This window comes from Cinclus cinclus, chromosome Z (genome assembly GCF_963662255.1).
Source record: "Cinclus cinclus chromosome Z, bCinCin1.1, whole genome shotgun sequence".
NCBI lineage: Eukaryota > Metazoa > Chordata > Aves > Passeriformes > Cinclidae > Cinclus > Cinclus cinclus.
Genome location: NC_085084.1, coordinates 38,331,182 through 38,392,162, shown reverse-complemented (window position 1 = coordinate 38,392,162; position 60,981 = coordinate 38,331,182). Strand labels below are relative to the sequence as shown.

At 52.3% G+C, this 60,981-nt stretch overlaps 4 protein-coding genes across 4 annotated transcripts; all 4 read right to left on the bottom strand.

Annotated features, from left to right (window-relative positions):
- Positions 1-2,473: 2,473 nt before the first annotated feature.
- On the bottom strand, positions 2,474-11,919 carry LOC134056964 (serine/threonine-protein kinase PAK 3-like). Its single transcript, XM_062513927.1, has 11 exons — positions 11,844-11,919; positions 10,848-10,941; positions 9,443-9,522; positions 8,321-8,384; positions 7,009-7,057; positions 5,702-5,814; positions 5,058-5,175; positions 4,321-4,420; positions 3,680-3,876; positions 2,952-3,089; positions 2,474-2,563 (listed from the first exon to the last, which is right to left on the bottom strand). The coding sequence occupies exons 1-11, from the start codon at positions 11,917-11,919 to the stop codon at positions 2,474-2,476; spliced, it is 1,119 nt and encodes a 372-aa protein (XP_062369911.1).
- Positions 11,920-16,912: 4,993 nt separating this feature from the next.
- Positions 16,913-26,393, bottom strand: LOC134056963 (serine/threonine-protein kinase PAK 3-like). The gene is made up of 11 exons (XM_062513925.1): positions 26,318-26,393; positions 25,322-25,415; positions 23,893-23,972; positions 22,771-22,834; positions 21,455-21,503; positions 20,143-20,255; positions 19,499-19,616; positions 18,762-18,861; positions 18,119-18,315; positions 17,391-17,528; positions 16,913-17,002 (listed from the first exon to the last, which is right to left on the bottom strand). The coding sequence occupies exons 1-11, from the start codon at positions 26,391-26,393 to the stop codon at positions 16,913-16,915; spliced, it is 1,119 nt and encodes a 372-aa protein (XP_062369909.1).
- A 4,994-nt stretch (positions 26,394-31,387) lies between these two features.
- On the bottom strand, positions 31,388-40,860 carry LOC134056962 (serine/threonine-protein kinase PAK 3-like). Its single transcript, XM_062513924.1, has 11 exons — positions 40,785-40,860; positions 39,789-39,882; positions 38,354-38,433; positions 37,232-37,295; positions 35,926-35,974; positions 34,618-34,730; positions 33,974-34,091; positions 33,237-33,336; positions 32,594-32,790; positions 31,866-32,003; positions 31,388-31,477 (listed from the first exon to the last, which is right to left on the bottom strand). Exons 1-11 carry the CDS (start codon positions 40,858-40,860, stop codon positions 31,388-31,390), a joined length of 1,119 nt encoding a protein of 372 aa, XP_062369908.1.
- A 4,958-nt stretch (positions 40,861-45,818) lies between these two features.
- LOC134056961 (serine/threonine-protein kinase PAK 3-like) lies at positions 45,819-55,297 on the bottom strand. Its single transcript, XM_062513923.1, has 11 exons — positions 55,222-55,297; positions 54,221-54,314; positions 52,795-52,874; positions 51,673-51,736; positions 50,359-50,407; positions 49,049-49,161; positions 48,405-48,522; positions 47,668-47,767; positions 47,025-47,221; positions 46,297-46,434; positions 45,819-45,908 (listed from the first exon to the last, which is right to left on the bottom strand). The coding sequence occupies exons 1-11, from the start codon at positions 55,295-55,297 to the stop codon at positions 45,819-45,821; spliced, it is 1,119 nt and encodes a 372-aa protein (XP_062369907.1).
- Between the last annotated feature and the right edge of the window lie 5,684 nt (positions 55,298-60,981).

Here is a 60,981-nt window from a genome sequence, read left to right as displayed (position 1 = left end):
ATTTCCCACAAGCGAATGAGCAAAGAGCTCATTTCCCATTTCCCAAGGTGTAATGGTTTCGTTTGTTTGTTTGTTTCCGGGCCAATGTACCAATAATGTAATAGTTTAAGGTTTGCCAATTTTAATATCGTTACCTTTTGTGGTGAACTAGAATTAGGAGTAAAAGTAAAGCAGGCCAAACACTTACAAAGGGAATAAAGAAAAAGACTTTATTAACTACACAAAGAATAAGAATAATAAATTCAGAGCAGATTTTCAGACCAGCTCTTCTTTCCCCCTTTGTTACAGCTTAACAACATGCAGAGACACTTCCGTCAATTTCTTCCGTGAATTATCTTTTCCAGTTCACTTTAGGGAGAGGAGTTTCTTTTTCTTTAGCTATAAGGATCTTTTACTAAGAGAGGAAATTGCCAGTTCTCTTTTGACTCCACTTGCTCAGGATTCACAGCTGCCCGGGATCTGCTGTCAGGAAACTCCTCCCACTTCACAGTCTGTTCACAACTGAGTTGCGGGCCATGGTAAAAAGTCATGGGGTATGACTTGTAAGGATGAGCTACTCCAAGGCAAAAGTTCTCTTTAGCTCACTTCTCTCTCTGTTTATATATTATTCCCAGGAACAGAGATCCCCCTCTTTTCCTCAGGGCAAAGGATTCTTCAAACCCTTTACACCTTGCTCCACCCCCCCACCACCCCAGGTCTCTCTTTTTTTCCATGGTTTAAAGAAAATGTTTGTGAAGCACAGTCCACCCCTATAACTTACAAAAAAGATATTTCAGCCCACCTTCATGGAGTCTCTTCATTCTCCTTCCATTTAGAAACTTAGCTTTGACTTCATTGACTTTGGTGTATCTTTTCTGTTCTTCTTCCTCTCACCCACGGGAAGATGAAAGGCGGTAAGTCTTATCTGAGCATTGGAAAAAAACTTAAAATCTCCCACAGAAGTTGCAGGAGATGGGCCCGGCCATGCGGCAGCTGTGTCAGGAGCTCAGGCCGCCCAGGCCACGCTGGAGGGGCAGGACGAAAACTGCAAAGTCCAGCCAGAGGAGAAATGGGTGCCAAGGCTCTGGCTCCATGGCTTTCTTCCGGCTCTCACTGCACCCGGCTCCAGCTGCAGGCCGGGGGTTCTCCCTCTGCCTTGCCCAGCACACAAAGCCGTGGGGGGCTCTCCCAAACGGGGCCCAGCTGCCTCCCCCCAGGCCATGAGGGCGGCCGGGCGGGCTCGGCCACCCCAGGGCTGCTCCCAGCCGGGGCAGGGCAGGGCCCCGCCGAGCCACGGCCGCACCGGGAAAAGGCGAGGATCCCAGCAATGGGCCTCTCCTCCTCTTGACCACTGGGGCCCCTGCTTAAAGACGGGCCCCGGCAGCCTCTGGAGCTTGGCCCTGTGCCTGGCCCGGGCCCCGTACTAGAAGGGACCGGCGCTAGGCCAATGCCACACCTTAAGAGGCCGAAAATGCAAGAGAGCGTTCCCGGGGCTTACCTGCTTCAAATGTGATGCACGGAGCAAACCGACTTTTCCAATTCTTTTCTCAGGCTGTCAACAACTAAACCAGCCTCCAATTGGTCCCATCAATCCACAGAGGAAGTTCTCATGGGGAAAAACTTGCTAGTGGGCCCGCCCGCCAGGGTAAAACCAGCACACAAGGGGAGGCAGGTGTTTCACATCTCCAGGACATCAGGGACCCCTCAAGCCTCACAGTGACTTGAGAAGACAAATGCCATCACTCCAAACATCCTTCCTCCTGCAGGCATCCAGCTTGAAATACTGAGCAGCATGTGGGATGGTCAGGAATATCTCTTTGGCCACTTTGGGTCCCCTGCCCTGGCTGTGTCTCCTGCCAGCCTCGTGTGCAGCATGACCCCAGGGAGCTCTGTCTGGGCAGCTCCTTCCCTAGTGCGGGGTGCCCAGCTGACACAGCCCTTGGCTCACACAGATCCAAACTGCAGAACTTTTCATCGCTCATCTTGGCCTCAGTTCCCGTAGGAGAACGCATGTTCCTGCTGGACACTCACCTGCGCCTGAGCCTGTGGAGAAGCCTGGCTGCCTTCCTCTCTGCCCAGGGCAGCACAGACACTCCCAAACTTTCCCAGCACCTGCCACACAACCACGGCCACAGCGGCGTGCCCAGCAGTGACACCCCTGCTCTGCTCTGTTTTGCCCTCTTCTGCTCCTCTATTCACAGCTAAAAGCCTGTATCTCCACAAGGAGGTTTGTTCTGGAGGAAGACCTCCGCCCACTTCCAAACTGACTCCCAAACCCCATCCCTCTATCTTCCCATGCTTTAGAAACACCTGACCATTCAGACTCAAATTTACAGCTTATTCACAGAAGGAAGGGAAGCTTCCAACACAGTGATGGTTTTACAGTATTTATTTTGACTATCAGTCTAAACTATCTACAAACTACAAACTACAAACTACTCCTTCCAACCTACAAACTCAAAAGAACAACAAACAACAACGGCCTCTTGCACGGCTAGAATCTTCTGTCAGCCATAAACTGCTGCGCTGCCATGATCAGAGGCGTCAGGCTGGAGGTCGGCTTGGCTGAAGTTACAAACGGATGCTGCCCAAATTGAAAAAGAACAAATGAACTTCTGCTTTCCTCACAGGCTGAAGCAGCCTTTCTCTGGCTACCAGAGACACAGAGAAACGAGGGCAGTCTGTGCACCTCTGTCTCCCTGTCCAGGACTTTCCTGCCACAGGCAAACATGGCTTCCAATTCCACAAATGCATGAAGCCAGAGGTCTGCAGCTTAAGGAGATTTAGTCTAATTGTCATTGCAAGGCTCCTTCCAAGCCATGGCAGGCCGGGATTCTCCTTGTTTTTCCTTTGGAAAGCCCCCAGAATGGAGATTCTTAGGAGCGGGGCCCACCTGACGCCTTGGACTTGAGCAGAGGAGGAGCCCCTGGCAGTGGGTAGCTGGCACAGCCTGTAGCTGCTCTGCCTTTTACCTGCAGAAGTTCCTGGGCAGACCAGCGCCTGTCCTCGTCTGTCTCCAGGCAGCAGTGCAGAAAGTCTCGCAACCAAGCCGACTGCTGCCTGGGCTTCTGCAGCTTCGGGGTGCCCCCGGTGCTGATCAGCTGTCGAGCCTAGAGAAGAAGGCAACGCCACACTCCACCTGTCTCCTTCGCACCCAAAACTGCTCACCCACACCCCGCTGGCCAAGCTGCACTCTCACAAGTGGCCCTTTCTTCCCCGCCAGAGGCTGCGACATGCCTTTCCCACCCCAACCAACTGAACCCAAAGCCAGAGGCAACCACAGCCAGTCCAATGTGCAAAGGCTCCTGCCTTCAGCCGTGATTTCATGGGCTGATTGGGAATCAGGAGCAAATCCATCAGCAAAAGCACACTCGGCTTCTCCGAGGACTGACACCAGCTCTACCGCCGCTTTGGAAGAGGGACTTTGGTCTAACTCTACTCTTCCCAAGGATTCTTCCGTAACATGCAGCTTGGCGCTGCTCACTGCTCCCTTAGGCAAAGCTGCCAGCAAGCAAATGGCATCAGCGTACTTTGGGCCGTTCCGAATTCAAGGGCAAGGGGAATAATACAGGGCAAGAAGCACAAGAGACTATGCAGCCCGGGAGCTATGGTCTTCAGGTGTTACCAAGCTTGGCAGGCAGAAGAACGGGGGCAGATTTTCTTAGAGGGACAGGAGCATCTGAGAGAAGTTGCAGCGCACCGTGCGGGAGGTTTCCATCAGGTAAGGAGGAGCTCCTTCCACCATCTCCATCCCCACGATGCCAAAGGACCAGATGTCCACTTTGGGGCCGTAGGGCTTCCTGGTGAAAATTTCAGGCGCCATCCAGTAAGTAGTCCCGACAGCCGATCTGCGTTTGCTCTGCTCAGCCGTGAGCTGAGCAGCGAGGCCAAAATCAGCTGAGGAGAAAAAACACACTCGGATCAAGCCAGCGTGAAGTAGGAAAGCAAAGAGAAGAAGTCCCCACTCTCCCAGTGCCCAAGAAGGCAGCGTGGAATCCAAAGGGAATGCAAACGGGAATGGCATGCTGGCATTCCTAACAGCTGCAGCTGAGGAAATAGCAGATGGGCCACTTAGCAAAAGCCCCCCGTTTCACACAGTGGCTTTTAGTTCCCTGAAGCTCCAGACTGAAACTGCCTTGCTTGCGTGAGGGCACACACAGCCCAAAGCCCCTCCTGACACCTTCTTCCCAGCCACACCGCCCTGCACCTTGTGGCTGTGCTCTGCGCTTGCAGCAGGGCAGCCTGCACTGCCACGGGCACCACTCTTGGGCAACTGGAAGTCACTCAAATGCACCCCCAGCCCACAGCCCACCACGGCTGGGCCTGCCTAACAACACCCACCCAGCTTGACAGATCCATCCAAGCCCAGGAGAATGTTGTGGCTTTTGATGTCTCGGTGGATCACTTGCTTGCAGTGAAGGAAATCCAGGCCTTGCAGGCACTGAGGGAGGAAAAACAAACAGGAGATCTGACTTCGTCCCTCATGCAGTGCAGTGGCACATCTGCAAGACTGACTTGCTGGGGGACGCCGAGCCATGGCAGGCAAGGCTGAGGGGAGGGCAAGAGCTTGCTGCTGCAACATGACGACAGCAGTGCCTTTCTAAGAGAGGGTGTATTCGCTTTGAAAGAGAAAGGGCGATGCTTCTTCTGGCCAGTGCCCTGCAAACACAGACTGAAGGAGAACCGCTGCAGTGCCTGTGCTCTCTCCAGCCAGATGACAGCAAATGCCTTTGCAAATGCCCCTTTGGGTGCAAAGCTCTCCTTGGAGGCTGAGCTCTGGCAGAGTCCTGTGAGTGTCTCTTTGTCTTTGCCACTCGGTTGACACTGTGCCACCAGCACGGCTGCTCTTACAGGGAAGGAATGCAGCACACACAGGCAGCAGGCAAGTGTTTGCAGAGGCCAACGCAAACAAACGCACTAGAAGAAGGGCCCGCACCTTGGCAGGCCCTCCAGATGCACTTGCCCCCGCTCTGCCAGTCACAAGAGATAGGCAGAAAGGAAGCTCGGAAGATGAAATCAATCCTCCCCTTCCCACCCATTCCACCCAAGCCATGGCAAGCACCAACGCAATCCCATACCTCGCGGGACACAGCTGCTATCTCTCCTTCTGCCATTTGGATCTCCCTAATGACATCGTGCAAAGACCCTCCGTCCATGTATTCCATCACGAGCCAGAGTTCCTCGTGCACCAGGTAGCTGAAAGGAGGAAACAACCACCTGCAGGTGAACGCGTGCGCTTGCGTGACTTGATGGACCCTTTTGTCCGTGTCTCTCTCCGAGGAAGACAGGACAAAGGGAATAGGCATTCACAAGGCTCTACAGGGCTTGAACTCTGTGCAGTAGAAAAGACTGCTCGGTATGCACAGCTGTGCAACAGGCCATGGGAAATACCATCTCCAGTGCTTTGTCAGAACTCAAGAACCTTGGGGGAAAAATCAAACACCAAACCCAACAGGACAATGGGCACGGAGGGCCGGAACTTGGAGGCTGCTGACGCAGTAAAATTGGGCCGAGACCTGGTCTTTGAAAGCGCACTTCAAACTAGATATGCCGCAAAAGATAAATGCAGCCCCCATGCAAACTCCTCCAAGATGCTGTGGATCAGCCCAGAAAGGGGAAGGAATTAACAGCTCCACCCTCTGCCAGCAACCAAAGGAGTGCTTGAACCTCTGGCTTACAGCACGTCAGTGACCCTTCACGGCAGAAGAGCAGAACCACTCACCTGTCTACATAGTTCACCACATTGGCGTTCTTATTGTCCCGCATGACCTGGATTTCATTCACGCACAGTTCGTTGCTCTTCACTTGCAACAGACTGATTTTCTTTATGGCCACCTAAAACGACATGCAAACCATGGATCAAAGAAGTCGATGGCACAGGAACACAAGGCCAACAGGGACACTGTGATTTTGGGATGATACAGCTGCGCTGTGCCAAAATGCCTTGGGACTGGACATCAGAGGAACCGGAAGCTGAGCTTGCAAGAGCCCTTTACACTGCTTCCTTGGTCGCCACTCCCAGGACACACAGCCAGAAACCCTTTGCCTTGCAAACCTGGCAGAAACACAGTCTCAACTCTCCAGCTCAAAGCTCTAACCACCCTCGCTGCACCCACATTCTTCCCCCAGGGCCTCACTTTATCATCCCCATTTTGAATTCACGCACCACTTGCAAGCAGGAAACAACTTAGGCCTAGGAAAAATGGAGCAAAACTCCTGGGAAACCTTGGCCATTTCTAGGGGGCTTGATCATTACTCCGGTGGCCACCGGCATTCTTCACTGCACAACAACAGGGCAAACCCTTACAGATATGACAGATAAAATGCCGCCCTACAAACATCCTGACCGTCCCCCCCAGCCCACCCCACCCCCCAGAGAAATAAAAGCCGACATATTTTATGGAAAAATTGTTATCATGATGAGAACATCATTAAGGACACATCAAAAAAAACAAGGCTAGCACATCCTCACTTCAGCAATTTTCCATTTGTTCTGCTAAAATGCTTTCTAGCACACCAGTGACATTTGCAATTCCTGACTGATTCTAAAAAGAAATAGCTCATGCCTTGATCCTCTAGCGATACACACCAGGCTCTGAGCAGGGCTTAGGCCCTCGAGAGACTCCTTGCAGACCTCTCTCTCTAAGCACAGTTCCCAAGGGCAGCACTGCACGTGCCTAAGGAACTACCATCAAAATTCCCATGGATTTGCTGACAGCACGAAAGGAGAACTCAGGAACCGCGAGCCAAAGCCCCAAAGGGCACCGCCATTCTCTAAGACACCGCCTTGCCACTAAGAACCAGCTAGCGTGTCCTCCTCAGAAAGACAGCCCTTGGCCTCCTTGCATTGCTTGCGGCAGCTCAGAAGGACACAGTCTGTCCCCACTGGGCTTGGCAGGCAGACCCTGCTCTGCACTTCAGTTGCCTTTGCAGCAAAGCTCTAGTGGCGACCCAAAGCTCAGGCACAGCTCACAGCACAGGGGAGGGCACTCGAGAGCTGCACAAGCTGCAGCACCGCTTGACACTTACCTCTTCTCCTGTGGCAGTCTCCACTGCCGTGCACACAGTGCCGAAACCCCTAGAAACAAAACAGCAGCAGAGAAAGGAGAAGTCCTTTAGTCCCTGCAGAAGCCAGACACTGTGGCCCAAGGAGGAAAAAGAGGCCAGGGACAAACAGCAAATGCACCGCGACACATTCTGCTCTGGCTCCTTTCCCCCTTTCTCTTTCTGTGTCCGTGCGTGTCTGTGATTTTTCCAGACACACACACACACACACACACACACACGGCCGTTGGGCCTGCTCACACTTCTCCTTGCAGTGGATGTGCCACACTCAGGCACCTCCACACAGGCCTTCTGAGAAGCCTGAAGCCATGTCACAGACATCAGAAGAAAACCTCTCAACACACATCCTTTCTGCAGCTGACAAGGAAAGTAGTCTCCAGCCACAGCTGCAGCCACAGGCAGAGCAGGCACAGGTCTCCACTGCTGCACACACAAATGGAGAAGTGCTCAAAGCAGAAGATCCTCAGACAGCTGCCTTCTGGCTCCAGAGCCATGGGCAGCTGCTTCTCTTGGGTGCAGCAGACACAGGAAGCACTCTACTTTTCAGGGGACTTCTTCTACATTTGGCTCCTCCCAGAGGAAATGTTGCAAATCAATCCCACTGACAGTCCGCAGAGCTGGCTTTCAGTAGGGAATAGCTTGGTGCTTTCTTTGCAGGAAAGGCCGCAACCCCACGGGATCCACGAGGGCTCTCCCCTCAGGCACTCGATGCCTTTTCCTCTAGAGTGCATTGGCACTGGACACTGGCCTGAAGCTTTGGCTTTTGCCACCTCAGCTACAAAAGAGAGCTGCTTCTTTTGTGTCTGCTTTTGGGCTCTAGACTAGCTAGGTGGTCATCCTGACCACTGAACCTTGTTTTCAGCAAAACGCTGGAACAAAGCTTCCTGAGAGCTGTTCCCTGACAGCCCGCAGCTGCTACCTTGACCTTGGAGGCAATGAAGTTTTTCCTCCTTTCATTGCCACGGATCCTGTATCCTTTTGGGACACAGAGAAATGATTTGTCCCAAGAAAAGCGGCAAGAGGGGGAAAGACACTTGAGGGACAGGAGATGTGCCAGGTGCTGCTCCTTGCTGCAGAAAGGACCATTCCAGCATCCAGGTGTCTTTGCCATGCCTTCAGACCACAGCTATCAATGCTGACCAAAACTGAGACATAGCAGCGTCTCAGCGCAGCGTCTGCACAGCTTTGCAGCTTGCCTGACATCACTCCGGCGACAGGTGACAGCAGCAAAGTACACAGCCCCTCCCTTTGAAGAAGCACCTGTGGCTGCACTCACCCTTTGCCAATAATTTCCAGTTCTGTATATTTAGCCTCCGGATCTCCTTCGCTCACCAGCATCCCTGTAAAAACCCAAAGGAAAGATGCTCACTTCAAAACTGAGATGCCAGCCTGCAGCAGATCACCAAGGCAGCCCCACTCTCTGGCACACTGGGCCCTTTCAACTCCCTCACTGGACAAACAACAACACCATTGCCGCACCAGCACCACCAGCAGCACCACCAAAACAACAGCAGCAGGACAAGCAGCTCTGCAGTACATACGGTCTGCACTAAACTAGAAGCCTAAACTAAAATCTAAGCACGTGGAGAAACAGTCCAAGGACACAGAGATCAGAAGGCCACGACCAAGACAAGTGAGTGTGGTCTATAAAACCCAAACCTTTCTGTTCTTGGCCATGAACACTCTGTGCCATTCAACAAAAGCTGGCATCCTTGCAAGCAGCAAAGGCACCTTGGCTTCTGCAATCAATTTGTATCAACAGCTGCCCGCTCCAGAAGCGGAAGAATAGTGCCCAGTGCTTCCAGCAGAGGCATGATCTCCGCCTTGAAGCAGCACTTTACCTAAACAATGCCTTTCTGGCTTGCAAGAGCAGCAGCAGCAGCTGATGTTGCAACCTATTGCCATGGGCCTTAACAATGAGGTTCCTCAGCCTTCAGGAGAGGCTATGATCTGAAGATGACCTTGGCTGTGCCCCACAGGAGCTGGGCCCCACAGGAGCTCCCTGAAGTCGCCTCATTCACAAGGTCCCGGCCTCCTGCTCAGCCACAAACCATCTCTCTTTTGCCTTTTGTACTGAGGCAAGCTCAGGCAAAGCCAAAGCACGCCAGGCTGCCCTCAGAGGCAGCAGCAAGAGCCCGCTGTTCCTTCAGCACCTCCAAGCACAACAACAGCTCCTGTGTGGAGGCCGCAGCAGCCGACACTCAGCCCAGCAGGAACTGCAGGTGGGACAGCTCACGCTGACACACGATCACACAGGGCACTGCTCCAGCACACAGGCATCACAAAGGACATACTCAGCAGGGCCAGGCACTCGTCCTCTGTCCTCTCTCTAAGCAGCTGCTCCATGCTGCCCGAGGAACTACTTGTGCTCCAGGTGCACGAGCTGCTCGCGCTTGACTTTCCAGCTTGGGGACAGGAGGCTTCTTCAGAGCCGGCAGCTGCAGCTCGTGCCGGCGCCAGGCCAGAGGAAGTGGAGCTCTGGGACAAGAAACAAATTTGGGTCAGAAACACGCCTGCCACAGATGCCCCTCCAATCCCATTTCAAATGCAAGCCCCTTGGAAGATGCTGCTGGCCACATCCTGGGCTCTTCACCTCTCGGCTTTTGCTGCCCCCTTCTCTCACACAAGGCGCAAATTCCAAAGGCTGCTTTTACCCCATGCACAACATGACCCCAAAGACACCGCTGACCAAAGCAGGTGCTTACTGATGTTGGCTGCTCAGGCCGTGGGCTGACAGCAGGGACAGGTTCATTAGCACCTTCCTCCTCTTCAGCCTCTTCCTTGACTCCAAGTTCAGCAAGAGCAGGGGCTGGTGCTGCCCTTGGGCTCTGGGCACAGACAGCAGCGGGAGGGACAGGAAAGAACCTGTCATTCAGAACCTGACAGATATTCCGCTACAGGCCCCTGCTGCAGCTTAGCTGCTCCTTGAGCTCCCCACAGCTGCTGATGAGCAGGGCCAGGTCCCTCCAGGGGACAGTGGCTCCTCCATATCCTGCAAGGCTGTCAAGTGCATCTTTGCACGGCTCTCCTCACCAGAGATAGGGAGCCTGCACAGCCACTGGCCACCAAGGGCCTCACTTGTACCCCAGCAGCATCCCAAGACACCCTAATGCTACCTCTTGTCTCTTGCTAAGAGGAATTCACAGCCCCTATCAGAGTGGTGGGGAACAGACGCCTAAATGTCCAAGTTCCACACCCCTTTCCCAGGGGTGAAACACTCTGCAAGTGCCAGAAAGATTCCAGCCCTCAGCATCTTCAACTACGCAGGGGAGGTGCTGTCTGATCAAAAACTTCCAGCTCTCCTTTGCTCCAGCCACAGGGCCACTCCCAGCTGCCACTTACTGATGCTGGATGCTCAGGCCCCACAGTAGCAGCAGCTGCAGCTTGGTGGGCATCTTCCTCCCCTTTGGCCTCTTCTTCAGGAAGATGCGCAGCCGCAGGAGGCTCTGAGGTTGCTTTTGGGCTCTGCAGACAGACAGCAACGGGAGGGACAGGCAACCTTCTTGATATTCAGCTCTAGAACCCAGATGCACTAAGGAGGAATCATCTGGATTCTAAGTTGCTCAGCCCCCAGCTAATTGCACCAATCAGAGCAGACTGCGCTCTCTTGCACAGGAGAAATTCCATCATGCATTCAAGCAACGAGCAACCCCACTTTCCACTGCTTAAAAGCTCTGAAATGGAACTGGGCAAAACAGACACACATCCTCCACACATTGCTGCTGCTGCTGCTGCAGAGAGCCCGCACTGTACTTTCATTCATCCAAGCAGGCTGGCACTGGACTGCAGCAGGCCCAGCTCACAGCTTGCTCCACAGCTGTCCAATGCTACCAACGCCAAAGGCTCCTTTCCCACTCACCCAAGGGCTGGATTCTCTCCAGGCACGGGCGATGTGACCTGCAACACACAAAGGAAAAAGAACCCCATGCTGTGAGAAAACTGCCCGCTCTGGGAAAACCCACCAAAAAGTCAACCCAAAGCCAGAGCATATTGCTTTCACTCCATGCCTCCAGCAGCAAGCCTCATGTCACACAGCAAGCAAGACAACAGCACAAAGGATTGCCTCGTGTCTGTCTTTTGTCCTCTTTGGCCACTCAAGCCCCAGAAACCTGAGGCCCATGAAGTCCAAGTTCTGAAACAGTCATTGTTTCTGCCCTGCCCCACCCAGCAGGAGCTACAGCTCGTCTCCTTCCTGTATTTCAGTTTTCTGAAGAGATGCAAGCGTCAGTTGCCACGAGCTTGCTGAAAACTTTTGCCCAGAAATGCTTCAGCCCAAGCCCTTTAGCCATGGTGGCAGTTCTAATGTGACGCAGCACAGCAACACCTCCTGTGCCCAGCAGCATACCGGAACTTGTCTGAAATGTCTATTTCAAGGGCCTTTCCCAAGCTGATTCTGTGATTTCCTCACAGAGGGAAGGGCTCTTTCAGCACACAGGAACTGTCAAGTCCCACACACATGTGCTGGGATGGGGGAATGCAGACAAGAAGAGGCTTCCCCTCAGTCCTGGAGAGCAGCGCAGTTTTTCCAAGCGCTCCTTCTAAGCTCTCCCTGTCTTCCCCTCTTAGAAGTTGTCATTCTTGAGCCAGCAAACGCAGGAGATTCCAGACTCCACTGCCACAGGCCATGCCGTGTGGGGAGAAGAAGCCCAGCAGGCTACATTACAAATGCAGCCCACGGCCCGCTGGCTAGAGACACCCCCTTGTCAGCTGCAGCTGCTGACAGCAGCTTTACCCAACAAAAGGCCTCTTCATGGCCTTTGGCCTTCCATCTGCTGCACCGAATAGAAGCGCCTACTTACGTGCCAGGTGGGTGAAAAAGTAGCCAGAATAAGCCACGGTAAAAGCCGTGCAAACTGCAGCACACACTCTCTCCATGGCGGGAGCTATGCTGCTCAAGTCGGCACCAGACAGCACATGTGGGGACAAACAAAAATCCTGCGAGAGCTCTCAGGGTGCAGCTGGCTGTCAGAGACCTCGTCGATCAGCAGGTTGCACCTGCAGGGAGCATGCCAAAGAGCTGCTCTGCCCACTGAGGCCTCCCGTGCCTGGGCACAGCAACTTTGCCTTGACAGCGCTGGGATGCGGCTGCTGACATCACAATAGCAGCTGCTCTAGTCTGCCTTGTGAAGTCATGCAGAGAAGCACACCTTCTCACTTCAGCTAAGGCCAAAAGGCACCTGCAAAGTTCTCCTCTGCTACAAAGCAACACAAAAAGGCGGCCTAGTTCCTAAGCTGTTGCTCAAGGCATCTGGGAGTAACACCAAGAACACAGGAAGCCCTTGTAGCCCACGCTGAGAAGCTGAACACGGAGGAGGGACCATGATGATGTGAGGAGAAACCAAAAAAGAGAACAGCACCTTTGGCCACTCATTGTCCTGTGTTAAATCATGAGGCTTGATGCAGGTGGGGCTCTAAAAGGCAGCATCAATGGAAATCCCCCCTTCAATGCCAGCTGTGGGACAAAACCTCAGGAAGGCCTTTCAGAGCCCTTCTTCCTCACTTGTTTGCTGCAGAACAAGGTGGGACACAGGCCTAAAAAGGTACATTGATGAAAACATGGAAAGCTAAGCAACACATCCACTAAAATCACATCATCCTCCTGCTGCACTGCTGTGGCATTTCCAAGGAGACTCGGCCATCTGAGGTGCACCTCAGGGAGCTTCCCTGGGCAAATGTGTGCCTCAGAGGGAGCTGCCTGCTGCAGATGGGAAGGAAGGAAGAAAGGAAGGAAAAGAAAGAAAGAAAGAAAGGAAGGAAGGAAAAGAAAGAAAGAAAGAAAGAAAGAAAGAAAGAAAGAAAGAAAGAAAGAAAGAAAGAAAGAAAGAAAGAAAGAAGGAAAGAAAGAAAGAAAGAAAGAAAGAAAGAAAGAAAGAAAGAAAGAAAGAAAGAAAGAAAGAAAGAAAGAAAGAAAGAAAGAAAGAAAGAAAGAAAGAAAAGAAAGAAAGAGAGAAAAAAAGAAAGAGAGAAAGAAAGAAAAAGAAAGAAAGAGAATAGAATGTACCAGCATCATCGCTGTGGGCCGAGTCCCAAAGTGCTGGAAGGAGTAAAGCAGTGCGCCCAAGTGGGCTGGTCCCAGAAAAACTGAAGTTTTGAGGCAGAGACCAAATAGATCACGTGCTGGAGCAGCTACGGGAAGGCAGGCTGAGGAAAACAGAAAAACCACCGCCATTCCAAAACGTGGATGCTTCCTTCTCCCTCCTCCTCTTGCATTCCAACCTCTTTTGCTGTATTTGCCATGTTGTGGTTTAAGCCCAGGCAGCAAGCAAGTGCCACACACAGCCATTCTCACTCGATGCCCGGTCACCAGCAGGCTGGCCTGTGCAGAGAATTGGAAGGGTAGAAGCTGGAAAATTGCCAGGTGCAAAAACAATTGAGCTGCATAGGGAATGCAGAAGCCTCATGCATAGGCCAAGAAATCCCTTTGAACTCATTCCCCATTTCCCTAGGGGAGGCAGGTGTTTCACATCTCCAGGACATCAGGGACCCCTCAAGCCTCACAGTGACTTGAGAAGACAAATGCCATCACTCCAAACATCCTCCCTCCTGCAGGCACCCAGCTTGAAATACTGAGCAGCATGTGGGATGGTCAGGAATATCTCTTTGGCCACTTTGGGTCCCCTGCCCTGGCTGTGTCTCCTGCCAGCCTCGTGTGCAGCATGACCCCAGGGAGCTCTGTCTGGGCAGCTCCTTCCCTAGGGCGGGGTGCCCAGCTGACACAGCCCTTGGCTCACACAGATCCAAACTGCAGAACTTTTCATCCCTCATCTTGGCCTCAGTTCCCGTAGCAGAACTCGTGTTCCCACCGTATCGGAAAAATAATGTTAGGAGAAATGGGGCAACTGAGAGACTGGATAAAAAGTGCTTTCTTGCCTTATGGCATCAATCTCATAGAAAGGTGAGGCATTAAAGGTGTTACATCCAGTGCCATAGTATCAGAAGCCTTTCCCTTCTTCATTCCGATGCCTTATGTTCGTTTTTTCACTAGTCACATACTTCTGCAAAACTTGTGAGCGTCTTTTCATAGCAATCATTAATTCCTTACTTTCTGCAGCCTTGCCACAATGCATCATTTTTCAACCAATCATACAGCATTTCTAAATTCACATTGCTGCATCTTCATCTTTTCACTAACTTTAGAACAAGTTCTATTGCTACGTTTGAAAACCTTTTGCTACCTTACTTAACGTATTGCCTGGCTTGCATAACACATTTTTCTCTTTGCTTAAAACATATTTCCATTTCAAGTGCAAACCTGTATTCCTCTTTCCTGTCTGCTTCACTTTTTAGCTTGTAATTCTAAAGGCCTTCCCTAAAGTCTCAGGTTAAATAAACATTGTATCCATCTCTACCTCTGAGCCTGGATGCACAAGGCCCGGAGAGCTCTCTGGGCTTTGCATTTCCCACAAGCGAATGAGCAAAGAGCTCATTTCCCATTTCCCAAGGTGTAATGGTTTCGTTTGTTTGTTTGTTTCCGGGCCAATGTACCAATAATGTAATAGTTTAAGGTTTGCCAATTTTAATATCGTTACCTTTTGTGGTGAACTAGAATTAGGAGTAAAAGTAAAGCAGGCCAAACACTTACAAAGGGAATAAAGAAAAAGACTTTATTAACTACACAAAGAATAAGAATAATAAATTCAGAGCAGATTTTCAGACCAGCTCTTCTTTCCCCCTTTGTTACAGCTTAACAACATGCAGAGACACTTCCGTCAATTTCTTCCGTAAATTATCTTTTCCAGTTCACTTTAGGGAGAGGAGTTTCTTTTTCTTTAGCTATAAGGATCTTTTACTAAGAGAGGAAATTGCCAGTTCTCTTTTGACTCCACTTGCTCAGGATTCACAGCTGCCCGGGATCTGCTGTCAGGAAACTCCTCCCACTTCACAGTCTGTTCAGAACTGAGTTGCGGGCCATGGTAAAAAGTCATGGGGTATTACTTGTAAGGATGAGCTACTCCAAGGCAAAAGTTCTCTTTAGCTCACTTCTCTCTCTGTTTATATATTATTCCCAGGAACAGAGATCCCCCTCTTTTCCTCAGGGCAAAGGATTCTTCAAACCCTTTACACCTTGCTCCACCCCCCCACCACCCCAGGTCTCTCTTTTTTTCCATGGTTTAAAGAAAATGTTTGTGAAGCACAGTCCACCCCTATAACTTACAAAAAAGATATTTCAGCCCACCTTCATGGAGTCTCTTCATTCTCCTTCCATTTAGAAACTTAGCTTTGACTTCATTGACTTTGGTGTATCTTTTCTGTTCTTCTTCCTCTCACCCACGGGAAGATGAAAGGCGGTAAGTCTTATCTGAGCATTGGAAAAAAACTTAAAATCTCCCACAGAAGTTGCAGGAGATGGGCCCGGCCATGCGGCAGCTGTGTCAGGAGCTCAGGCCGCCCAGGCCATGCTGGAGGGGCAGGACGAAAACTGCAAAGTCCAGCCAGAGGAGAAATGGGTACCAAGGCTCTGGCTCCATGGCTTTCTTCCGGCTCTCACTGCACCCGGCTCCAGCTGCAGGCCGGGGGTTCTCCCTCTGCCTTGCCCAGCACACAAAGCCGTGGGGGGCTCTCCCAAACGGGGCCCAGCTGCCTCCCCCCAGGCCGTGAGGGCGGTCGGGCGGGCTCGGCCACCCCAGGGCTGCTCCCAGCCGGGGCAGGGCAGGGCCCCGCCTAGCCACGGCCGCACCGGGAAAAGGCGAGGATCCCAGCAATGGGCCTCTCCTCCTCTTGACCACTGGGGCCCCTGCTTAAAGACGGGCCCCGGCAGCCTCTGGAGCTTGGCGCTGTGCCTGGCCCGGGCCCCGTACTAGAAGGGACCGGTGCTAGGCCAATGCCACACCTTAAGAGGCCGAAAATGCAAGAGAGCGTTCCCGGGGCTTACCTGCTTCAAATGTGATGCACAGAGCAAACCGACTTTTCCAATTCTTTTCTCAGGCTGTCAACAACTAAACCAGCCTCCAATTGGTCCCATCAATCCACAGAGGAAGTTCTCATGGGGAAAAACTTGCTAGTGGGCCCGCCCGCCAGGGTAAAACCAGCACACAAGGGGAGGCAGGTGTTTCACATCTCCAGGACATCAGGGACCCCTCAAGCCTCACAGTGAATTGAGAAGACAAATGCCATCACTCCAAACATCCTTCCTCCTGCAGGCACCCAGCTTGAAATACTGAGCAGCATGTGGGATGGTCAGGAATATCTCTTTGGCCACTTTGGGTCCCCTGCCCTGGCTGTGTCTCCTGCCAGCCTCGTGTGCAGCATGACCCCAGGGAGCTCTGTCTGGGCAGCTCCTTCCCTAGTGCGGGGTGCCCAGCTGACACAGCCCTTGGCTCACACAGATCCAAACTGCAGAACTTTTCATCCCTCATCTTGGCCTCAGTTCCCGTAGCAGAACGCATGTTCCTGCTGGACACTCACCTGCGCCTGAGCCTGTGGAGAAGCCTGGCTGCCTTCCTTTCTGCCCAGGGCAGCACAGACACTCCCAAACTTTCCCAGCACCTGCCACACAACCACGGCCACAGCGGCGTCCCCAGCAGTGACACCCCTGCTCTGCTCTGTTTTGCCCTCTTCTGCTCCTCTATTCACAGCTAAAAGCCTGTATCTCCACAAGGAGGTTTGTTCTGGAGGAAGACCTCCGCCCACTTCCAAACTGACTCCCAAACCCCATCCCTCTATCTTCCCATGCTTTAGAAACACCTGACCATTCAGACTCAAATTTTCAGCTTATTCACAGAAGAAAGGGAAGCTTCCAACACAGTGATGGTTTTACAGTATTTATTTTGACTATCAGCCTAAACTATCTACAAACTACAAACTACAAGCTACTCCTTCCAACCTACAAACTCAAAAGAACAACAAACAACAACAGCCTCTTGCACGGCTAGAATCTTCTGTCAGCCATAAACTGCTGCGCTGCCATGATCAGAGGCGTCAGGCTGGAGGTCGGCTTGGCTGAAGTTACAAACGGATGCTGCCCAAAGAGAAAAAGAACAAATGAACTTCTGCTTTCCTCACAGGCTGAAGCAGCCTTTCTCTGGCTACCAGAGACACAGAGAAACGAGGGCAGTCTGTGCACCTCTGTCTTCCTTTCCAGGACTTTCCTGCCACAGGCAAACATGGCTTCCAATTCCACAAATGCATGAAGCCAGAGGTCTGCATCTTAAGGAGATTTAGTCTAATTGTCATTGCAAGGCTCCTTCCAAGCCATGGCAGGCCGGGATTCTCCTTGTTTTTCCTTTGGAAAGCCCCCAGAATGGAGATTCTTAGGAGCGGGGCCCACCTGACGCCTTGGACTTGAGCAGAGGAGGAGCCCCTGGCAGTGGGTAGCTGGCACAGCCTGTAGCTGCTCTGCCTTTTACCTGCAGAAGTTCCTGGGCAGACCAGCGCCTGTCCTCGTCTGTCTCCAGGCAGCAGTGCAGAAAGTCTCGCAACCAAGCCGACTGCTGCCTGGGCTTCTGCAGCTTCGGGGTGCCCCCGGTGCTGATCAGCTGTCGAGCCTAGAGAAGAAGGCAACGCCACACTCCACCTGTCTCCTTCGCACCCAAAACTGCTCACCCACACCCCGCTGGCCAAGCTGCACTCTCACAAGTGGCCCTTTCTTCCCCGCCAGAGGCTGCGACATGCCTTTCCCACCCCAACCAACTGAACCCAAAGCCAGAGGCAACCACAGCCAGGCCAATGTGCAAAGGCTCCTGCCTTCAGCCCTGATTTCATGGGCTGATTGGGAATCAGGAGCAAATCCATCAGCAAAAGCACACTCGGCTTCTCCGAGGACTGACACCAGCTCTACCGCCAATTTGGAAGAGGGACTTTGGTCTAACTCTACTCTTCCCAAGGATTCTTCCGTAACATGCAGCTTGGCGCTGCTCACTGCTCCCTTAGGCAAAGCTGCCACCAAGCCAATGGCATCAGCGTACTTTGGGCCGTTCCTAATTCAAGGGCAAGGGGAATAATACAGGGCAAGAAGCACAAGAGACTATGCAGCCCGGGAGCTATGGTCTTCAGGTGTTACCAAGCTTGGCAGGCAGAAGAACGGGGGCAGATTTTCTTAGAGGGACAGGAGCATCTGAGAGAAGTTGCAGCGCACCGTGCAGGAGGTTTCCATCAGGTAAGGAGGAGCTCCTTCCACCATCTCCATCCCCACGATGCCAAAGGACCAGATGTCCACTTTGGGGCCGTAGGGCTTCGTGGTGAAAATTTCAGGCGCCATCCAGTAAGTAGTCCCGACAGCCGATCTGCGTTTGCTCTGCTCAGCCGTGAGCTGAGCAGCGAGGCCAAAATCAGCTGAGGAGAAAAAACACACTCGGATCAAGCCAGCGTGAAGTAGGAAAGCAAAGAGAAGAAGTCCCCACTCTCCCAGTGCCCAAGAAGGCAGTGTGGAATCCAAAGGGAATGCAAACGGGAATGGCATGCTGGCATTCCTAACAGCTGCAGCTGAGGAAATAGCAGATGGGCCACTTAGCAAAAGCCCCCCGTTTCACACAGTGGCTTTTAGTTCCCTGAAGCTCCAGACTGAAACTGCCTTGCTTGCGTGAGGGCACACACAGCCCAAAGCCCCTCCTGACACCTTCTTCCCAGCCACACCGCCCTGCACCTTGTGGCTGTGCTCTGCGCTTGCAGCAGGGCAGCCTGCACTGCCACAGGCACCACTCTTGGGCAACTGGAAGTCACTCAAATGCACCCCCAGCCCACAGCCCACCACGGCTGGGCCTGCCCTTAACAACACCCACCCAGCTTGACAGATCCATCCAAGCCCAGGAGAATGTTGTGGCTTTTGATGTCTCGGTGGATCACTTGCTTGCAGTGAAGGAAATCCAGGCCTTGCAGGCACTGAGGGAGGAAAAACAAACAGGAGATCTGACTTCGTCCCTCATGCAGTGCAGTGGCACATCTGCAAGACTGACTTGCTGGGGGACGCCGAGCCATGGCAGGCAAGGCTGAGGGGAGGTCAAGAGCTTGCTGCTGTAACATGACGACAGCAGTGCCTTTCTAAGAGAGGGTGTATTCGCTTTGAAAGAGAAAGGACGATGCTTTTTCTGGCCAGTGCCCTGCAAACACAGACTGAAGGAGCACCGCTGCAGTGCCTGTGCTCTCTCCAGCCAGATGACAGCAAATGCCTTTGCAAATGCCCCTTTGGGTGCAAAGCTCTCCTTGGAGGCTGAGCTCTGGCAGAGTCCTGTGAGTGTCTCTTTGTCTTTGCCACTCGGTTGACACTGTGCCACCAGCACGGCTGCTCTTACAGGGAAGGAATGCAGCACACACAGCCAGCAGGCAAGTGTTTGCAGAGGCCAACGCAAACAAACGCACTAGAAGAAGGGCCCGCACCTTGGCAGGCCCTCCAGATGCACTTGCCCCCGCTCTGCCAGTCACAAGAGATAGGCAGAAAGGAAGCTCGGAAGATGAAATCAATCCTCCCCTTCCCACCCATTCCACCCAAGCCATGGCAAGCACCAACGCAATCCCTTACCTCGCGGGACACAGCTGCTATCTCTCCTTCTGCCATTTGGATCTCCCTAATGACATCGTGCAAAGACCCTCCGTCCATGTATTCCATCACGAGCCAGAGTTCCTTGTGCACCAGGTAGCTGAAAGGAGGAAACAACCACCTGCAGGTGAATGCGTGCGCTTGCGTGACCTGATGGACCCTTTTGTCCGTGTCTCTCTCCGAGGAAGACAGGACAAAGGGAATAGGCATTCACAAGGCTCTACAGGGCTTGAACTCTGTGCAGTAGAAAAGACTGCTTGGTATGCACAGCTGTGCAACAGGCCATGGGAAATACCATCTCCAGTGCTTTGTCAGAACTCAAGAACCTTGGGGGAAAAATCAAACACCAAACCCAACAGGACAATGGGCACGGAGGGCAGGAACTTGGAGGCTGCTGACGCAGTAAAATTGGGCCGAGACCTGGTCTTTGAAAGCGCACTTCAAACTAGATATGCCGCAAAAGATAAATGCAGCCCCCATGCAAACTCCTCCAAGATGCTGTGGATCAGCCCAGAAAGTGGAAGGAATTAACAGCTCCACCCTCTGCCAGCAACCAAAGGAGTGCTTGAACCTCTGGCTTGCAGCACGTCAGTGACCCTTCACGGCAGAAGAGCAGAACCACTCACCTGTCTACATAGTTCACCACATTGGCGTTCTTATTGTCCCGCATGACCTGGATTTCATTCACGCACAGTTCGTTGCTCTTCACTTGCAACAGACTGATTTTCTTTATGGCCACCTAAAACGACATGCAAACCATGGATCAAAGAAGTCTATGGCACAGGAACACAGGGCCAACAGGGACACTGTGATTTTGGGATGATACAGCTGCGCTGTGCCAAAATGCCTTGGGACTGGACATCAGAGGAACCGGAAGCTGAGCTTGCAAGAGCCCTTTACACTGCTTCCTTGGTCGCCACTCCCAGGACACACAGCCAGAAACCCTTTGCCTTGCAAACCTGGCAGAAACACAGTCTCAACTCTCCAGCTCAAAGCTCTAACCACCCTCGCTGCACCCACATTCTTCCCCCAGGGCCTCACTTTATCATCCCCATTTTGAATTCACACACCACTTGCAAGCAGGAAACATCTTAGGCCTAGGAAAAATGGAGCAAAACTCCTGGGAAACCTTGGCCATTTCTAGGGGGCTTGATCATTACTCCGGTGGCCACCGGCATTCTTCACTGCACAACAACAGGGCAAACCCTTACAGATATGACAGATAAAATGCTGCCCTACAAACATCCTGACCGTCCCCCCCTACGCCACCCACCCCCCCACCAGAGAAATAAAAACCGACAGATTTTATGGAAAAGTTGCTGTCATGATGAGAACATCATTAAGGACACATCAAAAAAAACCAAGGCTAGCACATCCTCACTTCAGCAATTTTCCATTTGTTCTGTTAAAATGCTTTTTAGCACACCAGTGACATTTGCAATTCCTGACTGATTCTAAAAAGAAATAGCTCATGCCTTGATCCTCTAGCGATACACACCAGGCTCTGAGCAGGGCTTAGGCCCTCGAGAGACTCCTTGCAGACCTCTCTCTCTAAGCACAGTTCCCAAGGGCAGCACTGCACGTGCCTAAGGAACTACCATCAAAATTCCCATGGATTTGCTGACAGCGCGAAAGGAGAAGTCGGGAACCGCGAGCCAAAGCCCCAAAGGGCACCGCCATTCTCTAAGACACCGCCTTGCCACTAAGAACCAGCTAGCGTGTCCTCCTCAGAAAGACAGCCCTTGGCCTCCTTGCATTGCTTGCGGCAGCTCAGAAGGACACAGTCTGTCCCCACTGGGCTTGGCAGGCAGACCCTGCTCTGCACTTCAGTTGCCTTTGCAGCAAAGCTCTAGTGGCGACCCAAAGCTCAGGCACAGCTCACAGCACAGGGGAGGGCACTCGAGAGCTGCACAAGCTGCAGCACCGCTTGACACTTACCTCTTCTCCTGTGGCAGTCTCCACTGCCGTGCACACAGTGCCGAAACCCCTAGAAACAAAACAGCAGCAGAGAAAGGAGAAGTCCTTTAGTCCCTGCAGAAGCCAGACACTGTGGCCCAAGGAGGAAAAAGAGGCCAGGGACAAACAGCAAATGCACCGCGACACATTCTGCTCTGGCTCCTTTCCCCCTTTCTCTTTCTGTATCCGTGCGTGTCTGTGATTTTTCCAGACACACACACACACACACACACACACACACACGGCCGTTGGGCCTGCTCACACTTCTCCTTGCAGTGGATGTGCCACACTCAGGCACCTCCACACAGGCCTTCTGAGAAGCCTGAAGCCATGTCACAGACATCAGAAGAAAACCTCTCAACACACATCCTTTCTGCAGCTGACAAGGAAAGTAGTCTCCAGCCACAGCTGCAGCCACAGGCAGAGCAGGCACAGGTCTCCACTGCTGCACACACAAATGGAGAAGTGCTCAAAGCAGAAGATCCTCAGACAGCTGCCTTCTGGCTCCAGAGCCATGGGCAGCTGCTTCTCTTGGGTGCAGCAGACACAGGAAGCACTCTACTTTTCAGGGGACTTCTTCTACATTTGGCTCCTCCCAGAGGAAATGTTGCAAATCAATCCCACTGACAGTCCGCAGAGCTGGCTTTCAGTAGGGAATAGCTTGGTGCTTTCTTTGCAGGAAAGGCCGCAACCCCACGGGATCCACGAGGGCTCTCCCCTCAGGCACTCGATGCCTTTTCCTCTAGAGTGCATTGGCATTGGACACTGGCCTGAAGCTTTGGCTTTTGCCACCTCAGCTACAAAAGAGAGCTGCTTCTTTTGTGTCTGCTTTTGGCTTCTAGACTAGCTAGGTGGTCATCCTGACCACTGAATCTTGTTTTCAGCAAAACGCTGGAACAAAGCTTCCTGAGAGCTGTTCCCTGACAGCCCGCAGCTGCTACCTTGACCTTGGAGGCAATGAAGTTTTTCCTCCTTTCATTGCCACGGATCCTGTATCCTTTTGGGACACAGAGAAATGATTTGTCCCAAGAAAAGCGGCAAGAGGGGGAAAGACACTTGAGGGACAGGAGATGTGCCAGGTGCTGCTCCTTGCTGCAGAAAGGACCATTCCAGCATCCAGGTGTCTTTGCCATGCCTTCAGACCACAGCTATCAATGCTGACCAAAACTGAGGCATAGCAGCGTCTCAGCGCAGCGTCTGCACAGCTTTGCAGCTTGCCTGACATCACTCCGGCGACAGGTGACAGCAGCAAAGTACACAGCCCCTCCCTTTGAAGAAGCACCTGTGGCTGCACTCACCCTTTGCCAATAATTTCCAGTTCTGTATATTTAGCCTCCGGATCTCCTTCGCTCACCAGCATCCCTGTAAAAACCCAAAGGAAAGATGCTCACTTCAAAACTGAGATGCCAGCCTGCAGCAGATCACCAAGGCAGCCCCACTCTCTGGCCCACTGGGCCCTTTCAACTCCCTCACTGGACAAACAACAACACCATTGCCGCACCAGCACCACCAGCAGCACCACCAAAACAACAGCAGCAGGACAAGCAGCTCTGCAGCACATACGGTCTGCACTAAACTAGAAGCCTAAACTAAAATCTAAGCACGTGGAGAAACAGTCCAAGGACACAGAGATCAGAAGGCCACGACCAAGACAAGTGAGTGTGGTCTATAAAACCCAAACCTTTCTGTTCTTGGCCATGAACACTCTGTGCCATTCAACAAAAGCTTGCATCCTTGCAAGCAGCAAAGGCACCTTGGCTTCTGCAATCAATTTGTATCAACAGCTGCCCGCTCCAGAAGCGGAAGAATAGTGCCCAGTGCTTCCAGCAGAGGCATGATCTCCGCCTTGAAGCAGCACTTTACCTGAACAATGCCTTTCTGGCTTGCAAGAGCAGCAGCAGCAGCTGACGTTGCAACCTATTGCCATGGGCCTTAACAATGAGGTTCCTCAGCCTTCAGGAGAGGCTATGATCTGAAGATGACCTTGGCTGTGCCCCACAGGAGCTGGGCCCCACAGGAGCTCCCTGAAGTCGCCTCATTCACAAGGTCCCGGCCTCCTGCTCAGCCACAAACCATCTCTCTTTTGCCTTTTGTACTGAGGCAAGCTCAGGCAAAGCCAAAGCACGCCAGGCTGCCCTCAGAGGCAGCAGCAAGAGCCCGCTGTTCCTTCAGCACCTCCAAGCACAACAACAGCTCCTGTGTGGAGGCCGCAGCAGCCGACACTCAGCCCAGCAGGAACTGCAGGTGGGACAGCTCACGCTGACACACGATCACACAGGGCACTGCTCCAGTACACAGGCATCACAAAGGACATACTCAGCAGGGCCAGGCACTCGTCCTCTGTCCTCTCTCTAAGCAGCTGCTCCATGCTGCCCGAGGAACTACTTGTGCTCCAGGTGCACGAGCTGCTCGCGCTTGACTTTCCAGCTTGGGGACAGGAGGCTTCTTCAGAGCCGGCAGCTGCAGCTCGTGCCGGCGCCAGGCCAGAGGAAGTGGAGCTCTGGGACAAGAAACAAATTTGGGTCAGAAACACGCCTGCCACAGATGCCCCTCCAATCCCATTTCAAATGCAAGCCCCTTGGAAGATGCTGCTGGCCACACCCTGGGCTCTTCACCTCTCGGCTTTTGCTGCCCCCTTCTCTCACACAAGGCGCAAATTCCAAAGGCTGCTTTTACCCCATGCACAACATGACCCCAAAGACACCGCTGACCAAAGCAGGCGCTTACTGATGTTGGCTGCTCAGGCCGTGGGCTGACAGCAGGGACAGGTTCATTAGCACCTTCCTCCTCTTCAGCCTCTTCCTTGACTCCAAGTTCAGCAAGAGCAGGGGCTGGTGCTGCCCTTGGGCTCTGGGCACAGACAGCAGCGGGAGGGACAGGAAAGAACCTGTCATTCAGAACCTGACAGATATTCAGCTACAGGCCCCTGCTGCAGCTTAGCTGCTCCTTGAGCTCCCCACAGCTGCTGATGAGCAGGGCCAGGTCCCTCCAGGGGACAGTGGCTCCTCCATATCCTGCAAGGCTGTCAAGTGCATCTTTGCACGGCTCTCCTCACCAGAGATAGGGAGCCTGCACAGCCACTGGCCACCAAGGGCCTCACTTGTACCCCAGCAGCATCCAAAGACACCCTAATGCTACCTCTTGTCTCTTGCTAAGAGGAATTCACAGCCCCTATCAGAGTGGTGGGGAACGGATGCCTAAATGTCCAAGTTCCACACCCCTTTCCCAGGGGTGAAACACTCTGCAAGTGCCAGAAAGATTCCAGCCTGACTCAGCATCTTCAACTACGCAGGGGAGGTGCTGTCTGATCAAAAACTTCCAGCTCTCCTTTGCTCCAGCCACAGGGCCACTCCCAGCTGCCACTTACTGATGCTGGATGCTCAGGCCCCACAGTAGCAGCAGCTGCAGCTTGGTGGGCATCTTCCTCCCCTTTGGCCTCTTCTTCAGGAAGATGCGCAGCCGCAGGAGGCTCTGAGGTTGCTTTTGGGCTCTGCAGACAGACAGCAACGGGAGGGACAGGCAACCTTCTTGATATTCAGCTCTAGAACCCAGATGCACTAAGGAGGAATCATCTGGATTCTAAGTTGCTCAGCCTCCAGCTAATTGGACCAATCAGAGCAGACTGCGCTCTCTTGCACAGGAGAAATTCCATAATGCATTCAAGCAACGAGCAACCCCACTTTCCACTGCTTAAAAGCTCTGAAATGGAACTGGGCAAAACAGACACACATCCTCCACACATTGCTGCTGCTGCTGCTGCTGCTGCTGCTGCTGCTGCTGCAGAGAGCCCGCACTGTACTTTCATTCATCCAAGCAGGCTGGCACTGGACTGCAGCAGGCCCAGCTCACAGCTTGCTCCACAGCTGTCCAATGCTACCAACGCCAAAGGCTCCTTTCCCACTCACCCAAGGGCTGGATTCTCTCCAGGCACGGGCGATGTGACCTGCAACACACAAAGGAAAAAGAACCCCATGCTGTGAGAAAACTGCCCGCTCTGGGAAAACCCACCAAAAAGTCAACCCAAAGCCAGAGCATACTGCTTTCACTCCATGCCTCCAGCAGCAAGCCTCGTGTCACACAGCAAGCAAGACAACAGCACAAAGGATTGCCTCGTGTCTGTCTTTTGTCCTCTTTGGCCACTCAAGCCCCAGAAACCTGAGGCCCATGAAGTCCAAGTTCTGAAACAGTCATTGTTTCTGCCCTGCCCCACCCAGCAGGAGCTACAGCTCATCTCCTTCCTGTATTTCAGTTTTCTGAAGAGATGCAAGCGTCAGTTGCCACGAGCTTGCTGAAAACTTTTGCCCCGAAACGCTTCAGCCCAAGCCCTTTAGCCATGGTGGCAGTTCTAATGTGACGCCGCACAGCAACACCTCCTGTGCCCAGCAGCATACCGGAACTTGTCTGAAATGTCTATTTCAAGGGCCTTTCCCAAGCTGATTCTGTGATTTCCTCACAGAGGGAAGGGCTCTTTCAGCACACAGGAACTGTCAAGTCCCACACACATGTGCTGGGATGGGGGAATGCAGACAAGAAGAGGCTTCTCCTCAGTCCTGGAGAGCAGCGCAGTTTTTCCAAGCGCTCCTTCTAAGCTCTCCCTGTCTTCCTCTCTTAGAAGTTGTCATTCTTGAGCCAGCAAACGCAGGAGATTCCAGACTCCACCGCCACAGGCCATGCCGTGTGGGGAGAAGAAGCCCAGCAGGCTACATTACAAATGCAGCCCACGCCCCGCTGGCTAGAGACACCCCCTTGTCAGCTGCAGCTGCTGACAGCAGCTTTACCCAACAAAAGGCCTCTTCATGGCCTTTGGCCTTCCATCTGCTGCACCGAATAGAAGCGCCTACTTACGTGCCAGGTGGGTGAAAAAGTAGCCAGAATAAGCCACGGTAAAAGCCGTGCAAACTGCAGCATACACTCTCTCCATGGCGGGAGCTATGCTGCTCAAGTCAGCTCCAGACAGCACTTGTGGGGACAAACAAAAATCCTGCGAGAGCTCTCAGGGTGCAGCTGGCTGTCAGAGACCTCGTCGATCAGCAGGTTGCACCTGCAGGGAGCATGCCAAAGAGCTGCTCTGCCCACTGAGGCCTCCCGTGCCTGGGCACAGCAACTTTGCCTTGACAGCGCTGGGATGCGGCCGCTGACATCACAATAGCAGCTGCTCTAGGCTGCCTTGTGAAGTCACGCAGAGAAGCACACCTTCTCACTTCAGCTAAGGCCAAAAGGCACCTGCAAAGTTCTCCTCTGCTACAAAGCAACACAAAAAGGCGGCCTAGTTCCTAAGCTGTTGCTCAAGGCATCTGGGAGTAACACCAAGAACACAGGAAGCCCTTGTAGCCCACGCTGAGAAGCTGAACACGGAGAAGGGACCATGATGATGTGAGGAGAAACCAAAAAAGAGAACAGCACCTTTGGCCACTCATTGTCCTGTGTTAAATCATGAGGCTTGATGCAGGTGGGGCTCTAAAAGGCAGCATCAATGGAAATCCCCCCTTCAATGCCAGCTGTGGGACAAAACCTCAGGAAGGCCTTTCAGAGCCCTTCTTCCTCACTTGTTTGCTGCAGAACAAGGTGGGACACAGGCCTAAAAAGGTACATTGATGAAAACATGGAAAGCTAAGCAACACATCCACTAAAATCACATCATCCTCCTGCTGCACTGCTGTGGCATTTCCAAGGAGACTCGCCCATCTGAGGTGCACCTGAGGGAGCTTCCCTGAGAAAACGTGTGCCTCAGAGGGAGCTGCCTGCTGCAGATGGGAAGGAAGGAAGAAAGGAAGGAAAAGAAAGAAAGAAAGAAAGAAAGAAAGGAAGGAAAAGAAAGAAAGAAAGAAAGAAAGAAAGAAAGAAAGAAAGAAAGAAAGAAAGAAAGAAAGAAAGAAAGAAAGAAAGAAAGAAAGAAAGAAAGAAAGAGAGAAAGAAAGAAAGAAAGAAAGAAAAGAAAGAAAGAAAAGAAAGAAACAAAAGAAAGAAAGAAAGAAAAGAAAGAAAGAGAGAAAGAAAGAAATAGAGAAAGAAAGAAAGAGAAAGAAAGAAAGAAAGAGAATAGAAGGTACCAGCATCATCGCTGTGGGCCGAGTCCCAAAGTGCTGGAAGGAGTAAAGCATTGCGCCCAAGTGGGCTGGTCCCAGAAAAACTGAAGTTTTGAGGCAGAGACCAAATAGATCACGTGCTGGAGCAGCTACGGGAAGGCAGGCTGAGGAAAACAGAAAAACCACCGCCATTCCAAAACGTGGATGCTTCTTTCTCCCTCCTCCTCTTGCATTCCAACCTCTTTTGCTGTATTTGCCATGTTGTGGTATAAGCCCAGGCAGCAAGCAAGTGCCACACACAGCCATTCTCACTCGATGCCCGGTCACCAGCAGGCTGGCCTGTGCAGAGAATTGGAAGGGTAGAAGCTGGAAAATTGCCAGGTGCAGAAAACAATTGAGCTGCATAGGGAATGCAGAAGCCTCATGCATAGGCCAAGAAACCCCTTTGAACTCATTCCCCATTTCCCAAGGGGAGGCAGGTGTTTCACATCTCCAGGACATCAGGGTCCCCTCAAGCCTCACAGTGACTTGAGAAGACAAATGCCATCACTCCAAACATCCTTCCTCCTGCTGGTACCCAGCTTGAAATACTGAGCAGCATGTGGGATGGTCAGGAATATCTCTTTGGCCACTTTGGGTCCCCTGCCCTGGCTGTGTCTCCTGCCAGCCTCGTGTGCAGCATGACCCCAGGGAGCTCTGTCTGGGCAGCTCCTTCCCTAGGGCGGGGTGCCCAGCTGACACAGCCCTTGGCTCACACAGATCCAAACTGCAGAACTTTTCATCCCTCATCTTGGCCTCAGTTCCCGTAGCAGAACTCGTGTTCCCACCGTATCGGAAAAATAATGTTAGGAGAAATGGGGCAACTGAGAGACTGGATAAAAAGTGCTTTCTTGCCTTATGGCATCAATCTCATAGAAAGGTGAGGCATTAAAGGTGTTACATCCAGTGCCATAGTATCAGAAGCCTTTCCCTTCTTCATTCCGATGCCTTATGTTCGTTTTTTCACTAGTCACATACTTCTGCAAAACTTGTGAGCGTCTTTTCATAGCAATCATTAATTCCTTACTTTCTGCAGCCTTGCCACAATGCATCATTTTTCAACCAATCATACAGCATTTCTAAATTCACATTGCTGCATCTTCATCTTTTCACTAACTTTAGAACAAGTTCTATTGCTACGTTTGAAAACCTTTTGCTACCTTACTTAACGTATTGCCTGGCTTGCATAACACATCTTTCTCCTTGCTTAAAACATATTTCCATTTCAAGTGCAAACCTGTATTCCTCTTTCCTGTCTGCTTCACTTTTTAGCTTGTAATTCTAAAGGCCTTCCCTAAAGTCTCAGGTTAAATAAACATTGTATCCATCTCTACCTCTGAGCCTGGATGCACAAGGCCCGGAGAGCTCTCTGGGCTTTGCATTTCCCACAAGCAAATGAGCAAAGAGCTCATTTCCCATTTCCCAAGGTGTAATGGTTTCGTTTGTTTGTTTGTTTGTTTCCGGGCCAATGTACCAATAATGTAATAGTTTAAGGTTTGCCAATTTTAATATCGTTACCTTTTGTTGTGAACTAGAATTAGGAGTAAAAGTAAAGCAGGCCAAACACTTACAAAGGGAATAAAGAAAAAGACTTTATTAACTACACAAAGAATAAGAATAATAAATTCAGAGCAGATTTTCAGACCAGCTCTTCTTTCCCCCTTTGTTACAGCTTAACAACATGCAGAGACACTTCCGTCAATTTCTTCCGTAAATTATCTTTTCCAGTTCACTTTAGGGAGAGGAGTTTCTTTTTCTTTAGCTATAAGGATCTTTTACTAAGAGAGGAAATTGCCAGTTCTCTTTTGACTCCACTTGCTCAGGATTCACAGCTGCCCGGGATCTGCTGTCAGGAAACTCCTCCCACTTCACAGTCTGTTCACAACTGAGTTGCGGGCCATGGTAAAAAGTCATGGGGTATTACTTGTAAGGATGAGCTACTCCAAGGCAAAAGTTCTCTTTAGCTCACTTCTCTCTCTGTTTATATATTATTCCCAGGAACAGAGATCCCCCTCTTTTCCTCAGGGCAAAGGATTCTTCAAACCCTTTACACCTTGCTCCACCCCCCCACCACCCCAGGTCTCTCTTTTTTCCCATGGTTTAAAGAAAATGTTTGTGAAGCACAGTCCACCCCTATAACTTACAAAAAAGATATTTCAGCCCACCTTCATGGAGTCTCTTCATTCTCCTTCCATTTAGAAACTTAGCTTTGACTTCATTGACTTTGGTGTATCTTTTCTGTTCTTCTTCCTCTCACCCACGGGAAGATGAAAGGCGGTAAGTCTTATCTGAGCATTGGAAAAAAACTTAAAATCTCCCACAGAAGTTGCAGGAGATGGGCCCGGCCATGCGGCAGCTGTGTCAGGAGCTCAGGCCACCCAGGCCACGCTGGAGGGGCAGGACGAAAACTGCAAAGTCCAGCCAGAGGAGAAATGGGTACCAAGGCTCTGGCTCCATGGCTTTCTTCCGGCTCTCACTGCACCCGGCTCCAGCTGCAGGCCGGGGGTTCTCCCTCTGCCTTGCCCAGCACACAAAGCCGTGGGGTTCTCTTCCAAACGGGGCCCAGCTGCCTCCCCCCAGGCCATGAGGGCGGCCGGGCGGGCTCGGCCACCCCAGGGCTGCTCCGAGCCGGGGCAGGGCAGGGCCCCGCCGAGCCACGGCCGCACCGGGAAAAGGCGAGGATCCCAGCAATGGGCCTCTCCTCCTCTTGACCACTGGGGCCCCTGCTTAAAGACGGGGCCCGGCAGCCTCTGGAGCTTGGCCCTGTGCCTGGCCCGGGCCCCATACTAGAAGGGACCGGTGCTAGGCCAATGCCACACCTTAAGAGGCCGAAAATGCAAGAGAGCGTTCCCGGGGCTTACCTGCTTCAAATGTGATGCACGGAGCAAACCGACTTTTCCAATTCTTTTCTCAGGCTGTCAACAACTAAACCAGCCTCCAATTGGTCCCATCAATCCACAGAGGAAGTTCTCATGGGGAAAAACTTGCTAGTGGGCCCACCCGCCAGGGTAAAACCAGCACACACGGGGAGGCAGGTGTTTCACATCTCCAGGACATCAGGGTCCCCTCAAGCCTCACAGTGACTTGAGAAGACAAATGCCATCACTCCAAACATCCTTCCTCCTGCAGGCACCCAGCTTGAAATACTGAGCAGCATGTCGGATGGTCAGGAATATCTCTTTGGCCACTTTGGATCCCCTGCCCTGGCTGTGTCTCCTGCCAGCCTCGTGTGCAGCATGACCCCAGGGAGCTCTGTCTGGGCAGCTCCTTCCCTAGTGCGGGGTGCCCAGCTGACACAGCCCTTGGCTCACACAGATCCAAACTGCAGAACTTTTCATCCCTCATCTTGGCCTCAGTTCCCGTAGCAGAACGCATGTTCCTGCTGGACACTCACCTGCGCCTGAGCCTGTGGAGAAGCCTGGCTGCCTTCCTTTCTGCCCAGGGCAGCACAGACACTCCCAAACTTTCCCAGCAGCTGCCACACAACCACGGCCACAGCGGCGTCCCCAGCAGTGACACCCCTGCTCTGCTCTGTTTTGCCCTCTTCTGCTCCTCTATTCACAGCTAAAAGCCTGTATCTCCACAAGGAGGTTTGTTCTGGAGGAAGACCTCCGCCCACTTCCAAACTGACTCCCAAACCCCATCCCTCTATCTTCCCATGCTTTAGAAACACCTGACCATTCAGACTCAAATTTACAGCTTATTCACAGAAGGAAGGGAAGCTTCCAACACAGTGATGGTTTTACAGTATTTATTTTGACTATCAGCCTCAACTATCTACAAACTACAAACTACTCCTTCCAACCTACAAACTCAGAAGAACAACAAACAGCAACGGCCTCTTGCATGGCTAGAATCTTCTGTCAGCCATAAACTGCTGCGCTGCCATGATCAGAGGCGTCAGGCTGGAGGTCGGCTTGGCTGAAGTTACAAACGGATGCTGCCCAAAGAGAAAAAGAACAAATGAACTTCAGCTTTCCTCACAGGCTGAAGCAGCCTTTCTCTGGCTACCAGAGACACAGAGAAACGAGGGCAGTCTGTGCACCTCTGTCTCCCTGTCCAGGACTTTCCTGCCACAGGCAAACATGGCTTCCAGTTCCACAAATGCATGAAGCCAGAGGTCTGCATCTTAAGGAGATTTAGTCTAATTGTCATTGCAAGGCTCCTTCCAAGCCATGGCAGGCCGGGATTCTCCTTGTTTTTCCTTTGGAAAGCCCCCAGAATGGAGATTCTTAGGAGCGGGGCCCACCTGACGCCTTGGACTTGAGCAGAGGAGGAGCCCCTGGCAGTGGGTAGCTGGCACAGCCTGTAGCTGCTCTGCCTTTTACCTGCAGAAGTTCCTGGGCAGACCAGCGCCTGTCCTCGTCTGTCTCCAGGCAGCAGTGCAGAAAGTCTCGCAACCAAGCCGACTGCTGCCTGGGCTTCTGCAGCTTCGGGGTGCCCCCGGTGCTGATCAGCTGTCGAGCCTAGAGAAGAAGGCAACGCCACACTCCACCTGTCTCCTTCGCACCCAAAACTGCTCACCCACACCCCGCTGGCCAAGCTGCACTCTCACAAGTGGCCCTTTCTTCCCCGCCAGAGGCTGCGACATGCCTTTCCCACCCCAACCAACTGAACCCAAAGCCAGAGGCAACCACAGCCAGGCCAATGTGCAAAGGCTCCTGCCTTCAGCCCTGATTTCATGGGCTGATTGGGAATCAGGAGCAAATCCATCAGCAAAAGCACACTCGGCTTCTCCGAGGACTGACACCAGCTCTACCGCCGCTTTGGAAGAGGGACTTTGGTCTAACTCTACTCATCCCAAGGATTCTTCCGTAACATGCAGCTTGGCGCTGCTCACTGCTCCCTTAGGCAAAGCTGCCACCAAGCAAATGGCATCAGCGTACTTTGGGCCGTTCCGAATTCAAGGGCAAGGGGAATAATACAGGGCAAGAAGCACAAGAGACTATGCAGGCCGGGAGCTATGGTCTTCAGGTGTTACCAAGCTTGGCAGGCAGAAGAACGGGGGCAGATTTTCTTAGAGGGACAGGAGCATCTGAGAGAAGTTGCAGCGCACCGTGCGGGAGGTTTCCATCAGGTAAGGAGGAGCTCCTTCCACCATCTCCATCCCCACGATGCCAAAGGACCAGATGTCCACTTTGGGGCCGTAGGGCTTCCTGGTGAAAATTTCAGGCGCCATCCAGTAAGTAGTCCTGACAGCCGATCTGCGTTTGCTCTGCTCAGCCGTGAGCTGAGCAGCGAGGCCAAAATCAGCTGAGGAGAAAAAACACACTCGGATCAAGCCAGCGTGAAGTAGGAAAGCAAAGAGAAGAAGTCCCCACTCTCCCAGTGCCCAAGAAGGCAGTGTGGAATCCAAAGGGAATGCAAACGGGAATGGCATGCTGGCATTCCTAACAGCTGCAGCTGAGGAAATAGCAGATGGGCCACTTAGCAAAAGCCCCCCGTTTCACACAGTGGCTTTTAGTTCCCTGAAGCTCCAGACTGAAACTGCCTTGCTTGCGTGAGGGCACACACAGCCCAAAGCCCCTCCTGACACCTTCTTCCCAGCCACACCTCCCTGCACCTTGTGGCTGTGCTCTGCGCTTGCAGCAGGGCAGCCTGCACTGCCACAGGCACCACTCTTGGGCAACTGGAAGTCACTCAAATGCACCCCCAGCCCACAGCCCACCACGGCTGGGCCTGCCCTTAACAACACCCACCCAGCTTGACAGATCCATCCAAGCCCAGGAGAATGTTGTGGCTTTTGATGTCTCGGTGGATCACTTGCTTGCAGTGAAGGAAATCCAGGCCTTGCAGGCACTGAGGGAGGAAAAACAAACAGGAGATCTGACTTCGTCCCTCATGCAGTGCAGTGGCACATCTGCAAGACTGACTTGCTGGGGGACGCCGAGCCATGGCAGGCAAGGCTGAGGGGAGGGCAAGAGCTTGCTGCTGCAACATGACGACAGCAGGGCCTTTCTAAGAGAGGGTGTATTCGCTTTGAAAGAGAAAGGGCAATGCTTTTTCTGGCCAGTGCCCTGCAAACACAGACTGAAGGAGCACCGCTGCAGTGCCTGTGCTCTCTCCAGCCAGATGACAGCAAATGCCTTTGCAAATGCCCCTTTGGGTGCAAAGCTCTCCTTGGAGGCTGAGCTCTGGCAGAGTCCTGTGAGTGTCTCTTTGTCTTTGCCACTCGGTTGACACTGTGCCACCAGCACGGCTGCTCTTACAGGGAAGGAATGCAGCACACACAGGCAGCAGGCAAGTGTTTGCAGAGGCCAACGCAAACAAACGCACTAGAAGAAGGGCCCGCACCTTGGCAGGCCCTCCAGATGCACTTGCCCCCGCTCTGCCAGTCACAAGAGATAGGCAGAAAGGAAGCTCGGAAGATGAAATCAATCCTCCCCTTCCCACCCATTCCACCCAAGCCATGGCAAGCACCAACGCAATCCCTTACCTCGCGGGACACAGCTGCTATCTCTCCTTCTGCCATTTGGATCTCCCTAATGACATCGTGCAAAGACCCTCCGTCCATGTATTCCATCACGAGCCAGAGTTCCTCGTGCACCAGGTAGCTGAAAGGAGGAAACAACCACCTGCAGGTGAACGCGTGCGCTTGCGTGACCTGATGGACCCTTTTGTCCGTGTCTCTCTCCGAGGAAGACAGGACGAAGGGAATAGGCATTCACAAGGCTCTACAGGGCTTGAACTCTGTGCAGTAGAAAAGACTGCTTGGTATGCACAGCTGTGCAACAGGCCATGGGAAATACCATCTCCAGTGCTTTGTCAGAACTCAAGAACCCTGGGGGAAAAATCAAACACCAAACCCAACAGGACAATGGGCACGGAGGGCAGGAACTTGGAGGCTGCTGACGCAGTAAAATTGGGCCGAGACCTGCTCTTTGAAAGCGCACTTCAAACTAGATATGCCGCAAAAGATAAATGCAGCCCCCATGCAAACTCCTCCAAGATGCTGTGGATCAGCCCAGAAAGGGGAAGGAATTAACAGCTCCACCCTCTGCCAGCAACCAAAGGAGTGCTTGAACCTCTGGCTTGCAGCACGTCAGTGACCCTTCACGGCAGAAGAGCAGAACCACTCACCTGTCTACATAGTTCACCACATTGGCGTTCTTATTGTCCCGCATGACCTGGATTTCATTCACGCACAGTTCGTTGCTCTTCACTTGCAACAGACTGATTTTCTTTATGGCCACCTAAAACGACATGCAAACCATGGATCAAAGAAGTCGATGGCACAGGAACACAAGGCCAACAGGGACACTGTGATTTTGGGATGATACAGCTGCGCTGTGCCAAAATGCCTTGGGACTGGACATCAGAGGAACCGGAAGCTGAGCTTGCAAGAGCCCTTTACACTGCTTCCTTGGTCGCCACTCCCAGGACACACAGCCAGAAACCCTTTGCCTTGCAAACCTGGCAGAAACACAGTCTCAACTCTCCAGCTCAAAGCTCTAACCACCCTCGCTGCACCCACATTCTTCCCCCAGGGCCTCACTTTATCATCCCCATTTTGAATTCACGCACCACTTGCAAGCAGGAAACAACTTAGGCCTAGGAAAAATGGAGCAAAACTCCTGGGAAACCTTGGCCATTTCTAGGGGGCTTGATCATTACTCCGGTGGCCACCGGCATTCTTCACTGCACAACAACAGGGCAAACCCTTACAGATATGACAGATAAAATGCCGCCCTACAAACATCCTGACCGTCCCCCCCAGCCCACCCCACCCCCCAGAGAAATAAAAGCCGACAGATTTTATGGAAAAATTGTTGTCATGATGAGAACATCATTAAGGACACATCAAAAAAAAACAAGGCTAGCACATCCTCACTTCAGCAATTTTCCATTTGTTCTGCTAAAATGCTTTCTAGCACACCAGTGACATTTGCAATTCCTGACTGATTCTAAAAAGAAATAGCTCATGCCTTGATCCTCTAGCGATACACACCAGGCTCTGAGCAGGGCTTAGGCCCTCGAGAGACTCCTTGCAGACCTCTCTCTCTAAGCACAGTTCCCAAGGGCAGCACTGCACGTGCCTAAGGAACTACCATCAAAATTCCCATGGATTTGCTGACAGCGCGAAAGGAGAAGTCGGGAACCGCGAGCCAAAGCCCCAAAGGGCACCGCCATTCTCTAAGACACCGCCTTGCCACTAAGAACCAGCTAGCGTGTCCTCCTCAGAAAGACAGCCCTTGGCCTCCTTGCATTGCTTGCGGCAGCTCAGAAGGACACAGTCTGTCCCCACTGGGCTTGGCAGGCAGACCCTGCTCTGCACTTCAGTTGCCTTTGCAGCAAAGCTCTACTGGCGACCCAAAGCTCAGGCACAGCTCACAGCACAGGGGAGGGCACTCGAGAGCTGCACAAGCTGCAGCACCGCTTGACGCTTACCTCTTCTCCTGTGGCAGTCTCCACTGCCGTGCACACAGTGCCGAAACCCCTAGAAACAAAACAGCAGCAGAGAAAGGAGAAGTCCTTTAGTCCCTGCAGAAGCCAGACACTGTGGCCCAAGGAGGAAAAAGAGGCCAGGGACAAACAGCAAATGCACCGCGACACATTCTGCTCTGGCTCCTTTCCCCCTTTCTCTTTCTGTGTCCGTGCGTGTCTGTGATTTTTCCAGACACACACACACACACACACACGGCCGTTGGGCCTGCTCACACTTCTCCTTGCAGTGGATGTGCCACACTCAGGCACCTCCACACAGGCCTTCTGAGAAGCCTGAAGCCATGTCACAGACATCAGAAGAAAACCTCTCAACACACATCCTTTCTGCAGCTGACAAGGAAAGTAGTCTCCAGCCACAGCTGCAGCCACAGGCAGAGCAGGCACAGGTCTCCACTGCTGCACACACAAATGGAGAAGTGCTCAAAGCAGAAGATCCTCAGACAGCTGCCTTCTGGCTCCAGAGCCATGGGCAGCTGCTTCTCTTGGGTGCAGCAGACACAGGAAGCACTCTACTTTTCAGGGGACTTCTTCTACATTTGGCTACTCCCAGAGGAAATGTTGCAAATCAATCCCACTGACAGTCAGCAGAGCTGGCTTTCAGTAGGGAATAGCTTGGTGCTTTCTTTGCAGGAAAGGCCGCAACCCCACAGGATCCACGAGGGCTCTCCCCTCAGGCACTCGATGCCTTTTCCTCTAGAGTGCATTGGCATTGGACACTGGCCTGAAGCTTTGGCTTTTTCCACCTCAGCTACAAAAGAGAGCTGCTTCTTTTGTGTCTGCTTTTGGCTTCTAGACTAGCTAGGTGGTCATCCTGACCACTGAACCTTGTTTTCAGCAAAACGCTGGAACAAAGCTTCCTGAGAGCTGTTCCCTGACAGCCCGCAGCTGCTACCTTGACCTTGGAGGCAATGAAGTTTTTCCTCCTTTCATTGCCATGGATCCTGTATCCTTTTGGGACACAGAGAAATGATTTGTCCCAAGAAAAGCGGCAAGAGGGGGAAAGACACTTGAGGGACAGGAGATGTGCCAGGTGCTGCTCCTTGCTGCAGAAAGGACCATTCCAGCATCCAGGTGTCTTTGCCATGCCTTCAGACCACAGCTATCAATGCTGACCAAAACTGAGGCATAGCAGCGTCTCAGCGCAGCGTCTGCACAGCTTTGCAGCTTGCCTGACATCACTCCGGCGACAGGTGACAGCAGCAAAGTACACAGCCCCTCCCTTTGAAGAAGCACCTGTGGCTGCACTCACCCTTTGCCAATAATTTCCAGTTCTGTATATTTAGCCTCCGGATCTCCTTCGCTCACCAGCATCCCTGTAAAAACCCAAAGGAAAGATGCTCACTTCAAAACTGAGATGCCAGCCTGCAGCAGATCACCAAGGCAGCCCCACTCTCTGGCCCACTGGGCCCTTTCAACTCCCTCACTGGACAAACAACAACACCATTGCCGCACCAGCACCACCAGCAGCACCACCAAAACAACAGCAGCAGGACAAGCAGCTCTGCAGCACATACGGTCTGCACTAAACTAGAAGCCTAAACTAAAATCTAAGCACGTGGAGAAACAGTCCAAGGACACAGAGATCAGAAGGCCACGACCAAGACAAGTGAGTGTGGTCTATAAAACCCAAACCTTTCTGTTCTTGGCCATGAACACTCTGTGCCATTCAACAAAAGCTTGCATCCTTGCAAGCAGCAAAGGCACCTTGGCTTCTGCAATCAATTTGTATCAACAGCTGCCCGCTCCAGAAGCGGAAGAATAGTGCCCAGTGCTTCCAGCAGAGGCATGATCTCCGCCTTGAAGCAGCACTTTACCTAAACAATGCCTTTCTGGCTTGCAAGAGCAGCAGCAGCAGCTGACGTTGCAACCTATTGCCATGGGCCTTAACAATGAGGTTCCTCAGCCTTCAGGAGAGGCTATGATCTGAAGATGACCTTGGCTGTGCCCCACAGGAGCTGGGCCCCACAGGAGCTCCCTGAAGTCGCCTCATTCACAAGGTCCCGGCCTCCTGCTCAGCCACAAACCATCTCTCTTTTGCCTTTTGTACTGAGGCAAGCTCAGGCAAAGCCAAAGCACGCCAGGCTGCCCTCAGAGGCAGCAGCAAGAGCCCGCTGTTCCTTCAGCACCTCCAAGCACAACAACAGCTCCTGTGTGGAGGCCGCAGCAGCCGACACTCAGCCCAGCAGGAACTGCAGGTGGGACAGCTCACGCTGACACACGATCACACAGGGCACTGCTCCAGCACACAGGCATCACAAAGGACATACTCAGCAGGGCCAGGCACTCGTCCTCTGTCCTCTCTCTAAGCAGCTGCTCCATGCTGCCCGAGGAACTACTTGTGCTCCAGGTGCACGAGCTGCTCGCGCTTGACTTTCCAGCTTGGGGACAGGAGGCTTCTTCAGAGCCGGCAGCTGCAGCTCGTGCCGGCGCCAGGCCAGAGGAAGTGGAGCTCTGGGACAAGAAACAAATTTGGGTCAGAAACACGCCTGCCACAGATGCCCCTCCAATCCCATTTCAAATGCAAGCCCCTTGGAAGATGCTGCTGGCCACACCCTGGGCTCTTCACCTCTCGGCTTTTGCTGCCCCCTTCTCTCACACAAGGCGCAAATTCCAAAGGCTGCTTTTACCCCATGCACAACATGACCCCAAAGACACCGCTGACCAAAGCAGGCGCTTACTGATGTTGGCTGCTCAGGCCGTGGGCTGACAGCAGGGACAGGTTCATTAGCACCTTCCTCCTCTTCAGCCTCTTCCTTGACTCCAAGTTCAGCAAGAGCAGGGGCTGGTGCTGCCCTTGGGCTCTGGGCACAGACAGCAGCGGGAGGGACAGGAAAGAACCTGTCATTCAGAACCTGACAGATATTCAGCTACAGGCCCCTGCTGCAGCTTAGCTGCTCCTTGAGCTCCCCACAGCTGCTGATGAGCAGGGCCAGGTCCCTCCAGGGGACAGTGGCTCCTCCATATCCTGCAAGGCTGTCAAGTGCATCTTTGCACGGCTCTCCTCACCAGAGATAGGGAGCCTGCACAGCCACTGGCCACCAAGGGCCTCACTTGTACCCCAGCAGCATCCAAAGACACCCTAATGCTACCTCTTGTCTCTTGCTAAGAGGAATTCACAGCCCCTATCAGAGTGGTGGGGAACGGATGCCTAAATGTCCAAGTTCCACACCCCTTTCCCAGGGGTGAAACACTCTGCAAGTGCCAGAAAGATTCCAGCCCTCAGCATCTTCAACTACGCAGGGGAGGTGCTGTCTGATCAAAAACTTCCAGCTCTCCTTTGCTCCAGCCACAGGGCCACTCCCAGCTGCCACTTACTGATGCTGGATGCTCAGGCCCCACAGTAGCAGCAGCTGCAGCTTGGTGGGCATCTTCCTCCCCTTTGGCCTCTTCTTCAGGAAGATGCGCAGCCGCAGGAGGCTCTGAGGTTGCTTTTGGGCTCTGCAGACAGACAGCAATGGGAGGGACAGGCAACCTTCTTGATATTCAGCTCTAGAACCCAGATGCACTAAGGAGGAATCATCTGGATTCTAAGTTGCTCAGCCTCCAGCTAATTGGACCAATCAGAGCAGACTGCGCTCTCTTGCACAGGAGAAATTCCATCATGCATTCAAGCAACGAGCAACCCCACTTTCCACTGCTTAAAAGCTCTGAAATGGAACTGGGCAAAACAGACACACATCCTCCACACATTGCTGCTGCTGCTGCTGCTGCTGCTGCTGCTGCTGCTGCTGCTGCTGCAGAGAGCCCGCACTGTACTTTCATTCATCCAAGCAGGCTGGCACTGGACTGCAGCAGGCCCAGCTCACAGCTTGCTCCACAGCTGTCCAATGCTACCAACGCCAAAGGCTCCTTTCCCACTCACCCAAGGGCTGGATTCTCTCCAGGCACGGGCGATGTGACCTGCAACACACAAAGGAAAAAGAACCCCATGCTGTGAGAAAACTGCCCGCTCTGGGAAAACCCACCAAAAAGTCAACCCAAAGCCAGAGCATATTGCTTTCACTCCATGCCTCCAGCAGCAAGCCTCGTGTCACACAGCAAGCAAGACAACAGCACAAAGGATTGCCTCGTGTCTGTCTTTTGTCCTCTTTGGCCACTCAAGCCCCAGAAACCTGAGGCCCATGAAGTCCAAGTTCTGAAACAGTCATTGTTTCTGCCCTGCCCCACCCAGCAGGAGCTACAGCTCGTCTCCTTCCTGTATTTCAGTTTTCTGAAGAGATGCAAGCGTCAGTTGCCACGAGCTTGCTGAAAACTTTTGCCCCGAAACGCTTCAGCCCAAGCCCTTTAGCCATGGTGGCAGTTCTAATGTGACGCCGCACAGCAACACCTCCTGTGCCCAGCAGCATACCGGAACTTGTCTGAAATGTCTATTTCAAGGGCCTTTCCCAAGCTGATTCTGTGATTTCCTCACAGAGGGAAGGGCTCTTTCAGCACACAGGAACTGTCAAGTCCCACACACATGTGCTGGGATGGGGGAATGCAGACAAGAAGAGGCTTCTCCTCAGTCCTGGAGAGCAGCGCAGTTTTTCCAAGTGCTCCTTCTAAGCTCTCCCTGTCTTACTCTCTTAGAAGTTGTCATTCTTGAGCCAGCAAACGCAGGAGATTCCAGACTCCACTGCCACAGGCCATGCCGTGTGGGGAGAAGAAGCCCAGCAGGCTACATTACAAATGCAGCCCACGCCCCGCTGGCTAGAGACACCCCCTTGTCAGCTGCAGCTGCTGACAGCAGCTTTACCCAACAAAAGGCCTCTTCATGGCCTTTGGCCTTCCATCTGCTGCACCGAATAGAAGCGCCTACTTACGTGCCAGGTGGGTGAAAAAGTAGCCAGAATAAGCCACGGTAAAAGCCGTGCAAACTGCAGCACACACTCTCTCCATGGCGGGAGCTATGCTGCTCAAGTCAGCTCCAGACAGCACTTGTGGGGACAAACAAAAATCCTGCGAGAGCTCTCAGGGTGCAGCTGGCTGTCAGAGACCTCGTCGATCAGCAGGTTGCACCTGCAGGGAGCATGCCAAAGAGCTGCTCTGCCCACTGGGGCCTCCCGTGCCTGGGCACAGCAACTTTGCCTTGACAGCGCTGGGATGCGGCCGCTGACATCACAATAGCAGCTGCTCTAGGCTGCCTTGTGAAGTCACGCCGAGAAGCACACCTTCTCACTTCAGCTAAGGCCAAAAGGCACCTGCAAAGTTCTCCTCTGCTACAAAGCAACACAAAAAGGCCGCCTAGTTCCTAAGCTGTTGCTCAAGGCATCTGGGAGTAACACCAAGAACACAGGAAGCCCTTGTAGCCCACGCTGAGAAGCTGAACACGGAGGAGGGACCATGATGATGTGAGGAGAAACCAAAAAAGAGAACAGCACCTTTGGCCACTCATTGTCCTGTGTTAAATCATGAGGCTTGATGCAGGTTGGGCTCTAAAAGGCAGCATCAATGGAAATCCCCCCTTCAATGCCAGCTGTGGGACAAAACCTCAGGAAGGCCTTTCAGAGCCCTTCTTCCTCACTTGTTTGCTGCAGAACAAGGTGGGACACAGGCCTAAAAAGGTACATTGATGAAAACATGGAAAGCTAAGCAACACATCCACTAAAATCACATCATCCTCCTGCTGCACTGCTGTGGCATTTCCAAGGAGACTCGCCCATCTGAGGTGCACCTGAGGGAGCTTCCCTGAGAAAACGTGCGCCTCAGAGGGAGCTGCCTGCTGCAGATGGGAAGGAAGGAAGAAAGGAAGGAAAAGAAAGAAAGAAAGAAAGAAAGGAAGGAAGGAAAAGAAAGAAAGAAAGAAAGAAAGAAAGAAAGAAAGAAAGAAAGAAAGAAAGAAAGAAAGAAAGAAAGAAAGAAAGAAAGAAAGAAAGAAAAGAAAGAAAGAAAAGAAAGAAACAAAAGAAAGAAAGAAAGAAAAGAAAGAAAGAGAGAAAGAAAGAAAGAGAGAAAGAAAGAAAGAGAAAGAAAGAAAGAAAGAGAATAGAAGGTACCAGCATCATCGCTGTGGGCCGAGTCCCAAAGTGCTGGAAGGAGTAAAGCATTGCGCCCAAGTGGGCTGGTCCCAGAAAAACTGAAGTTTTGAGGCAGAGACCAAATAGATCACGTGCTGGAGCAGCTACGGGAAGGCAGGCTGAGGAAAACAGAAAAACCACCGCCATTCCAAAACGTGGATGCTTCCTTCTCCCTCCTCCTCTTGCATTCCAACCTCTTTTGCTGTATTTGCCATGTTGTGGTATAAGCCCAGGCAGCAAGCAAGTGCCACACACAGCCATTCTCACTCAATGCCCGGTCACCAGCAGGCTGGCCTGTGCAGAGAATTGGAAGGGTAGAAGCTGGAAAATTGCCAGGTGCAGAAAACAATTGAGCTGCATAGGGAATGCAGAAGCCTCATGCATAGGCCAAGAAACCCCTTTGAACTCATTCCCCATTTCCCAAGGGGAGGCAGGTGTTTCACATCTCCAGGACATCAGGGACCCCTCAAGCCTCACAGTGAATTGAGAAGACAAATGCCATCACTCCAAACATCCTTCCTCCTGCTGGTACCCAGCTTGAAATACTGAGCAGCATGTGGGATGGTCAGGAATATCTCTTTGGCCACTTTGGGTCCCCTGCCCTGGCTGTGTCTCCTGCCAGCCTCGTGTGCAGCATGACCCCAGGGAGCTCTGTCTGGGCAGCTCCTTCCCTAGTGCGGGGTGCCCAGCTGACACAGCCCTTGGCTCACACAGATCCAAACTGCAGAACTTTTCATCGCTCATCTTGGCCTCAGTTCCCGTAGCAGAACTCGTGTTCCCACCGTATCGGAAAAATAATATTAGGAGAAATGGGGCAACTGAGAGACTGGATAAAAAGTGCTTTCTTGCCTTATGGCATCCATCTCATAGAAAGGTGAGGCATTAAAGGTGTTACATCCAGTGCCATAGTATCAGAAGCCTTTCCCTTCTTCATTCCGATGCCTTATGTTCGTTTTTTCACTAGTCACATACTTCTGCAAAACTTGTGAGCGTCTTTTCATAGCAATCATTAATTCCTTACTTTCTGCAGCCTTGCCACAATGCATCATTTTTCAACCAATCATACAGCATTTCTAAATTCACATTGCTGCATCTTCATCTTTTCACTAACTTTAGAACAAGTTCTATTGCTACGTTTGAAAACCTTTTGCTACCTTACTTTATGTATTGCCTGGCTTGCATAACACATCTTTCTCCTTGCTTAAAACATATTTCCATTTCAACTGCAAACCTGTATTCCTCTTTCCTGTCTGCTTCACTTTTTAGCTTGTAATTCTAAAGGCCTTCCCTAAAGTCTCAGGTTAAACATTGTATCCATCTCTACCTCTGAGCCTGGATGCACAAGGCCCGGAGAGCTCTCTGGGCTTTGCATTTCCCACAAGCAAATGAGCAAAGAGCTCATTTCCCATTTCCCAAGGTGTAATGGTTTCGTTTGTTTGTTTGTTTGTTTCAGGGCCAATGTACCAATAATGTAATAGTTTAAGGTTTGCCAATTTTAATATCGTTACCTTTTGTGGTGAACTAGAATTAGGAGTAAAAGTAAAGCAGGCCAAACACTTACAAAGGGAATAAAGAAAAAGACTTTATTAACTACACAAAGAATAAGAATAATAAATTCAGAGCAGATTTTCAGACCAGCTCTTCTTTCCCCCTTTGTTACAGCTTAACAACATGCAGAGACACTTCCGTCAATTTCTTCCGTAAATTATCTTTTCCAGTTCACTTTAGGGAGAGGAGTTTCTTTTTCTTTAGCTATAAGGATCTTTTACTAAGAGAGGAAATTGCCAGTTCTCTTTTGACTCCACTTGCTCAGGATTCACAGCTGCCCGGGATCTGCTGTCAGGAAACTCCTCCCACTTCACAGTCTGTTCACAACTGAGTTGCGGGCCATGGTAAAAAGTCATGGGGTATTACTTGTAAGGATGAGCTACTCCAAGGCAAAAGTTCTCTTTAGCTCACTTCTCTCTCTGTTTATATATTATTCCCAGGAACAGAGATCCCCCTCTTTTCCTCAGGGCAAAGGATTCTTCAAACCCTTTACACCTTGCTCCACCCCCCCACCACCCCAGGTCTCTCTTTTTTTCCATGGTTTAAAGAAAATGTTTGTGAAGCACAGTCCACCCCTATAACTTACAAAAAAGATATTTCAGCCCACCTTCATGGAGTCTCTTCATTCTCCTTCCATTTAGAAACTTAGCTTTGACTTCATTGACTTTGGTGTATCTTTTCTGTTCTTCTTCCTCTCACCCACGGGAAGATGAAAGGCGGTAAGTCTTATCTGAGCATTGGAAAAAAACTTAAAATCTCCCACAGAAGTTGCAGGAGATGGGCCCGGCCATGCGGCAGCTGTGTCAGGAGCTCAGGCCACCCAGGCCACGCTGGAGGGGCAGGACGAAAACTGCAAAGTCCAGCCAGAGGAGAAATGGGTGCCAAGGCTCTGGCTCCATGGCTTTCTTCCGGCTCTCACTGCACCCGGCTCCAGCTGCAGGCCGGGGGTTCTCCCTCTGCCTTGCCCAGCACACAAAGCCGTGGGGGTCTTTTCCAAACGGGGCCCAGCTGCCTCCCCCCAGGCCATGAGGGCGGCCGGGCGGGCTCGGCCACCCCAGGGCTGCCCCGAGCCGGGGCAGGGCAGGGCCCCGCCGAGCCACGGCCGCACCGGGAAAAGGCGAGGATCCCAGCAATGGGCCTCTCCTCCTCTTGACCACTGGGGCCCCTGCTTAAAGACGGGGCCCGGCAGCCTCTGGAGCTTGGCCCTGTGCCTGGCCCGGGCCCCATACTAGAAGGGACCGGTGCTAGGCCAATGCCACACCTTAAGAGGCCGAAAATGCAAGAGAGCGTTCCCGGGGCTTACCTGCTTCAAATGTGATGCACGGAGCAAACCGACTTTTCCAATTCTTTTCTCAGGCTGTCAACAACTAAACCAGCCTCCAATTGGTCCCATCAATCCACAGAGGAAGTTCTCATGGGGAAAAACTTGCTAGTGGGCCCGCCCGCCAGGGTAAAACCAGCACACACGGGGAGGCAGGTGTTTCACATCTCCAGGACATCAGGGTCCCCTCAAGCCTCACAGTGACTTGAGAAGACAAATGCCATCACTCCAAACATCCTTCCTCCTGCAGGCACCCAGCTTGAAATACTGAGCAGCATGTCGGATGGTCAGGAATATCTCTTTGGCCACTTTGGGTCCCCTGCCCTGGCTGTGTCTCCTGCCAGCCTCGTGTGCAGCATGACCCCAGGGAGCTCTGTCTGGGCAGCTCCTTCCCTAGTGCGGGGTGCCCAGCTGACACAGCCCTTGGCTCACACAGATCCAAACTGCAGAACTTTTCATCCCTCATCTTGGCCTCAGTTCCCGTAGCAGAACGCATGTTCCTGCTGGACACTCACCTGCGCCTGAGCCTGTGGAGAAGCCTGGCTGCCTTCCTCTCTGCCCAGGGCAGCACAGACACTCCCAAACTTTCCCAGCAGCTGCCACACAACCACGGCCACAGCGGCGTGCCCAGCAGTGACACCCCTGCTCTGCTCTGTTTTGCCCTCTTCTGCTCCTCTATTCACAGCTAAAAGCCTGTATCTCCACAAGGAGGTTTGTTCTGGAGGAAGACCTCCGCCCACTTCCAAACTGACTCCCAAACCCCATCCCTCTATCTTCCCATGCTTTAGAAACACCTGACCATTCAGACTCAAATTTACAGCTTATTCACAGAAGGAAGGGAAGCTTCCAACACAGTGATGGTTTTACAGTATTTATTTTGACTATCAGCCTCAACTATCTACAAACTACAAACTACTCCTTCCAACCTACAAACTCAAAAGAACAACAAACAGCAACGGCCTCTTGCATGGCTAGAATCTTCTGTCAGCCATAAACTGCTGCGCTGCCATGATCAGAGGCGTCAGGCTGGAGGTCGGCTTGGCTGAAGTTACAAACGGATGCTGCCCAAAGAGAAAAAGAACAAATGAACTTCAGCTTTCCTCACAGGCTGAAGCAGCCTTTCTCTGGCTACCAGAGACACAGAGAAACGAGGGCAGTCTGTGCACCTCTGTCTCCCTGTCCAGGACTTTCCTGCCACAGGCAAACATGGCTTCCAGTTCCACAAATGCATGAAGCCAGAGGTCTGCATCTTAAGGAGATTTAGTCTAATTGTCATTGCAAGGCTCCTTCCAAGCCATGGCAGGCCGGGATTCTCCTTGTTTTTCCTTTGGAAAGCCCCCAGAATGGAGATTCTTAGGAGCGGGGCCCACCTGACGCCTTGGACTTGAGCAGAGGAGGAGCCCCTGGCAGTGGGTAGCTGGCACAGCCTGTAGCTGCTCTGCCTTTTACCTGCAGAAGTTCCTGGGCAGACCAGCGCCTGTCCTCGTCTGTCTCCAGGCAGCAGTGCAGAAAGTCTCGCAACCAAGCCGACTGCTGCCTGGGCTTCTGCAGCTTCGGGGTGCCCCCGGTGCTGATCAGCTGTCGAGCCTAGAGAAGAAGGCAACGCCACACTCCACCTGTCTCCTTCGCACCCAAAACTGCTCACCCACACCCCGCTGGCCAAGCTGCACTCTCACAAGTGGCCCTTTCTTCCCCGCCAGAGGCTGCGACATGCCTTTCCCACCCCAACCAACTGAACCCAAAGCCAGAGGCAACCACAGCCAGGCCAATGTGCAAAGGCTCCTGCCTTCAGCCCTGATTTCATGGGCTGATTGGGAATCAGGAGCAAATCCATCAGCAAAAGCACACTCGGCTTCTCCGAGGACTGACACCAGCTCTACCGCCGCTTTGGAAGAGGGACTTTGGTCTAACTCTACTCATCCCAAGGATTCTTCCGTAACATGCAGCTTGGCGCTGCTCACTGCTCCCTTAGGCAAAGCTGCCACCAAGCCAATGGCATCAGCGTACTTTGGGCCGTTCCGAATTCAAGGGCAAGGGGAATAATACAGGGCAAGAAGCACAAGAGACTATGCAGGCCGGGAGCTATGGTCTTCAGGTGTTACCAAGCTTGGCAGGCAGAAGAACGGGGGCAGATTTTCTTAGAGGGACAGGAGCATCTGAGAGAAGTTGCAGCGCACCGTGCGGGAGGTTTCCATCAGGTAAGGAGGAGCTCCTTCCACCATCTCCATCCCCACGATGCCAAAGGACCAGATGTCCACTTTGGGGCCGTAGGGCTTCCTGGTGAAAATTTCAGGCGCCATCCAGTAAGTAGTCCCGACAGCCGATCTGCGTTTGCTCTGCTCAGCCGTGAGCTGAGCAGCGAGGCCAAAATCAGCTGAGGAGAAAAAACACACTCGGATCAAGCCAGCGTGAAGTAGGAAAGCAAAGAGAAGAAGTCCCCACTCTCCCAGTGCCCAAGAAGGCAGTGTGGAATCCAAAGGGAATGCAAACGGGAATGGCATGCTGGCATTCCTAACAGCTGCAGCTGAGGAAATAGCAGATGGGCCACTTAGCAAAAGCCCCCCGTTTCACACAGTGGCTTTTAGTTCCCTGAAGCTCCAGACTGAAACTGCCTTGCTTGCGTGAGGGCACACACAGCCCAAAGCCCCTCCTGACACCTTCTTCCCAGCCACACCGCCCTGCACCTTGTGGCTGTGCTCTGCGCTTGCAGCAGGGCAGCCTGCACTGCCACAGGCACCACTCTTGGGCAACTGGAAGTCACTCAAATGCACCCCCAGCCCACAGCCCACCACGGCTGGGCCTGCCCTTAACAACACCCACCCAGCTTGACAGATCCATCCAAGCCCAGGAGAATGTTGTGGCTTTTGATGTCTCGGTGGATCACTTGCTTGCAGTGAAGGAAATCCAGGCCTTGCAGGCACTGAGGGAGGAAAAACAAACAGGAGATCTGACTTCGTCCCTCATGCAGTGCAGTGGCACATCTGCAAGACTGACTTGCTGGGGGACGCCGAGCCATGGCAGGCAAGGCTGAGGGGAGGGCAAGAGCTTGCTGCTGCAACATGACGACAGCAGGGCCTTTCTAAGAGAGGGTGTATTCGCTTTGAAAGAGAAAGGGCAATGCTTTTTCTGGCCAGTGCCCTGCAAACACAGACTGAAGGAGCACCGCTGCAGTGCCTGTGCTCTCTCCAGCCAGATGACAGCAAATGCCTTTGCAAATGCCCCTTTGGGTGCAAAGCTCTCCTTGGAGGCTGAGCTCTGGCAGAGTCCTGTGAGTGTCTCTTTGTCTTTGCCACTCGGTTGACACTGTGCCAGCAGCACGGCTGCTCTTACAGGGAAGGAATGCAGCACACACAGGCAGCAGGCAAGTGTTTGCAGAGGCCAACGCAAACAAACGCACTAGAAGAAGGGCCCGCACCTTGGCAGGCCCTCCAGATGCACTTGCCCCCGCTCTGCCAGTCACAAGAGATAGGCAGAAAGGAAGCTCGGAAGATGAAATCAATCCTCCCCTTCCCACCCATTCCACCCAAGCCATGGCAAGCACCAACGCAATCCCTTACCTCGCGGGACACAGCTGCTATCTCTCCTTCTGCCATTTGGATCTCCCTAATGACATCGTGCAAAGACCCTCCGTCCATGTATTCCATCACGAGCCAGAGTTCCTCGTGCACCAGGTAGCTGAAAGGAGGAAACAACCACCTGCAGGTGAACGCGTGCGCTTGCGTGACCTGATGGACCCTTTTGTCCGTGTCTCTCTCCGAGGAAGACAGGACGAAGGGAATAGGCATTCACAAGGCTCTACAGGGCTTGAACTCTGTGCAGTAGAAAAGACTGCTTGGTATGCACAGCTGTGCAACAGGCCATGGGAAATACCATCTCCAGTGCTTTGTCAGAACTCAAGAACCCTGGGGGAAAAATCAAACACCAAACCCAACAGGACAATGGGCACGGAGGGCAGGAACTTGGAGGCTGCTGACGCAGTAAAATTGGGCCGAGACCTGGTCTTTGAAAGCGCACTTCAAACTAGATATGCCGCAAAAGATAAATGCAGCCCCCATGCAAACTCCTCCAAGATGCTGTGGATCAGCCCAGAAAGGGGAAGGAATTAGCAGCTCCACCCTCTGCCAGCAACCAAAGGAGTGCTTGAACCTCTGGCTTGCAGCACGTCAGTGACCCTTCACGGCAGAAGAGCAGAACCACTCACCTGTCTACATAGTTCACCACATTGGCGTTCTTATTGTCCCGCATGACCTGGATTTCATTCACGCACAGTTCGTTGCTCTTCACTTGCAACAGACTGATTTTCTTTATGGCCACCTAAAACGACATGCAAACCATGGATCAAAGAAGTCGATGGCACAGGAACACAAGGCCAACAGGGACACTGTGATTTAGGGATGATACAGCTGCGCTGTGCCAAAATGCCTTGGGACTGGACATCAGAGGAACCGGAAGCTGAGCTTGCAAGAGCCCTTTACACTGCTTCCTTGGTCGCCACTCCCAGGACACACAGCCAGAAACCCTTTGCCTTGCAAACCTGGCAGAAACACAGTCTCAACTCTCCAGCTCAAAGCTCTAACCACCCTCGCTGCACCCACATTCTTCCCCCAGGGCCTCACTTTATCATCCCCATTTTGAATTCACGCACCACTTGCAAGCAGGAAACAACTTAGGCCTAGGAAAAATGGAGCAAAACTCCTGGGAAACCTTGGCCATTTCTAGGGGGCTTGATCATTACTCCGGTGGCCACCGGCATTCTTCACTGCACAACAACAGGGCAAACCCTTACAGATATGACAGATAAAATGCCGCCCTACAAACATCCTGACCGTCCCCCCCAGCCCACCCCACACCCCCCAGAGAAATAAAAACCGACAGATTTTATGGAAAAATTGTTGTCATGATGAGAACATCATTAAGGACACATCAAAAAAAAACAAGGCTAGCACATCCTCACTTCAGCAATTTTCCATTTGTTCTGCTAAAATGCTTTTTAGCACACCAGTGACATTTGCAATTCCTGACTGATTCTAAAAAGAAATAGCTCATGCCTTGATCCTCTAGCGATACACACCAGGCTCTGAGCAGGGCTTAGGCCCTCGAGAGACTCCTTGCAGACCTCTCTCTCTAAGCACAGTTCCCAAGGGCAGCACTGCACGTGCCTAAGGAACTACCATCAAAATTCCCATGGATTTGCTGACAGCGCGAAAGGAGAAGTCGGGAACCGCGAGCCAAAGCCCCAAAGGGCACCGCCATTCTCTAAGACACCGCCTTGCCACTAAGAACCAGCTAGCGTGTCCTCCTCAGAAAGACAGCCCTTGGCCTCCTTGCATTGCTTGCGGCAGCTCAGAAGGACACAGTCTGTCCCCACTGGGCTTGGCAGGCAGACCCTGCTCTGCACTTCAGTTGCCTTTGCAGCAAAGCTCTACTGGCGACCCAAAGCTCAGGCACAGCTCACAGCACAGGGGAGGGCACTCGAGAGCTGCACAAGCTGCAGCACCGCTTGACGCTTACCTCTTCTCCTGTGGCAGTCTCCACTGCCGTGCACATAGTGCCGAAACCCCTAGAAACAAAACAGCAGCAGAGAAAGGAGAAGTCCTTTAGTCCCTGCAGAAGCCAGACACTGTGGCCCAAGGAGGAAAAAGAGGCCAGGGACAAACAGCAAATGCACCGCGACACATTCTGCTCTGGCTCCTTTCCCCCTTTCTCTTTCTGTGTCCGTGCGTGTCTGTGATTTTTCCAGACACACACACACACACACACACACACACATGGCCGTTGGGCCTGCTCACACTTCTCCTTGCAGTGGATGTGCCACACTCAGGCACCTCCACACAGGCCTTCTGAGAAGCCTGAAGCCATGTCACAGACATCAGAAGAAAACCTCTCAACACACATCCTTTCTGCAGCTGACAAGGAAAGTAGTCTCCAGCCACAGCTGCAGCCACAGGCAGAGCAGGCACAGGTCTCCACTGCTGCACACACAAATGGAGAAGTGCTCAAAGCAGAAGATCCTCAGACAGCTGCCTTCTGGCTCCAGAGCCATGGGCAGCTGCTTCTCTTGGGTGCAGCAGACACAGGAAGCACTCTACTTTTCAGGGGACTTCTTCTACATTTGGCTCCTCCCAGAGGAAATGTTGCAAATCAATCCCACTGACAGTCAGCAGAGCTGGCTTTCAGTAGGGAATAGCTTGGTGCTTTCTTTGCAGGAAAGGCCGCAACCCCACAGGATCCACGAGGGCTCTCCCCTCAGGCACTCGATGCCTTTTCCTCTAGAGTGCATTGGCATTGGACACTGGCCTGAAGCTTTGGCTTTTGCCACCTCAGCTACAAAAGAGAGCTGCTTCTTTTGTGTCTGCTTTTGGGCTCTAGACTAGCTAGGTGGTCATCCTGACCACTGAACCTTGTTTTCAGCAAAACGCTGGAACAAAGCTTCCTGAGAGCTGTTCCCTGACAGCCCGCAGCTGCTACCTTGACCTTGGAGGCAATGAAGTTTTTCCTCCTTTCATTGCCACGGATCCTGTATCCTTTTGGGACACAGAGAAATGATTTGTCCCAAGAAAAGCGGCAAGAGGGGGAAAGACACTTGAGGGACAGGAGATGTGCCAGGTGCTGCTCCTTGCTGCAGAAAGGACCATTCCAGCATCCAGGTGTCTTTGCCATGCCTTCAGACCACAGCTATCAATGCTGACCAAAACTGAGACATAGCAGCGTCTCAGCGCAGCGTCTGCACAGCTTTGCAGCTTGCCTGACATCACTCCGGCGACAGGTGACAGCAGCAAAGTACACAGCCCCTCCCTTTGAAGAAGCACCTGTGGCTGCACTCACCCTTTGCCAATAATTTCCAGTTCTGTATATTTAGCCTCCGGATCTCCTTCGCTCACCAGCATCCCTGTAAAAACCCAAAGGAAAGATGCTCACTTCAAAACTGAGATGCCAGCCTGCAGCAGATCACCAAGGCAGCCCCACTCTCTGGCCCACTGGGCCCTTTCAACTCCCTCACTGGACAAACAACAACACCATTGCCGCACCAGCACCACCAGCAGCACCACCAAAACAACAGCAGCAGGACAAGCAGCTCTGCAGCACATACGGTCTGCACTAAACTAGAAGCCTAAACTAAAATCTAAGCACGTGGAGAAACAGTCCAAGGACACAGAGATCAGAAGGCCACGACCAAGACAAGTGAGTGTGGTCTATAAAACCCAAACCTTTCTGTTCTTGGCCATGAACACTCTGTGCCATTCAACAAAAGCTTGCATCCTTGCAAGCAGCAAAGGCACCTTGGCTTCTGCAATCAATTTGTATCAACAGCTGCCCGCTCCAGAAGCGGAAGAATAGTGCCCAGTGCTTCCAGCAGAGGCATGATCTCCGCCTTGAAGCAGCACTTTACCTAAACAATGCCTTTCTGGCTTGCAAGAGCAGCAGCAGCAGCTGACGTTGCAACCTATTGCCATGGGCCTTAACAATGAGGTTCCTCAGCCTTCAGGAGAGGCTATGATCTGAAGATGACCTTGGCTGTGCCCCACAGGAGCTGGGCCCCACAGGAGCTCCCTGAAGTCGCCTCATTCACAAGGTCCCGGCCTCCTGCTCAGCCACAAACCATCTCTCTTTTGCCTTTTGTACTGAGGCAAGCTCAGGCAAAGCCAAAGCACGCCAGGCTGCCCTCAGAGGCAGCAGCAAGAGCCCGCTGTTCCTTCAGCACCTCCAAGCACAACAACAGCTCCTGTGTGGAGGCCGCAGCAGCCGACACTCAGCCCAGCAGGAACTGCAGGTGGGACAGCTCACGCTGACACACGATCACACAGGGCACTGCTCCAGCACACAGGCATCACAAAGGACATACTCAGCAGGGCCAGGCACTCGTCCTCTGTCCTCTCTCTAAGCAGCTGCTCCATGCTGCCCGAGGAACTACTTGTGCTCCAGGTGCACGAGCTGCTCGCGCTTGACTTTCCAGCTTGGGGACAGGAGGCTTCTTCAGAGCCGGCAGCTGCAGCTCGTGCCGGCGCCAGGCCAGAGGAAGTGGAGCTCTGGGACAAGAAACAAATTTGGGTCAGAAACACGCCTGCCACAGATGCCCCTCCAATCCCATTTCAAATGCAAGCCCCTTGGAAGATGCTGCTGGCCACATCCTGGGCTCTTCACCTCTCGGCTTTTGCTGCCCCCTTCTCTCACACAAGGCGCAAATTCCAAAGGCTGCTTTTACCCCATGCACAACATGACCCCAAAGACACCGCTGACCAAAGCAGGCGCTTACTGATGTTGGCTGCTCAGGCCGTGGGCTGACAGCAGGGACAGGTTCATTAGCACCTTCCTCCTCTTCAGCCTCTTCCTTGACTCCAAGTTCAGCAAGAGCAGGGGCTGGTGCTGCCCTTGGGCTCTGGGCACAGACAGCAGCGGGAGGGACAGGAAAGAACCTGTCATTCAGAACCTGACAGATATTCAGCTACAGGCCCCTGCTGCAGCTTAGCTGCTCCTTGAGCTCCCCACAGCTGCTGATGAGCAGGGCCAGGTCCCTCCAGGGGACAGTGGCTCCTCCATATCCTGCAAGGCTGTCAAGTGCATCTTTGCACGGCTCTCCTCACCAGAGATAGGGAGCCTGCACAGCCACTGGCCACCAGGGGCCTCACTTGTACCCCAGCAGCATCCAAAGACACCCTAATGCTACCTCTTGTCTCTTGCTAAGAGGAATTCACAGCCCCTATCAGAGTGGTGGGGAACGGATGCCTAAATGTCCAAGTTCCACACCCCTTTCCCAGGGGTGAAACACTCTGCAAGTGCCAGAAAGATTCCAGCCGGACTCAGCATCTTCAACTACGCAGGGGAGGTGCTGTCTGATCAAAAACTTCCAGCTCTCCTTTGCTCCAGCCACAGGGCCACTCCCAGCTGCCACTTACTGATGCTGGATGCTCAGGCCCCACAGTAGCAGCAGCTGCAGCTTGGTGGGCATCTTCCTCCCCTTTGGCCTCTTCTTCAGGAAGATGCGCAGCCGCAGGAGGCTCTGAGGTTGCTTTTGGGCTCTGCAGACAGACAGCAACGGGAGGGACAGGCAACCTTCTTGATATTCAGCTCTAGAACCCAGATGCACTAAGGAGGAATCATCTGGATTCTAAGTTGCTCAGCCCCCAGCTAATTGCACCAATCAGAGCAGACTGCGCTCTCTTGCACAGGAGAAATTCCATCATGCATTCAAGCAACGAGCAACCCCACTTTCCACTGCTTAAAAGCTCTGAAATGGAACTGGGCAAAACAGACACACATCCTCCACACATTGCTGCTGCTGCTGCTGCTGCTGCTGCTGCTGCTGCAGAGAGCCCGCACTGTACTTTCATTCATCCAAGCAGGCTGGCACTGGACTGCAGCAGGCCCAGCTCACAGCTTGCTCCACAGCTGTCCAATGCTACCAACGCCAAAGGCTCCTTTCCCACTCACCCAAGGGCTGGATTCTCTCCAGGCACGGGCGATGTGACCTGCAACACACAAAGGAAAAAGAACCCCATGCTGTGAGAAAACTGCCCGCTCTGGGAAAACCCACCAAAAAGTCAACCCAAAGCCAGAGCATACTGCTTTCACTCCATGCCTCCAGCAGCAAGCCTCGTGTCACACAGCAAGCAAGACAACAGCACAAAGGATTGCCTCGTGTCTGTCTTTTGTCCTCTTTGGCCACTCAAGCCCCAGAAACCTGAGGCCCATGAAGTCCAAGTTCTGAAACAGTCATTGTTTCTGCCCTGCCCCACCCAGCAGGAGCTACAGCTCGTCTCCTTCCTGTATTTCAGTTTTCTGAAGAGATGCAAGCGTCAGTTGCCACGAGCTTGCTGAAAACTTTTGCCCAGAAAACGCTTCAGCCCAAGCCCTTTAGCCATGGTGGCAGTTCTAATGTGACGCCGCACAGCAACACCTCCTGTGCCCAGCAGCATACCGGAACTTGTCTGAAATGTCTATTTCAAGGGCCTTTCCCAAGCTGATTCTGTGATTTCCTCACAGAGGGAAGGGCTCTTTCAGCACACAGGAACTGTCAAGTCCCACACACATGTGCTGGGATGGGGGAATGCAGACAAGAAGAGGCTTCTCCTCAGTCCTGGAGAGCAGCGCAGTTTTTCCAAGTGCTCCTTCTAAGCTCTCCCTGTCTTCCTCTCTTAGAAGTTGTCATTCTTGAGCCAGCAAACGCAGGAGATTCCAGACTCCACCGCCACAGGCCATGCCGTGTGGGGAGAAGAAGCCCAGCAGGCTACATTACAAATGCAGCCCACGCCCCGCTGGCTAGAGACACCCCCTTGTCAGCTGCAGCTGCTGACAGACAGCAGCTTTACCCAACAAAAGGCCTCTTCATGGCCTTTGGCCTTCCATCTGCTGCACCGAATAGAAGCGCCTACTTACGTGCCAGGTGGGTGAAAAAGTAGCCAGAATAAGCCACGGTAAAAGCCGTGCAAACTGCAGCACACACTCTCTCCATGGCGGGAGCTATGCTGCTCAAGTCGGCACCAGACAGCACTTGTGGGGACAAACAAAAATCCTGCGAGAGCTCTCAGGGTGCAGCTGGCTGTCAGAGACCTCGTCGATCAGCAGGTTGCACCTGCAGGGAGCATGCCAAAGAGCTGCTCTGCCCACTGAGGCCTCCCGTGCCTGGGCACAGCAACTTTGCCTTGACAGCGCTGGGATGCGGCCGCTGACATCACAATAGCAGCTGCTCTAGGCTGCCTTGTGAAGTCACGCCGAGAAGCACACCTTCTCACTTCAGCTAAGGCCAAAAGGCACCTGCAAAGTTCTCCTCTGCTACAAAGCAACACAAAAAGGCCGCCTAGTTCCTAAGCTGCTGCTCAAGGCATCTGGGAGTAACACCAAGAACACAGGAAGCCCTTGTAGCCCACGCTGAGAAGCTGAACACGGAGGAGGGACCATGATGATGTGAGGAGAAACCAAAAAAGAGAACAGCACCTTTGGCCACTCATTGTCCTGTGTTAAATCATGAGGCTTGATGCAGGTTGGGCTCTAAAAGGCAGCATCAATGGAAATCCCCCCTTCAATGCCAGCTGTGGGACAAAACCTCAGGAAGGCCTTTCAGAGCCCTTCTTCCTCACTTGTTTGCTGCAGAACAAGGTGGGACACAGGCCTAAAAAGGTACATTGATGAAAACATGGAAAGCTAAGCAACACATCCACTAAAATCACATCATCCTCCTGCTGCACTGCTGTGGCATTTCCAAGGAGACTCGGCCATCTGAGGTGCACCTCAGGGAGCTTCCCTGGGCAAACGTGTGCCTCAGAGGGAGCTGCCTGCTGCAGATGGGAAGGAAGGAAGAAAGGAAGGAAAAGAAAGAAAGAAAGAAAGAAAGAAAGAAAGAAAGAAAGAAAGAAAGAAAGAAAGAAAGAAAGAAAGAAAGAAAGGAAGGAAGGAAGGAAGGAAGGAAGAAAGAAAGAAAGAAAGAAAGAAAGAAAGAAAGAAAGAAAGAAAGAAAGAAAGAAAGAAAGAAAGAAAGAAAGAAAGAAAGAAAGAAAGAAAGAAAGAAAGAAAGAAAGAAAGAAAGAAAGAAAAAGAAATAAAGAATGAAAGTGAATAGAAGGTACCAGCATCATCGCTGTGGGCCGAGTCCCAAAGTGCTGGAAGGAGTAAAGCAGTGCGCCCAAGTGGGCTGGTCCCAGAAAAACTGAAGTTTTGAGGCAGAGACCAAATAGATCACGTGCTGGAGCAGCTATGGGAAGGCAGGCTGAGGAAAACAGAAAAACCACCGCCATTCCAAAACGTGGATGCTTCCATCTCCCTCCTCCTCTTGCATTCCAACCTCTTTTGCTGTATTTGCCATGTTGTGGTTTAAGCCCAGGCAGCAAGCAAGTGCCACACACAGCCATTCTCACTCAATGCCCGGTCACCAGCAGGCTGGCCTGTGCAGAGAATTGGAAGGGCAGAAGCTGGAAAATTGCCAGGTGCAGAAAACAATTGAGCTGCATAGGGAATGCAGAAGCCTCATGCATAGGCCAAGAAACCCCTTTGAACTCATTCCCCATTTCCCAAGGGGAGGCAGGTGTTTCACATCTCCAGGACATCAGGGACCCCTCAAGCCTCACAGTGACTTGAGAAGACAAATGCCATCACTCCAAACATCCTTCCTCCTGCAGGCATCCAGCTTGAAATACTGAACAGCATGTGGGATGGTCAGGAATATCTCTTTGGCCACTTTGGGTCCCCTGCCCTGGCTGTGTCTCCTGCCAGCCTCGTGTGCAGCATGACCCCAGGGAGCTCTGTCTGGGCAGCTCCTTCCCTAGTGCGGGGTGCCCAGCTGACACAGCCCTTGGCTCACACAGATCCAAACTGCAGAACTTTTCATCCCTCATCTTGGCCTCAGTTCCCATAGCAGAACTCGTGTTCCCACCGTATCGGAAAAATAATGTTAGGAGAAATGGGGCAACTGAGAGACTGGATAAAAAGTGCTTTCTTGCCTTATGGCATCAATCTCATAGAAAGGTGAGGCATTAAATGTGTTACATCCAGTGCCATAGTATCAGAAGCCTTTCCCTTCTTCATACCGATGCCTTATGTTCGTTTTTTCACTAGTCACATACTTCTGCAAAACTTGTGAACATCTTTTCATAGCAATCATTAATTCCTTACTTTCTGCAGCCTTGCCACAATGCATCATTTTTCAACCAATCATACAGCATTTCTAAATTCACATTGCTGCATCTTCATCTTTTCACTAACTTTAGAACAAGTTCTATTGCTACGTTTGAAAACCTTTTGCTACCTTACTTAACGTATTGCCTGGCTTGCATAACACATCTTTCTCCTTGCTTAAAACATATTTCCATTTCAACTGCAAACCTCTATTCCTCTTTCCTGTCTGCTTCACTTTTTAGCTTGTAATTCTAAAGGCTTTCCCTAAAGTCTCAGGTTAAATAAACATTGTATCCATCTCTACCTCTGAGCCTGGATGCACAAGGCCCGGAGAGCTCTCTGGGCTTTGCATTTCTCACAAGCGAATGAGCAAAGAGCTCATTTCCCATTTCCCAAGGTGTAATGGTTTCGTTTGTTTGTTTGTTTGTTTCCGGGCCAATGTACCAATAATGTAATAGTTTAAGGTTTGCCAATTTTAATATCGTTACCTTTTGTGGTGAACTAGAATTAGGAGTAAAAGTAAAGCAGGCCAAACACTTACAAAGGGAATAAAGAAAAAGACTTTATTAACTACACAAAGAATAAGAATAATAAATTCAGAGCAGATTTTCAGACCAGCTCTTCTTTCCCCCTTTGTTACAGCTTAACAACATGCAGAGACACTTCCGTCAATTTCTTCCGTGAATTATCTTTTCCAGTTCACTTTAGGGAGAGGAGTTTCTTTTTCTTTAGCTATAAGGATCTTTTACTAAGAGAGGAAATTGCCAGTTCTCTTTTGACTCCACTTGCTCAGGATTCACAGCTGCCCGGGATCTGCTGTCAGGAAACTCCTCCCACTTCACAGTCTGTTCACAACTGAGTTGCGGGCCATGGTAAAAAGTCATGGGGTATTACTTGTAAGGATGAGCTACTCCAAGGCAAAAGTTCTCTTTAGCTCACTTCTCTCTCTGTTTATATATTATTCCCAGGAACAGAGATCCCCCTCTTTTCCTCAGGGCAAAGGATTCTTCAAACCCTTTACACCTTGCTCCACCCCCCCACCACCCCAGGTCTCTCTTTTTTTCCATGGTTTAAAGAAAATGTTTGTGAAGCACAGTCCACCCCTATAACTTACAAAAAAGATATTTCAGCCCACCTTCATGGAGTCTCTTCATTCTCCTTCCATTTAGAAACTTAGCTTTGACTTCATTGACTTTGGTGTATCTTTTCTGTTCTTCTTCCTCTCACCCACGGGAAGATGAAAGGCGGTAAGTCTTATCTGAGCATTGGAAAAAAACTTAAAATCTCCCACAGAAGTTGCAGGAGATGGGCCCGGCCATGCGGCAGCTGTGTCAGGAGCTCAGGCCGCCCAGGCCACGCTGGAGGGGCAGGACGAAAACTGCAAAGTCCAGCCAGAGGAGAAATGGGTGCCAAGGCTCTGGCTCCATGGCTTTCTTCCGGCTCTCACTGCACCCGGCTCCAGCTGCAGGCCGGGGGTTCTCCCTCTGCCTTGCCCAGCACACAAAGCCGTGGGGGGCTCTCCCAAACCGGGCCCAGCTGCCTCCCCCCAGGCCGTGAGGGCGGCCGGGCGGGCTCGGCCACCCCAGGGCTGCTCCGAGCCGGGGCAGGGCAGGGCCCCGCCGAGCCACGGCCGCACCGGGAAAAGGCGAGGATCCCAGCAATGGGCCTCTCCTCCTCTTGACCACTGGGGCCCCTGCTTAAAGACGGGCCCCGGCAGCCTCTGGAGCCTGGCCCTGTGCCTGGCCCGGGCCCCATACTAGAAGGGACCGGTGCTAGGCCAATGCCACACCTTAAGAGGCCAAAAATGCAAGAGAGCGTTCCCGGGGCTTACCTGCTTCAAATGTGATGCACGGAGCAAACCGACTTTTCCAATTCTTTTCTCAGGCTGTCAACAACTAAACCAGCCTCCAATTGGTCCCATCAATCCACAGAGGAAGTTCTCATGGGGAAAAACTTGCTAGTGGGCCCGCCCGCCAGGGTAAAACCAGCACACAAGGGGAGGCAGGTGTTTCACATCTCCAGGACATCAGGGACCCCTCAAGCCTCACAGTGACTTGAGAAGACAAATGCCATCACTCCAAACATCCTTCCTCCTGCAGGCATCCAGCTTGAAATACTGAACAGCATGTGGGATGGTCAGGAATATCTCTTTGGCCACTTTGGGTCCCCTGCCCTGGCTGTGTCTCCTGCCAGCCTCGTGTGCAGCATGACCCCAGGGAGCTCTGTCTGGGCAGCTCCTTCCCTAGTGCGGGGTGCCCAGCTGACACAGCCCTTGGCTCACACAGATCCAAACTGCAGAACTTTTCATCGCTCATCTTGGCCTCAGTTCCCGTAGGAGAATGCATGTTCCTGCTGGACACTCACCTGCGCCTGAGCCTGTGGAGAAGCCTGGCTGCCTTCCTCTCTGCCCAGGGCAGCACAGACACTCCCAAACTTTCCCAGCACCTGCCACACAACCACGGCCACAGCGGCGTGCCCAGCAGTGACACCCCTGCTCTGCTCTGTTTTGCCCTCTTCTGCTCCTCTATTCACAGCTAAAAGCCTGTATCTCCACAAGGAGGTTTGTTCTGGAGGAAGACCTCCGCCCACTTCCAAACTGACTCCCAAACCCCATCCCTCTATCTTCCCATGCTTTAGAAACACCTGACCATTCAGACTCAAATTTACAGCTTATTCACAGAAGGAAGGGAAGCTTCCAACACAGTGATGGTTTTACAGTATTTATTTTGACTATCAGCCTAAACTATCTACAAACTACAAACTACAAACTACTCCTTCCAACCTACAAACTCAAAAGAACAACAAACAACAACGGCCTCTTGCACGGCTAGAATCTTCTGTCAGCCATAAACTGCTGCGCTGCCATGATCAGAGGCGTCAGGCTGGAGGTCGGCTTGGCTGAAGTTACAAACGGATGCTGCCCAAAGAGAAAAAGAACAAATGGACTTCTGCTTTCCTCACAGGCTGAAGCAGCCTTTCTCTGGCTACCAGAGACACACAGAAACAAGGGCAGTCTGTGCACCTCTGTCTCCCTGTCCAGGACTTTCCTGCCACAGGCAAACATGGCTTCCAATTCCACAAATGCATGAAGCCAGAGGTCTGCATCTTAAGGAGATTTAGTCTAATTGTCATTGCAAGGCTCCTTCCAAGCCATGGCAGGCCGGGATTCTCCTTGTTTTTCCTTTGGAAAGCCCCCAGAATGGAGATTCTTAGGAGCGGGGCCCACCTGACGCCTTGGACTTGAGCAGAGGAGGAGCCCCTGGCAGTGGGTAGCTGGCACAGCCTGTAGCTGCTCTGCCTTTTACCTGCAGAAGTTCCTGGGCAGACCAGCGCCTGTCCTCGTCTGTCTCCAGGCAGCAGTGCAGAAAGTCTCGCAACCAAGCCGACTGCTGCCTGGGCTTCTGCAGCTTCGGGGTGCCCCCGGTGCTGATCAGCTGTCGAGCCTAGAGAAGAAGGCAACGCCACACTCCACCTGTCTCCTTCGCACCCAAAACTGCTCACCCACACCCCGCTGGCCAAGCTGCACTC

Coding starts and splice junctions, on each gene's coding strand:
- LOC134056964 (XM_062513927.1), bottom strand. CDS start 11,919: ATGGAGAGAGTGTGTGCTGCAGTTTGCACGGCTTTTACCGTGGCTTAT. Junction 8,385..9,442: donor TCCTGTCCCCAAGCTGGAAA/GTCAAGCGCGAG, acceptor GGGTTTTTACAG/GGATGCTGGTGAGCGAAGGA. Junction 3,090..3,679: donor TGATGGAAACCTCCCGCACG/GTGCGCTGCAAC, acceptor CTTCTTCTCTAG/GCTCGACAGCTGATCAGCAC.
- LOC134056963 (XM_062513925.1), bottom strand. CDS start 26,393: ATGGAGAGAGTGTATGCTGCAGTTTGCACGGCTTTTACCGTGGCTTAT. Junction 22,835..23,892: donor TCCTGTCCCCAAGCTGGAAA/GTCAAGCGCGAG, acceptor GGGTTTTTACAG/GGATGCTGGTGAGCGAAGGA. Junction 18,862..19,498: donor TAGCAGCTGTGTCCCGCGAG/GTAAGGGATTGC, acceptor TTCCTCCCTCAG/TGCCTGCAAGGCCTGGATTT.
- LOC134056962 (XM_062513924.1), bottom strand. CDS start 40,860: ATGGAGAGAGTGTGTGCTGCAGTTTGCACGGCTTTTACCGTGGCTTAT. Junction 37,296..38,353: donor TCCTGTCCCCAAGCTGGAAA/GTCAAGCGCGAG, acceptor GGGTTTTTACAG/GGATGCTGGTGAGCGAAGGA. Junction 31,478..31,865: donor CTGCCCAGGAACTTCTGCAG/GTAAAAGGCAGA, acceptor CTCTTTGGGCAG/CATCCGTTTGTAACTTCAGC.
- LOC134056961 (XM_062513923.1), bottom strand. CDS start 55,297: ATGGAGAGAGTGTGTGCTGCAGTTTGCACGGCTTTTACCGTGGCTTAT. Junction 50,408..51,672: donor CTGGAAATTATTGGCAAAGG/GTGAGTGCAGCC, acceptor TTTTGTTTCTAG/GGGTTTCGGCACTATGTGCA. Junction 48,523..49,048: donor GTGGTGAACTATGTAGACAG/GTGAGTGGTTCT, acceptor TCCTCCTTTCAG/CTACCTGGTGCACGAGGAAC.